The sequence below is a fragment of the Somniosus microcephalus genome, unplaced genomic scaffold, assembly GCF_052327205.1.
Source record: "Somniosus microcephalus isolate GS21.2 unplaced genomic scaffold, FLI_Smic_1.0 unresolved_chr3, whole genome shotgun sequence".
Classification (NCBI taxonomy): domain Eukaryota; kingdom Metazoa; phylum Chordata; class Chondrichthyes; order Squaliformes; family Somniosidae; genus Somniosus; species Somniosus microcephalus.
In genome coordinates this window covers 45,848,117-45,920,205 of record NW_028225181.1, presented here as the reverse complement: position 1 = coordinate 45,920,205, position 72,089 = coordinate 45,848,117, and the positions used below count along the sequence as shown (strand labels likewise).

General features: G+C 45.6%; 1 protein-coding gene across 1 annotated transcript; it reads left to right on the top strand.

Moving 5' to 3' along the window:
* The first annotated feature begins 16,803 nt into the window (after positions 1–16,803).
* Positions 16,804–60,164, top strand: LOC147091398 (putative G protein-coupled receptor 139). Its single transcript, XM_085976555.1, has 2 exons — positions 16,804–17,076; positions 58,898–60,164. Exons 1-2 carry the CDS (start codon positions 16,896–16,898, stop codon positions 59,797–59,799), a joined length of 1,083 nt encoding a protein of 360 aa, XP_085832681.1. The 5' UTR covers positions 16,804–16,895; the 3' UTR covers positions 59,800–60,164.
* Positions 60,165–72,089: the final 11,925 nt, after the last annotated feature.

Below are 72,089 nucleotides of genomic sequence, written 5' to 3'. Positions count from 1 at the left end.
CCCCCCTCCCCCCTCTCTCCTCCCCCCTCCCCCCTCTCCTCCCCCCCTCCTCCCCCTCCTCTCTCCCCCCTCCCCCTTCCCCACTCTCCTCCCCCCTCCCCCTCTCTCTCCTCCCTCCTCCCCCCCCCTCTCTCCTGCCCCTCTCTCTCTCTCCCCCCCGTCTCTCTCTCTCTCTCCCCCAGTCTCTCTCATTCCCCCAGTCTCTCTCTCTCTCTTCCCCCAGTCTCTCTCTCTCTCTCTCTCCCCTCAGTCTCTCTCCCTCTCCCCCCAGTCTCTCTCTCTCTCTCCCCCCCCAGTCTCTCTCTCTCTCTCCTCCCCCTCTCTCTCTCTACTTTTTTCACAACAATATGCCCTCAAAAAACCCTCGGCACCACCGGGCACTCCAGCTAGTTGTGAATAGCTGGAGTCCAAGGACCGATCCCTGCGGTACCCCCACTTGTCACTGCCTGCCACTCGGAAAAAGAGCCGTTTATTCCAACTCTTTGCTTTCTGTCTGCCAACCAGTTCTCTATCCAAGTCAATACCTTGCCCCTAATCCCATGTGCCTTAATTTTACACGCTAATCTCTTTTGCGGGACCTTATCGAAAGCCTTTTCAATGTTGAGTTACACCACATCCACTGATTCTTCTTTATCTATTTTACCAGTTACATCCTCAAAAATTCCAGTAGATTAGTCAAGCACGATTTACGTTTTGTAAATCCATGTTGACTTTGTCCGATCCGGTCACTGTTTTCCAAGTGCTCTGCTATTACATCCTTTATAATGGACTCTAGCATTTTTCCCACTACCGATGTCAGGCTTACCAGTCTGTAATTCCATGTTATCTCTCTACCACCTTTTTTGAACAGTGGGGTAACATTAGCTACCCGCCAATCCATGGGTACTGTTCCAGAGTCGATCGAATTTTGGAAGATGACCAGCAATGCATCTACTATTTCTAGGGCCACTTCCTTAAGTACCGTAGGATGTAGATTATCAGGCCCTGGGGATTTATCGGCCCCCAAGCCCATCAATTTCTGTAACACCATTTCCCTACAAATACTGATTTCTGCCAGTTCCTCCCTTTCATTAGACCCTATGTTCCCCGACATCTTTGGGAGGTTATTTGTGTCCTCCTTTGTGAAGACAGAACCAAAATATGTATTTAATTGGTCTGCCATTTCTTTGTTCCCCATTGTAAATTCCCCTGATTCTGACTGCAAGGGACCTACGCTTGACTTCGCCAATCTTTTTCTCTTCACATATCTATAAAAGCTTTTACAGTCAGTTTTTATGTTCCCTGAAAGCTTACTCTCATACTCTATTTCCCCCCTCTTAATTAATCCTTTTGTCCTCCTTTGTTGAATCCTAAACTGCTCCCAATCCTCAGGTTTACTGCTTTTTCTGGCCAATTTATATGTCCTCTCCTTGGATCTTATGCTATCCCTAATTTCCCTTGTTAGCCACGATTGAGTCACCTTTTTCGTTTTATTTTTATGCCAAACTGGGATGAACAAATTCTGTAGTTCATCCATGTGATCTTTGAATGTTTGCCATTGCCCATCCACCGTCAACCCTTTGAGTGACATTCCCCAATCAATCCTACCCAACTCGCACCTCATACCATCGTAGTCTCCTTTATTTAAATTCAGGACCCTAGTCTCTGAGTCAACTATTTCACTCTCCATCTTAATGAAGAATTCTATTATATTATGATTGCTCCGACCCAAGGGGCCTCGCACAATAAGATTGCTAATTAATCCTTTCTCATTACATAATACCCAGTCTAAGATGGCCTGATCTCTAGTTGGTTCCTCGACATATTGGTCCAGGAAACCATCAAGTATACACTCCAGGAATTCCTCCTCCACAGTATTGTTACTAACTTGGTTAGCCCAATCTATATGTAGATTAAAGTCACCCATGATAACTGCTGTGCCCTTATTGCACGCTTCTCTAATTTCCCGTTTAATGTCATCCCCGACCTCTGCATTACTGTTTGGAGGTCTATAGACCACTCCCAAAGCACTATCGGGTCCTGCTCCCCATCACAAAACTGATCACTATTCTAATATCATCCAGGATGGTAAAACTAACACCAGGCCTCTCTTCTCCACCACTTACCGTCTTCTCAAACCACCCTCCCCTGCCTCCTCCCTCCGCACCTCCAACAATAAATGTGAGGAGCTCATGGACTTCATTGTTAAAAAAATAGACAACATCAGTTCAACTGCTTCTGCTATTAATTCCTTCTCTTCCCCTATCCCACGGGATCTTACTTCCTCTCTGTTTTTCCCCTGCCCTAATCCTAAGTTTGCATATTTCTCTAATTTCTCTCTTAGCTTCCATCATGCCTTCTCCGAGCTCATCTTGTCAATGAGACCGACCTCCTGCTGTCTTGATCCTATTCCTACTAAATTGCTGACAAACCAACTTTCCTTCCTGGCTTCCACGTTAGCAGATATTGTTAACTGTTCTTGCTCCTCTGGTATTGTCCCCCTTCCCTTCAAATCTTCCGTCAGCACCCCTCGTATCAAAAGCAAATCCTTGGCTCCTCCGTCCTTGCAAACTATCACCCCATCTCATATCCCACTTTCCTCTCCAAAGTTCTTGAACGTGTTGTCACCTCCCAAATCCATGCCTATCTTTCCCGGAGCTCCTTGTTTGAATCCCTCCAATCAGGCTTCCGCCCCGCCACAGTACTGAAACTGCTCTTACCAAGGTCACAAATTACATCCTAATTGTCTCCAACAAAGGTAATCTATCCCTTCTCGTCTGCAGCCTTTCACACGGTTGACCACAAAATTTGGCTCCAACTTACCTGCTGCCAAAGCTCTCGTCCATGCCTGCCTCACCTCCAGACTTGGCTATTACAAAGCACTCCTGGCTGGCCTCCCTAGTTCTACGCTCCATAAACTTGAGTTCATCCAAAACTCTGTCACCCGTGTGCAAACTCGCACCAAGTCCCCCTCCACCATCTCCTCTGTGCTTGCTAACCTACATTGGCTCCCAGTTAAGGAATGCCTCGATTTTAAAGTTCTCATCCTTGTTTTCAAATCCCTCCATGGCCTCACCCCTCCTTATCTCTGGAGTCTCCTCCAGCCCTATAATCCCCATAGACCTCTGTACTCCACCTATTCTGGTCTTTTGAACATCTCGATTTTAATTGGCTCCACCATTGGTGGTCTTGCCTTCAGCTGCCTAGTTGCTAAGCTCTGGAATTCCCTCCCTAAATCTCTCCACTATACTTCCTCCTTTATGACACTTACTAAAACTTACATCTTCCAACAAGCATCTGCCCTAACATCTCCTTATTTGGCTCCATGTTAAATGTTGTATTTGATAACGCTTCTGTGAAGCGGTGTGGGACGTTTTATTACGTTAAAGGCGCTATATAAATGTAAGTTGTTCTTTTGGTTTGATGGAATAGTTGAATAGTTGAGAGGGAGTTTTATCTGTATATGAAGCATACTGCACCCAACATTATCTAATCTTCGTCGATTGTTATTTACCGGGTAGTACTTTAATCTCGCATCATTTGTGATACCTTCTCTATTCTCTTGTTTGATGAGACATTGTAGAGGGAATTTTATCCATTATTTGCCATGATGTTACCGTCCAGTTATTGCTCCGATGGTCCCACCGCTTGATCCCCCTGATGATCCCTCCACTTGTTGCCTCTGATGCCCTTGTTGCAGGGAATAGACTGGTTTCAGAACACAGAAGGAGTTGTAATATCCCTACCTCTTCCCAACAGCTTACAGCAAACTGCCTCTCACTGCCAAAGCAGGAGGGAGACAAGCTGACTGTAATAAAGAGAAGGGAGACTTTAGGGTGTATAAAGCAAGAGATGGACAATCGGTGGAGGGGTGGGTGGGGGAGTGTGGTGGCGTTGGCCATTGAATAATGGAACCTAACATTTAGAGGATTGGAGGGAGAATTCATGAGGGGTTATTTTGGAAGTCTGTGCTCCCTGCCTGGAGTCTCAGAACATGGAAGCAGAGTCGGAGATGGGGCTGATTTTTCACCCTGTGTTCATGCCCAGTGAGACTGCACACCGGGAGCACAGCCTCGTCAATGTGTCCCTGTAGCACCTCGAGTGGGAGGGGCTCCGACTGCTTTGTGACACCGTTCCTGGCTGCTGTGTGATTGGTTCCTGACTCATGTGTGATGTCACCTGGATACAGGGCCCCGGCCCTGGTTACGGCCCATCAGTGTGGGAGGCACTGGAGTGACAGCTGGCACTGGGAGTGAGTTTAGTCCCAATAAACAGGGCAAAGGACAGAAAAGAACAATTTAATATTGTAGTAAGTAATTCAAATACATCAATTAATTGCAAATATTTTCAAATTCAATATTATCACTGTGACAAAAACAGCCTCATTGTATTCCAGTTACAGATTCTGGGATTAATATGAATCATTTTTCTATTGACAGTCTCTGGGAGTGAGCAATATCTTCGGAAGTTGGCGAGAGATAAATCGAATCATCACAGATCTGGTGGGAACAAGACCCTCCATGTCTGAGATGGGATAAAACAGGAAGCTTCAACAATGTTGTAAAGATGAGGAACATTACTGAAAGTCCCATCAGTGCAGGAATTTGCCGAGGTGAGAGTCTATCCAGATGCTGGGAGCTGTCAACATCTGTCATTAGGCTCGGCCTATGATGTGGGAATTTGAGTGGAGCTTAAGTCATATGTAAACCTTGTCCACACTTCACCTGGGAGTGTTTGACACTTACAGGTAGAGCGATTTTCATTCTATATTCACCCCATGCTGTACCTCAGTGGGCCGTGCTTGATGAACCAATTTAGACAAATCATTACACTACCTAACTCGTGCTGTACAAGGCCTGGGAGTGTTTGAAGGAACACAGTTGAAGGGAACGTATCCGGTATATAACCGGTGCTCTGGAGTACTGTGCACAGCTTTGGTCTCCTTATCTGAGGATGGATATAGTTGCCTTAGAGGCAGTGCAACGAAAGTTCACTAGATTGATTTCTGGGATGAGCGTGCTGTCCTATGAGGAGAGACTGAGTAGATTGGGCTTATACTCTCTGGAATTTAGGAGAATGAGAGGTGATCTCATTGAAACATACAAGATTCTGAGCGGGATAGGCAGGAGAGATATTGAGAGTTGTATCCCTTGGCTGCAGTGTATAGAACTAGGGGGCATTGTCTCAGGATAAGGGGTCGTCCATTTAAGACTGAGATGAGGAGGAATTTCTTCACTCAGCGCTTTGTGAATCTTTGGAAATCTCTGCCTCAAACTGCTATGGATGCTCAGTCGTGAGTATATTCAAGGCTGCGATTAATAGATTTTTGGACTCCAGAGGAATTAATAGATATGGAGATCAGGCGGGAAAGTGGAGTTGAGTTCGAAATTCAGCCATGATCTTATAGAATGGTGGAGCAGGCTTGAAGTGCTGTATGGCCTTCCCCTGTTCCTAATTTTATGTTCTTATGTTTCTGATACCTTCTCTATTATCCTCTTGTTTGATTGAACACTGTAGAAGGAGTTCTTGCATTATTTCCCATGATGTCCTGTCCAATTTATGCTCAGATGGTCCCACCACTTGATCCCCTAATGATCCCTCACTATTATCTCTGGTGCCCTTCCTGTTGCAGGGAATAGATTGGTTGCAGAATACAGAAGCGGTTGTAATATCCCTGCCTCATCCCCACACCATTACCTCAAACTGCCTCACTGCCAAAGCAGGAGGTAGAAAAACTGCCTGACATAAAGTGATGGGAGACTTTAGATCATATATATTAAGAGGTGGACATGGAGGGTATTGGATAATGGGACCTGACATTTGGAGGATGGGAGGCAGAATTCAAGGTGGGTAAGTTTGGAAGTCTGTGCTGCCTGCCTGGAGCCTCAGTACATGGGAGCAGGTTCGGAGACGGGACTGATTTTGCAACCTGCGTTCATGCCCAGTGAGACTGCACACCAGGAGCAGAGCCTTGTCATGTGACCCTGTGAAACCTCGAGTGGGAGGTGCGCCGGCTGCTTTGTGACATTGTTCCTGGTTGCTGTGTGATTGGCTCCTGTGTGATGTCACCTGGAGACCGAGCCTCGCCCCTGGTTACGGCCCATCAGTGGGATGTCAGTGTGGGAGGAGCTGGAGTGTCAGCTGACACTGGCAGTGAGTTTAGTCCCAATAAACAGGGTGAAGTACAGAAAAGAACAACTTCAGATTCCAACAGTATCACTCAGTGCCAATCCATACAATCACAAACACGGAAACAGCCCCATTGGATTCCAGCTCCAGATATATCCATTAATATCGATCGTTTTTCTATTGACAGTCTCTGGGAGTGAACAATATCTCAGGAAGGTGGAGAGAGAGAATTTGAATCATCGTCGCACTCACTGGGACTGGAGAAATTGTCTTTGCAGAGCAGATCTGGTAGTTTCCAGACCCCCAGTGTCAGAGACAGGATAAAAAGGGAAGCTTCAACAATGATTGGAAAGGCGAGCAACTTTACAGAGAACCCCATCAGTCCAGGATTTTTCCAAGTTGAGAGTCTAACCAGACACCGGGAGCTGATCTACATCTGCCGTCTGTCTCAGCATATGATGTGTGGAGTTAGCAGAGCTTAACTCGGAGATAAACCTTGCCTGTACCTCACCTGGGAGTGTTTGACACTTACATGTAGAGAGATTTTCATTCTGTATTTACCCCATTCTGTACTCGAGCTGGTTGTGCTTCATTGAGTAGTATCAAGGGAGCTGTAAACTGCACTGAATACATGCTGTACCTGCCCTGGGTATGTTTTATGAGACAGTTTAGAGGGAGATTTACTCTGTATCTAACCCCGTGCTGTACCTGCCCTGGGTATGTTTTATGAGACAGTTTAGAGGGAGATTTACTCTGTATCTAACCCCGTGCTGTACCTGCCCTGGGAGTGTTTGATGTGACGGTGTAGCGGGAGCTTTACTCTGTATTCAACGTGCTCTACTTGCCCTGGGAGTGTTTGATAGGACAGTGTAGAGGAATCTTTACTCTATATGTAAGCCGTGTTTTGCCTGCCCTGGGAGTGTTTGATGGGACAGTGTAGCGTGAACATTAATCTCCATCTAACCCGTGCTGTACTTGCCCTGGGAGTGTTTGATGGGACAGTGTAGAGGAAGCTTTACTTTGTATTTAACCCGTGCTGTATGTGCTCTGCTAAGCAAATTATATAAAACGTACAGCACAGGATCAGGCCATCTCGTCCCTCTTCAACTCACCCTATCAGCATAACCTTCTATTCCTTTCTCCCTCAAAGTGTTTATCTCGCTTCCCCTTAAATGTGTCAATACTAGTCCCCTCAAACATTCCCTGTGGTAGTGAGTTCCATGTTCTCACCACTCTCTGGATGCAGAATCTTCTCCTCAATTCCCTACTGGATTTATTGGTGACTAGCGTTGCCAGGGCTGTTTTGGGCCGGGCGGTTTAAATCGAGTCCCAGGCTTTGGGGCCTGTCTGTCTGTCCCTGTGTGAATGTGCTGCCGGGCAACATTTCTACCTTTTAATACCTTGAAAGATGAAAGTGAAAGTACTTATAAAACGTTTTTGGTAAATCTTATGTTATTTTTAAAAGAGATACTAACTTTTTCGAAGCTGGATGAGCAGATTTTGAGCTGGAAGTAGTGAAGCAATGGCTGCCCGATGCCTGAGTTGAAAAGCATTAGTCCCGCCCACAGACGCAGCGATTGGCCAACCATCAGGCGACTGAACTGTAGGATTGGTCAATCGTGATGGCACAGGATTGGTCGACCTTGACGTCAGTCAATCAATGCTAATTAGCAGATAATGTGTTTAATTTTGAAGGTTTTTTGCATAACGCGCGAACAATTTTAGTCCGACCGAAAAGTAAATACGCTTATGACGGTTCTGGAATCGTAAGCTTTCTTTTGATGTAACACACGTGTAGGTAGCCTCCATAACTTCCGAGTTTATTCAATACAGACAGATGGAATGACAGACAGACAGATGTATCCTTTTACTAGCTGGGGGAGCCCGGCTTTGCCAGGGCTGTTTTGGGCCGGGCGGTTTAAATCGAGTCCCAGGCTTTGGGGCCTGTCTGTCTGTCCCTGTGCGAATCTGCTGCCGGGCAACGTTTTAAATTGAGTCCCAGGCTTTGGGGCCTGTCTCTGTGTCCCTTTGTGAATCTGCTGCCAGGCAACATTTCTACCTTTTAATAGCTTCAAAGATGAAAGTGAAAGTACTTATAAAACGTTTTTGGTAAATGTGATGTTATTTTTAAAAGAGATACTAACTTTTTAGAAGCTGGATTGGTAGATTTTGAGCTGGAAGTAGTGAAGCAATGGCTGCCCGATGCCTGAGTTGAAAAGTATTAGTCCCACCCACAGACGCAGTGATTGGCCAACCATCAGGTGACTGAACTGTAGGATTGGTCAATCGTGACGGCACAGGATTGGTCGACCTTGACGTCAGTCAATCAATGCTATTAGCAGATAATGAGTTTAATTTTGAAGGTTTTTTGCATAACGCGCGAACAATTTTAGTCCGACCGAAAAGTAAATACGCTTATGACGGTTCTGGAACCGTCAGCGTTCTTTCGACGTAACGCATGTGTAGGTACGCTGTATAACTTTCGAGTTTATTCAAGACAGACCGACAGACGGAATGACAGACAGAAGTATCCTTTTAATATATAGATATATATAGAATATCTTATTTTCATTGCTCCTAATCTTAGTCTCATAATTCCTGATTTCAGTTTCAGAATACAAATAATGATTGGAATCTTGCTCAAAAACTGCAGAAAGTCGATTCTACACATGAGACCAGGACTCAATGGTTTATGTTATCAAAGAATTACAGAATCATACAGCACAGAAGGAGGCCATTCGGTCCATCGAGTCTCTGCCGACTCTTTGGAAGAACAATTAAAACTGTCCCACTCCCCTGTTCTTTTCCCGTAGCCCTCCAAATCACACACTTCCAGTATTGATCCCGTTCCCGTATTATTGAATCTCCTTCTATCACCTTTCCAGGCAGTGAATTCCAGATCACAACAACTCGCTGCTTAAAACACATTCTCCCCATCTTCCCTCTGGATCTTCTGCCAATTATCTTAAATCTGTGTCTTCTGGTTACCAACACTTCTGCCACTGGAAACTGTTTCTCATTATTTACTCTATCCAAGCCCCTGATAATCTTGAGCACATCCATTAAATCTCTGCAATACCTTCTCTGCTCTTAGGGGGGGAAACTTCAGCTTCTCCAGCCTCTCCATATAACTGAAACCCCTTGTTGTATCCTGAAAAGTGGACCTGGTGTTGTGCCAGGTCGACACTTAACCATTCCCCCTCAGAGCGGACTAAGTGATATACAAAGTCGACGCTTAGCTTTGGTACAGGTGACAGACTTCGAGTGAAGGATGGTTCAAAACGGTCTTTATTCACAGGCCTGCGGAGAACCTTCTGAGACCCCTCTCAGATCCGACTCCACCGATTCCCTAGCAACAATCACAGTTATACAAAAATCAAACCCCTGCCCTAGGGGTGGGGATAAAGCTTATCAGCATATACAGAGTTATAGCTAATTGGCAATTACAAACCATGACATTTCATCTTGCCGCCCACAAATCCCACATTTCTGTTATCGGTAGGTCCCGTCACCTCCTGTGACTATGGGGCCTCATCTTAATTGCTTTACAACTGTGGTGTATGTAACCGTTCCACCTTTAAGAGAACTATTTTAAGAGTTGCACTACTTTATCTTGGCTGCTGTATACTGTAATACCGGTGGTGACCACACCGGTATATAAGTGCTGTGTAATGATTTATTGGGCAGTTCAGCCCGGACCTTCGACTAGTAAAGACCTGTTAAAAGTTACACTTGTGGTCTGTGTAATAATTCTCATTATAACACACAGACTTAACAGTGGCGACGAGTACGATCTTACCCTGTGGCAGAGATACATCCAAGGCAGTTTAACGGGCGTCGAGAGGAGGCATCCGCCCTCATCATTCTGCTGAGAAAAGACTCGGGTCTGCAGAGCAAAGGAAGAATTCTGACACGAAGCCTTCCATCAGCAACAGGCAGTGATCATCCCTTCTATCACGGTGGTGGGTAAGCCGATCAGCGACGAGCAGCAAGTCGGCCACGTTGGCGTGAAGTAGGGGAGGGAAAAACGGAGGATATAAGGGCGGAGAACTCGACCACGGCCGGGGGAAAAGAGCCGGACAGAAGTTGGGGCCAGAGGCGCTGAGACTGGGGCAGCGTAAGGCACGGGAGCCGCGGTGAATGCAAACGCAGCCAGTGTAAAAGACCAGGCTGGGAGACGCAACAGCGTCGAGAAAGAGCTCGACCGCGACCGGTGAAAAAGGCCGGGCAGCTACCGAGGCCGCGAGGTGCAGCGACTGGGTCAGCGTAAGGCGCGGGAGAAAATTTAAAAAAAAACGCGGAGAACTCAGCCGCAGCCGGGGGGGAAAGGACCGGACTGCAAGAGGGGCTGGGAGGCACGATTTGAAAACCGCTGGGGGAGGGCGAACGCAGCAATACGGCAATCGCCATTACAGCCAGTGGGGGAGAAAGGCAAATGCGGGAAGCCGCCATTTTCGTAGGCGGGGGAAGAAGACAAGCGCGGGAAACCGCCATTTTGAAAACAAAATAAAAGAAAAATTTCTTTTTGTTTCTCAAGAAGATTGCGAGGATGCCTAAGCGTGGTAACATCAACGATTTCGATCCCGATGCTGAAGATTGGGCCACGTATGTAGAACGCATAGAGATATATTGTAAGGCAAATAAAATATCAGATGAAGATAAAGCACTAACCTTACTAAACTCAATGGGTGCGAAGACATACGGGCTATTGAAGCATCTTCTATCACCAGCTAAACCGGCGGTTCAGACTTTCGATAAAATTGTTGCTGTCCTGAAAAATCATTTGAACCCCACACCGCTGATGTTAGCGGAACGATTTAAATTTTATGCGAGAACGCAACTGAAAGAGGAAAGCAACGCGGAGCATTTAATTGAACTGCGTAAGGTAGCGAAATCCTGTCAGTTTGGGGAAAGTCTGACAGAGGCACTGAGAGACAAATTCGTGTGTGGATTGTCGAAAGAAGGAACACAAAAGCGGCTGCTTGAAGAGAATGATCTTACACTTGATAAGGCTGTCACTATTGCAGCATCGCACGAAGCTGCAGCGAGAGGCACTGCGGAAATGCAGCTGAAGGCAGCGGTACTCAGCGTAGATCAAATGGCTTTGGGTACAACGAAATGTTATCGTTGTGGAAAGACAACACACGATCAGAACCAATGCTGGTTTAAAAACCAGGAATGTAGAAAATGTGGCAAGCTTGGTCACATAGTTAAAGTATGCCGGTCAGGAAAGAAGACCAGCAACAAAAAGTCACCACAGGAAAAGTGCAGAAAGGTACATAAGGTGGCTGAGAAGAGTTCGGATGAACAGAATTCGGATTCAGACTCCAACAGCAAGGAACTGGGTAGTCTGAGAATTCACAATGTGAGTAAGGAAGCTGACCTACAAACTATCTGGGTCACACTGCAGATAGCAGGAGTCCAAGTGAAGATGGAATTGGACACCGGATCGGCATTGACGGTCAGGAATAAGCAAGATTACAAAAAGTTATTCAAACATATTCCCCTACGGGATACGGAGATAGTATTGCAGACATACACGGGGCAAAGAGTATACCCCATCGGAAAGATAAAAGTCAAGGTGGTACACAAGGGCAAAGAACACCAAGGAATGGACTTATATGTACTACCTGAGGGAGGTCCACCATTTCTGGGACGGGAGTGGATCAGGAAAATAAATATGGACTGGCACTCCCTAAACGCAATAACGGTAGATTCCGGAAAAAAAGATGTCAAACCTGAACGATTGTCCAGAATATTGGAGGAGGCTAAAGAGGTGTTCCAACAGGGACTGGGAACACTGAGAGGAATTAAGGCAAAAATCAAGATTGCAGAACATGCAAACCCAAAATTTTTCAAAGCCAGACCGGTACCTTATGCGATACGACCTGCTGTGGAAGCTGAGCTGGGAGGGCTAGAACGTTCAGGAGTACTGTCTAAGGTGGACTGGAGTGAGTGGGCCACGCCCATCATTCCCGTCATGAAGCGTTCATCGAGTAACAAGCCAGGGGAACCGGGGAAGGTCCGCATCTGTGGAGACTTCAAGATCACGGTTAATCCGGTGCTTCACACGGTGCAATATCCGCTTCCGCGGATTGAGGATATCTTTGCTTCATTGTCTGGCGGGAAACGCTTCACCAAGATAGACCTGGCGCAAGCGTACTTACAGATGGAAGTTGAGGAAGAGTCGCGCCAGTATCTCACAATCAACACGCACAGAGGCTTGTATCGATATAACAGACTGATTTTTGGAGTGGCTTCGGCTCCAGCAATTTGGCAGAGGGCCATGGAGCAGGTATTACAGGGAATTCCAAGCACTCAATGTTACTTGGATGATATCCTGATTACAGGAGATGACGATGAGGAACACCTTGCAAATTTGAAACTGGTGCTCACCAGGTTGAAGGAATATGGCCTTCGAGTTGATCGCCAGAAATGTGAGTTCTTTCAGAAACGGATCTCGTACTGTGGTCATGTCATTGACCAGGAGGGGCTGCACAAGTCACCTGACAAGATCAAAGCTGTTGTGAAGGCTCCCGCTCCGGAAAATGTATCCCAGTTGAGGTCGTTCCTAGGGTTGATTAACTATTACCATAAGTTTCTGCCAAATCTATCCACGGTGCTGCACCCGCTGAATGTTCTTTTGCAGAAAGAAGTACCATGGAAGTGGAGCGAGGACTGTAAGAAGGCCTTTCGCAAAAGCAAGGCATTGATCACCTCAGAGGAAGTGTTGGCTCACTTCAACCCAACGCTACCTATTCGTTTAGCTTGTGATGCTTCTCCTTATGGTATTGGAGCAGTACTCTCACACAAGTTGCCAAATGGCTCGGAAAGGCCAGTCGCACTTGCATCCAGATCATTGACCTCCGCTGAGCGCAACTATGCTCAGATAGATAGGGAGGCTCTCAGCCTGGTGTGGGGAGTAAAGAAGTTTAATCATTACCTGCAGGGCCAGAAGTTTACACTGCTGACAGACCACCAGCCGTTGGTATCCATATTCAACCCTAAAAAGGGCGTTTCCATTATGACAGCGCAAAGGCTACAGAGGTGGTCCCTTTTCCTAGGGGCACACCAATATGACATAGAATACAAAGGATCAAAACAGCATGGGAATGCTGACGGTTTATCGTGCCTACCGTTGCCAACGGTAGAAGAGGTGCCTACAGTGGACCCAGTGGAGATGTTCCACTCAACCATAGTGGAATGTCTACCAGTAACAAATTCTACGATCGAAAAGGAAACAAGAAATGACCCGACTCTCTCACGAGTCTACGATTTAACGGTGAAGGGATGGCCAGCACATGGCGAACCACTGTTGCCAGCATTTTTGCAAAGAAGAGAACAGCTTTCAGTGTGCCGAGGAACTTTGATTTGTGGATCCAGAGTGGTGATTCCACCCAAACTCCAGCATAAAGTGCTAAAGCAGCTTCACGAGGGGCATCTGGGTGGAGTGAAAATGAAGAACCTAGCTAGAGCGTTTGTGTGGTGGCCAGGTATCGATGGAGACATCGAAGAAATGACCAAGCGCTGTCTAGGATGCCAGAAGGTCCAAAACGCCCCACCACAAGCTCCTCTACATCCATGGGAGTGGCCCTCATCTCCATGGCAAAGGGTACATATCGACTTTGCTGGTCCATTTATGGACTCAATGTTCTTAATCGCGGTTGATGCACACTCCAAGTGGCCAGAGGTAATAAAGATGTCCTCCACCACCACGGAAAAAACCATCACAGTATTAAGGACCATATTTGCCAGGAATGGGCTGCCGGAACAGATCTGTTCTGATAATGGACCGCAATTTGTGTCCGAAGAATTCAGGAAGTTCTTAAAAAACAATGGGGTTAAGCACTGCACGTCCGCCCCATACCACCCCGCCACCAATGGATTAGCTGAAAGGTTTGTCCAGACCTTCAAGAAGGCCATAAAGGCCATGGGTAAGGAAGACATAAATCTACAACATAAGATAGATAACTTCTTGTTGGCGTACAGGAATGCAACACATGCGGTTACAAACCAAACTCCCGCCATGATGTTTTTCAATAGAAGACTAAGATGCCGGCTGGATTTGATCAAGCCAAACATCAGAAGGGACGTAGAGAACCAGCAATTTCAAGGCATGAATGAAAGGCCAACTAGAACCTTCCAGATAGGTCAACAAGTTTTGGCCCGGGACTACCGTACCGAGAAATGGCAGCCTGGAACTATTTGCACACGACTAGGACCGCTGATGTATACCGTGGACATTGGTGAAATCATAATAAGGCGCCACGTTGACCAGATCATAGAGTCATCCGAAAAGGGACAACCTACTCCACAACTCTATACGCCTAATGATGAATCAGAGATACCCGTAGGATCTACCTCTGATCCGGTGATACTGGAATCAGATGAACCCGACACTGGCATTCAAGCCGAATCGACCTTCCCAAAAGAACCTACTACACCACCGAAAACTATTACACCACCGAGACGTTATCCGGACCGAGTCAGGAAGCCTCCAGAGAGACTGAATCTGTGAACTGTTTTTGCATGAAGTTGTGTATATATGTTATTATGTTATGTTAATGGGGAATATATACTGTTAAGCTAAAAAGGGAGGATTGTGGTGTATGTAACCGTTCCACCTTTAAGAGAACTATTTTAAGAGTTGCACTACTTTAGCTTGGCTGCTGTATACTGTAATACCGGTGGTGACCACACCGGTATATAAGTGCTGTGTAATGATTTATTGGGCAGTTCAGCCTGGACCTTCGACTAGTTAAAGACCTGTTAAAAGTTACTCTTGTGGTCTGTGTAATAATTCTCATTATAACACACAGACTTAACAACAACCATCCATTTGCCCATAGCCTGGTGGTTTTGCTTGTTACATGTTTTCTTAAGATAACAGTCTCGTTTAGGCATGCAAAGCACAGACTTTCGGCCTCATCTCGGGTTACCTCTGCAAAGCAAGCACATTCTGATCAGTCCCACCATACTTTGAAGAATGGAACCCTGTTGTGATTTACAACAAACGAATTCTTAGGTGCGTTATCTCACATATGTGTTGCCTCGCCTGGCCAAACAGACATCCTCCTCAATCTTCCCATGAGTTGTTCTGCAGTTTAATCTCTCAGCATTTGAAGTCACTTAATCATGTTTTAAAACTTAGCTGGGTAAATGCAATATACAGACCTCTATATCGTTTAACTCAGGGTAGGGATTAACCCATTATCTCCACCTTGTACATTGATGCTGCATTATACATATTCTAACATAAAAACTAAATTACACATATTCTAACATAAAAACTAAGGTATAATAGTAATTTGGCTACTTCACCCCTCAACTCTGGTACCATTCTAGTAAATCTCCTCTACGTCTTCTCCAAGTCCTTGACACCTTCATAAATTGTGGTGTCCAGAATTGGATACAATACTCCAGCTGAGGCATATCCTGTGTTTTATAAAGGTTTATCATAAGCTCCTTGCTTTTGTATTCTATGCCAAATATCATGTGGCGTTTTTAACAATCTTATCAACTTGTCCTGCCACCTTCAAAGATTTGTGTATGTTAACTCCCAGATCTCGCTGTACCTGCACTCCATTTAAAATTGTACCATTTCGTTTATATTGCCTCTCCTCATTTTCCTCCCAAAGTGTATCACTTCACACTTCACTGTGTTAAATTTTATCTGCCATGTGTCTGCACATTTCACCACTCTGTCTATGTGCTCCTGAAGCCTGTTACTACTCTTCTCTCTGTGTTTAATACATTTCTGAGTTTCGTGTCATCTGCAAATTTTAAAATTATGCCTTTAGACTTGAGTCCAGGCAATTAATGTGTTTAAGAAAGAGCACTGGCCCGAATATCGACCCCTGGGGGACACCACTGCATACTTCCCTTCCATCTGAAAAACAACCGTCCACCACAACTCTGCTATCTGTCCCTCAGCCAATGTCATATCCACGTAGCCACTGCCCATTTAATCCCATGGGTTTCCTTTTCCCTGTCAAGTCTATTAATCGGAACTTTATCAAACAACTTTTGAAAGTCCATATACACATCAACCGCACCACCCTCATCAACCCTCCATTACTTCATCACAGAACTCAATCAAGTTTGTCAGACACACATTGACTTTAAACAATCTGTGCAGGTTGCCATTCATGAGTCCATGTTTTTTCCAAATGATAGATAATTTTGTCCTGGAATATGGCCTCTAGAAATTTCCGCACCACCGACATTGTACTGACTGGCTTGCAGTTACAGGGTTTATCCCTCTCTCCTTTTTTAAACAGCGTGTAACATTTTCAGCTCTCCAGTCCTCTCACACCATTTCCATATCCAAGGAGGATTGAAAGATTCTGGCCAGCACCTGCTCTATTTCCACCATTCCTTCCCTCAGCAATCCTCATATATCCCATCTGGACCGGTAAATATTCTACTTTACTGTGGTATGAAACGTGTTGGATTGAAAGGGGTTAACTGAATCTGTTTGTTCAGTGACTGTAATTAATGTCAGTCTCCACAGGTTAACTGAAGTTGTTTGTTCAGTGAGTGTCATTAATGTCAATCTCCACGGGTTAACTGAAGCTGTTTGTTCAGTGACTGTAATTAATGTCAGTCTCCATGGACCCTAATTGTATCTGTGCAGGGTTTCCCTCTTCTATTAATAAGGGACTCCGTTCAATGTGTTATACTGTAGTGTCAGTGAGAGCATCACCTCTGGTCCTAACAGGGATCAGCGTGCTGTTCCACAGAGTGGGAGTCGGAATCTGGGAACAGCAGATTGGAATGTCACAACAATGGATCAGAATCTAAGCACAGTAGATTGGAATGTTACAACAATGGACAGGAGTTTCATCTGGGAGTTTGACGTTCTTATTGAATTTTATGATGGAATAATATTAGACTGGCGGATCAATTATGCACTTGTGATTATACAATACATTTACTATCCCCTCCTTGCTGCTGTTGGTGTTCCTGGTAAGTCTCTCTATCCAGTTAATAATTCTACAAACTATGTTTAACTGTAGTTCTGTTCTTGTCATTTACTTTCCCCTCCGTATTGCTGTTGTTGTTCCAGGTAGGTCTCTGCATCCAACTATTAACACTGCAAACCTTTGCTAACTGTATTGCTGTTCTTGTCATTTACACTCCCCCTTTGCTGCTGTTGGTGTCACTGTTTATATCCAGCAATTAGATCTGTAATCACCTGAATCACCAGTCCTGCCGACCACCACCTCCACAATATCGCCCATTTACCCCCCTCCTCAGCCCTTCTGCTGCATAAACCCTCATCAATGCCTTTGTTAAATCCAGACTCGACTATTACAATACTCTCCCGGCCGGCCTCCCCATTACAAGCCTACATAAACTAGAACTCATCCAAATCTCTGCTGCCCATCTCCTAACTCGCACCAAGTCCCGTTCACCCATCATCACTCTGATCACTGACAATTTGCTCCCAATCCGGCAATGCCTTAACCTTAATATTCTAGCCTTGTGTTCAAATCCCACCATGACATCACCCCTCCAATTATTCCCATTTCCCTGCTCTTTTCCCACAGTCCTGCATATTGTTCCCCTTCAAGTATTTATCCAATTCCCCTTTTAAAGTTAATTTATTTCCCTCTACACCTCTCCCAGTCTTTCTGTCTCTATTTGTATTTCTCTCTCTCTTTTTATCGCGCTCTCTCCCTTTTATCTCTCTTTCTCCTGCTCATAGAATCATAGAATGGTACAGCACAGAAGGAGACCATTCAGCCATCGTGTCCGTGCCATCCCTTTGAAAGAGCTATCTAATTAATCCTACTCTTGAGCCTGAGCCCTGTAAAAAGTTACTATTGAATCTGCTTCCACCACGTTCTCAAACAGTGGATTCCAGATCACAACAACTCACTGCGTGAAGAAAATTCTCCTCATCTCTCCTCTGGTCCTTTTGCCAATTATCTTCAATCTGTGTCCTCTGGTTACCCGCCATGCTGCCATTGGAAACAGACTTACTTACTCTATCAAAACCCATCATCATTTGGGGCATCTGTATTACGTTTTCCCTCATGGAAAAGGACAAAGATAGACCAGGTGTAAAAGTTCTCAATTGGGGAAAGGCCAATTTTACTAAGCTGAGATGTGATTTAGCAAACGTGGACTAAAAGTGGAAATCACTGTCAAAGCAGTGGGAAGAATTCAGCGAGGAGATAATGAGGGTTCAGAGCAAATACGTTACCACAAAGAAATAGGATGGGACTCCCAAATCTAGAGCCCCCTGGATGTCAAGGAGCATACAGGGTAGGATAAGGGGAAAAAAGGGAAGCTTTTCAGATACCGAGAGCTAAATACTTCAGAAAGCCTAGAAGAGTATAGAAAGTGCAGGGGTGAAATTTAAAAGGAAATTAGGAAAGCATAGAGAAGGCATGATAAAATATTGGCAAGTAAAATCAAGGAAAACCCAAAGATGTATCATAAATACGCCAAGAGCAAGAAGATAACAAAGGTAAGGATAGGGCTTATTGAGAGCAAAAAGGTAATCGGTGTATGGAGGTGGAAGATGTGGGTATGGTTCTTAATAAAGTGAGAGAGGAAATATTAAGAACTTTAGCATATTTGAAAGTAGATAATTCTCGAGGCTCAGATGAAATCTATCCCAGGCTAATGAGAGGCAAGGGAGGAAATAATTGAGCCTCAGACCATCATTTTCCAATCCTCTCTGGCTATTGGTGTGGTGCCAGAGGACTGGAGCATGGCAACATTGTTTAAAGAAAGGGATTGACCAATTACAGGCCAGTCAGCCTAACCTCAGTGGTGGAAAAGTTGCTGGAAAAATTCTGAGGGACACTATAAATCGGCATTTAGAAAGGCACCATTTAATCAAGGACAGTGAGCATGAATTTGTTAAGGGAAAGCCATGTCTGACTAAGTAAAAGTGCATGGGATCCAAGGGAAAGTGGCAAGATGGTCCAAAATTGGCTCAGTGGCAGGAAGCAAATGGTAATGGTCGATGGGTGTTTCTGTGACTGGAAGGCTGTTTCCAGTGGAGTTCCACAGGGCTCAGTCCCCTGCTTTTTGTCATGTATATCAATGTTGGGGCCATGATTAAGTTTTCTGATGACACATAAATTGGCTGTGTGGTTGATAGTGAAGAAGAAAGCTGTAAACTGCAAGAAGTTATCAACAGACTGGTCAAGTGGGCAGAAAAGTGGCAAATGGAATTCAATCCAGTGAAGTGTGAGGTAATGCGTTTGAGAAGGGATAACAAGGCAAGGGAATACGCATTAAATGGTATGGTAATGAGAAGTGTAGAAAAGCAAAGGGACCTTGGAGTGCATGTCCACAGATCCCAGAAAGTAGAAGACATGTAGATAGGGTAGTTAAGAAGGCATATGGCATACTTTGCTTTATTAGCCGAGGCATAGAAAATAGGAGCAGGGAGGTTATACTTGAACTGTATTAAACACTAGTAAAGCCACAGCTAGAATACTGCATACAGTTCTGGTCACCACATTACAGGAAAGATGTGATTGTACTAGAGAGGGTACAGAAGAGATTTACGAGGATGTTGCCAGGACTGGAGAATTTTAGCTATGAGGAAAGATTGGATCAGCTGGGGTTATTTACTTTAGAACAGAGGAGGCTGAGGGGAGATTTAATTGAGGTGTATAAAATTATATGGGGCCTAGATAGAATGGCTCGGAAGCACTTATTTCCCTTAGCAGAGAGGGCAATAACCGGGGGCATAGATTTAAAGTAATTGTTAGAAGGGTTAGACGGAGATGAGGAGAATTGTTTTCACCCAGAGGGTGGTGGGGATCTGGAACTGACTGCCTGAAAGAGGCAGAAACCCTCATCACAATTAAAAAGTGCTTCGATATGCACTTGTAGTGCTGTAACCTACAGGGCTATGGACCAAAAGCTGGAAAGTTGCATGAGACTGGATAGATATTTTTCGATTGGCGCAGACACAATGGGCCAAATGATCATCATCTATGCCGTTAATTTCTATGATTCTATAATTCTATGATTCTTAACCTTTGCTGCTCTACATATAGATTGGGCCAACCAAATTAGTAACAATACTGTGGAGGAGGAATTCCTGGAGTGTTTACGGGATGGTATTCTGGACCAATATGTCGAGGAACCAACCAGAGATCAGGCCATCTTAGACTGGGTATTATGTAACGAGAAAGGATTAATTAGCAATCTTGTTGTACGAGGCCCCTTGGGTCACAGCGATCATAATATGATCGAATTCTTCATTAAGATGGAGAATGAAGTAGTTGACTCAAAAACTAGGGTCATCAGTTTAAATAAAGGAAACTACGATGGTCTGAGGAGCGCGTTGGGTAGGATTGATTGGGAAATGGCACTCAAAGGGTTGACGGTGGATAGGCAATGGCAAACATTCAAAGACCGAATAGATGAGCTACAGAAATTGTTCATCCCAGTTTGGCATAAAAATAAAACAAAAAAGGTGACTCAACTGTGGCTAACAAGGGAAATTAGGGATAGCATAAGATCCAAGGAGAGGACATATAAATTGGCCAGAAAAAGCAATAATCCTGAGGATTGGGAGCAGTTTAGGATTCAACAAAGGAGGACAAAGGGATTAATTAAGAAAGGGAAAATAGAATATGAGAGTAAGCTTGCAGGGAACATAAAAACTGACTGTAAAAGCTTTTATAGATATGTGAAGAGAAAAAGATTGGTGAAGGCAAGCGTAGATCCCTTGCAGTCAGAATCAGGGGAATTATAATGGGGAACAAAGAAATGGCAGACCAACTAAATACATACTTTGGTTCTGTCTTCACAAAAGAGGACACAAATAACCTCCCAGAGAAGCCGGGGTATATGGGGTCTGATGAAAGGGTGGAACTGACAGAAATCAGTATTTGTAGGGAAATGGTGTTAGGAAAATTGATGGGACTGAAGGCCGATAAATCCCCAGGGCCTGATAATCTACATCCTAGGGTACTTAAGGAAATGGCCCTAGAAATAATAGATGCATTGCTGGTCATCTTCCAGAACTCGATAGACTCTGGAACAGTACCCATGGATTGGAGGGTAGCTAATGTTACCCCACTATTCAAAAAAGGTGGTAGAGAAAAAGCGGGGAATTATAGACCGGTAAGCCTGACATCGGTAGTGGGGAAAATGCTAGAGTCCATTATAAAAGATGTAATAGCAGAGCACTTGGAAAGCAGTGACAGGATTGGACAAAGTCAACATGGATTTACAAAAGGTAAATCATGCTTGACTAATCTACTGGATTTTTTTGAGGATGTAACTGGTAAAATAGATAAGGGAGAACCAGTGGATGTGGTGTATTTGGACTTTCAGAAGGCTTTCGATAAGGACCCACATAAGAGATTCGCTTGCAAAATTAAGGCACATGGGATTGGGGGCAAGGTATTGACTTGGATAGAGAACTGGTTGGCGGACAAAAAGCAAAGAGTTGGAATAAACGGATAATTTTCCGAGTGGCAGGCAATGACTAGTGGGGTACCGCAAGGATTGGTCCTAGGACCCCAGCTGTTCACAATATATATTAATGATCTGGACGAGGGAATTGGATGTAATATCTCCAAATTTGCAGATGACACAAAGCTGGGTGGGAGGGTATGTTGTGAGGAGGATGTTGTGAAACTCCAGTACGATTTGGACAGGTTGGGTGATTGGGCAGAAACATGGCAAATGCACTATAATGTGGATAAATGTGAGGTTATCCACTTTGGTGGCAAAAACAGGAAGGCAGATTATTATTTGAATGGCAATAGATTGGGAGAAGGGGAAGTGCAAAGAGACCTGGGTGTTCTTGTGCACCAGTCGCTGAAGGTAAGCATGCAGGTGCAGCAGGTGGTTAAGAAGGCAAATGGTATGTTGGCCTTCGTAGCAAAAGGGTTCGAGTACAGGAACAAGGATGTCTTGCTACAGTTGTACAGGGCCTTGGGTAGACCGCACCTTGAGTGCAGTTTTGGTCGCCTAACCCGAGGAAGGACGTTCTTGCCATGGAAGGAGTGCAGCAAAGATTCACCAGGCTGATACCTGGGATGGCAGGAATGACGTATGAGGAGAGATTGTGTCGATTGGGCTTATAGTCACTGGAGATTAGAAGATTGAGAGGGGATCTCATCGAAACCAAAAAATTCTGTCAGGCCTGGACAGACTAGATGCAGGAAGAATGTTTCTGATGGCCGGGGAGTCCAGAACCAGGGGTCATAGTCTAAGGATAAGGGGTAGGACATTTAGGACTGAGATGAGGAGGAATTTCTTCACCCAGAGAGTGGTGAACCTGTGGAATTCTCTACCACAGAGGGCGGTGGAGGCCAATTCATTAAATATATTCACGAAAGAGTTGGATATATTTCTTAAGGCTAAAGGGATCAAGGGATATGGGGAGAAGGCAGGGACAGGGTACTGAATTTGGATGATCAGCCATGATCTCATTGAATGGCGGAGCAGGCTCGAAGGGCCGAATGGCCTACTCCTGCTCCAATCTTCTTTGTTTCTATGTTTCTAAACAGAACAATCCCAGCTTCTCCAATCTCTCCATGTAACTGAAGTCCCAGATTCCTGGTACCATTCTGTTAAATCTCTCCACCTCTAATCCTTGGCAAAGTGTGGTGCTCAGAATTGGACACAATGCTCCAGCTGAGGCGTAACCAATGATTTATAAAAGGTTAGCATTTCTTCCTGGATTTTGTTACTCTCTGTTTGTAAAGTCAAGGAGTCCGTATGTACTTTAACAGTCATCGCATCTTGTCCTGCCACCTTTAAAGGTTTGTGTAAGTACACCCCAGGTCTCTCTGATCCTGCACCCGCTTTAGAATTGTACCATTTAGTTTATATTACCTCTGCTCATACTTCCTACCAAAATGTATCAATTCACTCTTCTCTGTGTTAAAGTGAATCTTCCAGGCGTCTGCCCATTTCACCAGTATCCTCCTGTTTATTAACATTTCCGAGTTTTGTATCATCTGCAAAGTTTGAAATTATGCGCTGTATACCCAAGTCCACGGCATGAAAGGAGCAATGGTCCCAACACCAATCCCTGGGGAACACCACTGCAGACTGAGTCTGAAAAACAACCGTTTATCACTGCTCTCTGCTTCTTCTCTCTTAGCCAATTTCCGAGCCATGTTGCCACTGCCACATTTATCCAATGGGCTTCAATTTTGGTATGATGTGGTACTTTACCAAGCACCTTTTGAAAGGATAGGGAAATTGGGAAAGTATGGGCAATAGCAATCATAGAATTGTGGATCCAAAATCCATGGTCTCCTGGTTAAAAAAAACTCCGTTCTGGCTCTCCTTAAGTGTATAGCATGCGATGAACAGCTAAACAAGAGGGCGGAGCCACAGTCAGTGAGACAGAAACATTCACACAAGCTGTTTAAAGAGACAGGACCAGTCACACTGGCTTTTTAAAGAGACAGGACCAGTCACACAGGCTTTTTTAAGAGACAGGACCAGTCACAGGCTTTTTAAAGAGTCATGACTAGTCAAACAGGATTTTTAAAGAGACAGGACCAGTCACAGGCTTTTTAAAGAGCCATGACTAGTCAAACAGGCTTTTTAAAGAGACAGGACCAGTCACCCGCTTTTTAAAGAGACAGGACTCATCACACTGGCTTTTTAAAGAGACAGGACCAGTCACAGCCTTTTTAAAGAGACAGGACCAGCCACACTGGATTTTAAAGAGACAGGACCAGTCACAGCCTTTTTAAAGAGACAGGACCAGTCACATAAGTTTTTGAAAAAGACAGGGCCAGTCTCGCAGACTTTTTTATAGTGATAGGACGAGTCAGACAGGCTTTTTAAAGTGACAGGACCAGTCACATTCAGGTTTTTTAAAGAGATAGGAAAAGTCAAAAACGCTTTTTAAAAACACAGGACCAGTCACACAGGCTTCAGAAAGAGACAGCAACAGTTACACAAGCTTTTTGCAAGAGCCAGGACCAGTCACAGACTTTTTAAAGAGCCAGGACCATGCACAGGCTTTTTTAAAGAGACAGGACCACTCACAGGATTTTTTAAAGAGACAGGACCACTCACAGGCTTTTTTAAAGAGACAGGACCACTCACAGGCTTTTCTAAAGAGACAGGACCAGTCACACAGGCTTTTTTAAGAGACAGAAGCAGACACACACGCTTTTTAAAGAGTCAGGACCAGTCACATACGTTTTTGAAAAAGACAGGGCCAGTCTCTCAGACATTTTTATAGAGATAGGACGAGTCAGACAGGCTTTTTAAAGTGACAGGACCAGTCACATTCAGGTTTTTTAAAGAGATAGGAAAAGTCAAAAAGCCTTTTTAAAAATACAGGTCCAGTCAGAAAGGCTTCAGAAAGAGACAGCAACAGTTACACGGGCTTTTTGCAAGAGCCAGGACCAGTCACAGGCTTTTTTAAAGAGACAGGACCAGTCACAGGCTTTTTTAAAGAGACAGGACCAGTCACACAAGCTTTTTAAAGAGACAGGACCAGACACACAGGCTTTATAAAGAGACAGGATCGGTCACACAGGCTTTTTAAAGAGACAGGACCAGTCACACAGGCTTTTTAAAGAGACAGGACCAGTCACACAGCTTTTTAAAGAGACAGGACCAGTCACACAGGCTTTTTAAAGAGACAGGGCCATTCACACAGGCCTTTTAAAGAGACAGGACCAGTCACACAGGCTTTTTAAAGAGACAGGACCAGTCACACAGGCTTTTTAAAGAGACAGGACCAGTCACACAGCTTTTTAAAGAGACATAAGAACACAAAAAATAGGAGCAGGAGTAGGCCAATCGGCCCCTCGAGCCCGCTCCGCCATCCAATAAGATCATGGCTGATCCGATCCTAACCGCCAATCCACTATCACAGAACCATCTCCTGAATCTAACAGAATTAGACACACAAAATAGGAGCAGGATCAGGCTACACGCCCCCTGGGCCCGCTCCGCTACCCACAGGGCCATGTCCGATCCGAACCTACACTCATGTCCAAATTCCTGCCCGCTCCCCGTAACCCTTAATTCCCTTTACTTCTAGGAAACTGTCTATTTCTGTTTTAAATTTATGTAATGATGTAGCTTCTACAGCTTTTTGGGGCAGCATATTCCATGGACCTAACACCCTCTGAGTGAAGTAATTCCTCCTCATCTCAGTTTTGAAAGAGCAGCCCCTTATTCTAAGACTATGCCCCCTAGTTCTAGTTTCACCCATCATCGGGAACATCCTCCCCGCATCCACCCGATCCAACCCCTTCACAATCTTATATGTTTCAATAAGATCGCCTCTCATTCTTCTGAACTCCAATGAGTAGAGTCCCAATCTACTCAGCCTCTCCTCATATGTCCATCCCCTCATCCCCGGGATTAACCGAGTGAACCTTCTTTGTACTGACTCGAGAGCAAGTATGTCTTTTCTTAAGTATGGTCACCAAAACTGTATGCAGTACTCCAGGTGCGGTCTCACCAATACCTTGTACATCTGAAGCAATACCTCCCTATTTTTATATTCTATCCCCCTAGCAATGAAAGGCAACATTCCATTGGCCTTCTTAATCGCTTGCTGCACCTGCATACTAACCTTTTGAGTTTCGTGCACCAGGACCCCCAGATCCCTTTGTACTTCAGTACTTTCCAGTTTCTTGCAGTTAAGATAATAACTTGCTCTACGATTTTTCCTGCCAAAGTGCATAACCTCACACTTTCCAGTATTTCCAGATGTGATCGAAAAAGGCAGACACAGGCAGACCAGGCTGCCAAGAGAAGACAGGATATGCTCTCACTGCAGTCAGGGAGTAGTTGAGAAAGAGATGCACTTCCTCACAGCCTGTGGAAAATATCAGGGCATCAGAGAGAATTTCTATCAAAAATTCTCACAAATATGCCCTGAATTCAGAAATCTGACTGACAACCAAAAACTCCCATTCCTACTGGGGGAGGAGAGAAGCTGTGTAACACTGGCGGCACACTATGTTACAGCTTGCCATGAACAGAGGGACAACCAGTAAACTAAGACAAGAGTATATATAAACAAGGCGAAAATATATTTATAAACTCAGGGATATACCTGTTTATACACTGTATGAATGGAACCGCGTTTATGTGTTCAACCATAAATGTATTTTGATGCTTTGGCAACATAAGATGTACCTTATCGTGCCAATAAAGCGATTTGTATTGTATTCCATCTGCCAAATCTCTGCCCACTTACTTAGCCTGTCTATGTCCCCTTGCAGGTTTTTTATGTCCTCCTCACTCACTACTTTCCCTCCCATCTTAGTATCATCTGCAAACTTTGATATGTTACACTCGGTCCCCTCCTCCAAATCATTAATATAGATTGTAGAGAGTTGGGGACCCAGCACTGACCCCTGCGGAACACCACTAGTTACTGATTGCCAGTCTGAGAATGAACCATTTATCCCAACTCTCTGCCTTCTGTTAGATAGCCAATCCTCCATCCATGCCAGAATATTACCCCCAACCCCATGATTTTTTATCTTAAGCAATAATCTTTTGTGTGGCACCTTGTCAAATGCCTTTTGGAAGTCTAAATACACTACGTCCACTGGTTCACCTTTATCCACCCTATATGTTACTTCCTCAAAGAACTCCAGCAAATTTGTCAAACATGACTTCCCCTTCATAAAACCATGCTGACTTTGTCCTATTAAATTATGACTATCCAAATGTCCTGTTACTGTCTCCTTAATAATGGACTCCAAAATTTTACCTACCACAGATGTTAGGCTAACCAGTCTATACTTCTACACCAGACCCCCCTTCTCCCAATCCCACCCCCTGCCACGTTTTCACTATCCTCTCTGACCTTCCCCTCTCTGACCCTGAACGATCAGTCCTCAGCAAAGGCCTGAGCTTCATACCCTTATGCCCCCACCTCAATGAATTTCGAGCTCGGCAGGATGTTGAGCTCTTTTTCCGCCACCTTCGTCTCCGTGCCCACTTCACTGGCCAGGAGTCTTCCCCCCGCACAACTGACCCTTTCTCCCGCTTGCAGAATTCCCGTTCTACCTGGACCCCTCCCCCTGGCCTCTTACCCTCTCTAGATCTTTTCATCGCTAACTGCCGCCGTGACATCGGCCATCTCCATTTCTCTGCTCCCCTCACTCACTCCAACCTACCTCCCTCTGAACTTGCAGCACTCCATTCTCTTAGATCCAACCCTGACATTGTCATTAAACCCGCTGACAAGGGTGGTGCTGTTGTTGTTTGGTGTACTGACCTCTACCTAGCGGAAGCTGAACGCCAACTCTCCAACACCTCCTCCTACCTCCACCTGGACCATGACCCTACTACTGAACATCAAACCACCGTTTCCAAGACTGTCGCTGACCTCATCTCCTCTGGAGATCTTCCCCCTGCTGCCACCAACCTCATAGTTCCCCAACCCCGCACAGCCCGCTTCTACCTCCTTCCCAAGATCCACAAACAGGACTGCCCTGGTAGACCCATCGTTTCAGCCTGTTCTTGCCCTACGGAACTTATCTCTTCCTATCTTGACTCTATCTTTTCTCCCCTTGTCCAGTCTCTTCCCACCTACATCCGAGACTCTTCGGACGCCCTCCGCCACTTTAACAGTTTCCAGTTTCCTGGCCCCAACCGCTTCCTTTTCACCATGGACGTACAATCCCTCTACACCTCCATCCCCCACCCGGATGGCCTGAGGGCGCTCCGCTTCTTCCTTGAACAGAGGCCCGACCAGTCCCCATCCACCACGACCCTCCTCTGCCTGGCTGAACTTGTTCTCACATTGAACAACTTCTCCTTTAGCTCCACTCATTTCCTCCAAATCAAAGGTGTTGCCATGGGTACCCGCATGGGTCCTAGCTATGCCTGCCTTTTCGTGGGCTATGTGGAACAATCTTTGTTCCAGTCCTACTCGGGTCCCCTCCCTCACCTCTTTTTCCGATACATTGATGACTGTATCGGTGCCGTTTCCTGCTCTCGCCCCGAACTTGACAATTTCATTCACTTTGCCTCCAATTTCCACCCTTCCCTCACCTTCACATGGTCCATCTCGGATTCTTCCCTTCCCTTCCTCGACTTCTCCATCTCCATCTCTGGGGATAGGTTATCGACCAATATTTACTACAAGCCCACTGACTCCCACAGCTACCTGGACTACACTTCCTCCCACCCCGCTTCCTGTAAGGACTCTATTCCATTCTCCCAGTTTCTCCGCCTCCGCCGTATCTGCTCCGACGACGGCACCTTCCACACCAGTGCTTCAGACATGTCTTCCTTTTTCCGCAACCGAGGATTCCCCTCTACTGTGGTTGACACTGCCCTCGACCGTGTCAGTTCTATCTCCCGCACTTCTGCCCTCACCCCTGCCCCTCCCTCCCGGAACCACGATAGGGTTCCCCTTGTCCTCACCTTTCACCCCACCAGCCTCCACATTCAACGGATCATCCTCCGGCATTTCCGCTACATCCAAAGTGATCCCACCACTAAACGTATCTTCCCCTCCCCTCCCCTTTCAGCATTCCGCAGGGACCGCTCCCTCCGAGACACCCTAGTCCACTCCTCTATCACCCCAAACAGCCCTTCCTCTTCGCCTGGCACCTTCCCGTGCAAGCGGAGGAGATGTAACACCTGCCCCTATACCTCCCCCCTTCCCACTGTCCAGGGCCCCAAACACCCCTTCCAGGTGAAACAGCGATTTACTTGTACTTCTCGCAATCTAGTATACTGTATTTGCTGCTCACGATGCGGTCTCCTCTGCATTGGGGAGACCAAACGCAGATTGGGTGACCGCTTTGCGGAACACCTCCGTTCAGTCCGTAAGGGTGACCCCGAGCTTCCGGTCGCCTGTCATTTTAATTCACCGCTCCATTCCCACTCGGACCTCACCGTCCTTGGCCTCTTGTATTGTTCCACGGAAGCTCAACGTAAACTCGAGGAACAGCACCTCATCTTCCGATTAGGCAGTCTGCAGCCTTCCGGACTCAATATCGAGTTCAACAATTTCAGATCATAAGCTCGGCCCCCATTTCATTTTCTCTTGTAATTGTTGCACTCCTTTCCCCCCCCCCTTCCTTTTGTTTCTCTCTCACACCTGGCAGCTATCTTTTGCCCTGCCAGTACACTTTACACCTAATCCCAGCCTATTACCATCTCGTCTAGCTTCTAATCTCTTTTACTTCTTTTGTTTCTTTTATTCTTTTGTCCGATCGCAGCCCTGCCTTCGATCTAGTTTCTTTTCTTTCCAGTTTTGAAGAAGGGTCCAACCCGAAAAGTCAACTCAAATTTCTCTCCACGGATGTTGCCTGACCTGCTGAGTTTTTCCAGCATTTTCTGTTGTTATTTCGGATTTCCAACATCTGCAGTATTTTGCTACTATACATTCCAGCCTTCTGTCTACTGCCCTTTTTAAATAAGAGTGTTCCATTAGCAGTTTTCCAGTCTGCCGGGACATTTGCTGAGTCCAGGGAGTTTTGGAAAATTATTACTAATGCATCCACAATCCCTACCGCCACTTCCCTCAAGAGCCTATGATGTAAGCCATCAGGTCCAGGTGATTTATCCACCTTGAGTCCCACTATTTTACCGAGTACCACTTCCTTAGTGATTTTGATCGTGGTTAGCTCCTCCCCCCCATAGCCCCCTGTTTGTCCAGTGTTGGGATATTCTTAGTGTCCTCTACTGTAAAGACAGATACAAAATATTCATTCAGTGTTTTTGCCATCTCCATATTTCCCACCATTAATTTCCCGGTCTCATTCTCTAAGGGACCAACATTTACTTTAGCCACCCTTTTTCTTTTTATATAACTGTAAAAACTCTTACAATCTGTTTTTATATTTTTTGCTAATTTACTTTCATAATCTATCTTCCCTTTCTTTATCAATCTTTTTGTTATTTTTTGCTGTCTTTTAAAGTTTTCCCAATCCTCTATCCTCCCACTAGATTTGGCTACCTTATATGCCCTTGTTTTTAGTCGAATACTATCCTTAATTTCTTTACTTAGCCACGGATGGCTGTCTTTTCTTTTACACCCTTTTCTTCTCAGTGGAATATATTTTTTTTGGAAGTTGTAAAATAACTCCTTAAATGTACACCACTGATCATGTATCATCTTACCCTTTAATCTATTTTCCCAATCCACTCTACTCAATTCCGCTCTCATACCTTCATAGTCTCCTTTATTCAAGCTTAGCACGCTTGTTTGAGATCCAACCTTCTCATCCTCTAATTGAATATGGAATTCAACCATATTATGGTCACTCATTCCAAGGGGATCCTTTACTAGGATATTTTTAATTAATCCTGTCTCGTTACATAGGACCAGATCTAAGGTTGCTTGCCCTCTGTTCGGTTCAGTTACATACTGCTCAAGAAACCCCATCCCTAATACACTCAATGAACTCATCCTGCCCAATTTGATTTGTCCAATTAATATGATAGTTAAAATCCCCCATAATTATAGATGTTCCCTTATTACAAGCCTCAACTATTTCCTGATTGATACTCCGTCCAACAGAGTTGCAACTGTTCGGAGGCCTATAGAGTACGCCCACTAGTGTTTTTTCCCCCTTATTATTCCTTATCTCCACCCAAACTGTTTCATTATCCTGATCTTTTGACCCAATATCATTTCTCTGTATTACAGTGATTCCTTCCTTTATTAACATAGCCACCCACCTCCCCTTCCTTCCTGCCTGTCCTTCCTGATCGTTAAATAACCTGGTATGTTTAATTCCCAGACATTGTCACCCTGCAGCCATGTTTCTGTAATGGCCACAAGATCATACCCATATGTAGTTGTTTGTGCCATTAACTCATCTATTTTGTTACGAATGCTACGTGCATTCAGATAGAGAACATTCAAATATGTTTTGTGACACTTAGTTCCTGCTTTTGCCCTTTTTATTACTTTACCTTTTACTCCATACCTTCTGCCCCTTCCTGACACGCTCTGGTTTTTAATTTCCCCACTGCTACCTAAGTCTATGACCGTCTCTGTTGTCATTTTTATTATTTGCTCTCTAGGAACCTCCCCCCCACTAGTTAGTTTAAAGCCCTCTCCACAGCCCTAGTTATAAGATCCGCCAGGACTCTAGTCCCAGCACTGGCCAAGTGAAGCCTGTCCCAACGGAACAGCTCCCTCCTGCCCCAGTACTGGTGCCAGTGTCCCAGGAAGCAAAACCCATTTCTCCCACACCAGTCTTTGAGCCACGCAATTAACTCTCTAATTTTATTTGTCCTAGCCAAATTTGCTCGTGGCTCAGGTAATAATCCAGAGATTATTAACCTTGAGGTTTTGTTTTTGAATTTGACCCCTAGCTGCTCATACTCGTTTAACAGAACCGGCTTCCTAGTCCTATCTACATCGTTTGTACCAACATGGGCCATGACAACTGGATCCACCCCCTCCCACTGCAAGTTTCTTTCCAGCCCAGAGGAGATGTCCTTAACCCTGGCACCGGGTAGGCAACACAGCCTTCGGGACTCTCGCTCTCGGCTGCAGAGAACTCTATCTATCCCCCCTACCACTACAACATTTCTATATACTCCCCCCTCTTGAATGGCCCCCCGTTCCATGGTGCTGTGGCCAGGTTGCTCATCTTCCCTGCAGTCCCTGCTCCTGTCCCCACAGGGAGTAATAACCTCGAACCTGTTGGACAAGAGCAAGGGCTGCAGCTCCTCCAACACTACCTCCTGGATCCCCGTACCTGCCTCACTCGTAGTCATACCATCCTGTCCCTGACCATGGGCTACATCTGAATTAATTATCTTCATAGGTGTGACCACCTCCTGAAACACAGAGTCCAGGTACTTCTCCCCCTCCCTGATGTGTCGCAGTGTCTGAAGCTCAGACTCCAGCTCATCAACACGGAGCTGGAGTTCCTGCAGCAGCAGACACTTGTCACAGACATAATCACCGTGAGCCTCAATGGGGTCCACCGGCTCCCACATCTCACAACAGTAACACATCGCCTGCTCCATTCTATGTAATTAATTAAATTTTTTATTGTTAGTTATGGACACCCTCTGCCCGATTATTGATGCTAGTATCCCCTTTAATTAATTGGATTTAAATTAAATCAATCCCTCTAATTACACCAGTTTACCAACAGTCACTCTGCACCTGAAAGGCCTTATTAACTACAACCCACAGAGTTAAAGTTTGAAAAGAGCACCTAACACCCAACTTACCCTAACTCACACTTACCCAAACTCACAGCACTCTCCGCTGACTCGCACTCAGTGCTTGCTCGCCCTAGGACTGGTCTTTTTATACTGTTTGTTTGTTTACAGCCAAATGAGTCACCCCTGCTGATTGGTTAGAAAAACTGGTTTCCACTGCCTGCTGTGCCAATTTACTCCAACTGCAGTGTAACCTTGTTTTACTCTTCTTAAACCAACAGAATCCCAAATATTTAACTTTTCCCCTTTACTTAAACTGCTTAAGTAATCTTATCAAGAATGATTTAAAGAGAAATAACAATTAAAGAACTCCCACACTTACCCAAACTCACAGCACTCTCTGCTGACTCGCACTCAGGGCCAGTCACACAGGCTTTTTAAAGAGACAGGGCCAGTCACACAGGCTTTCTAAAGAGACAGGACCAGTCACACAGGCTTTTTAAAGAGACAGGGCCATTCACACAGGCCTTTTAAAGAGACAGGGCCAGTCACACAGGCTTTTTAAACAGACAGGACCAGTCACACAGGCTTTTTAAACAGACAGGACCAGTCACACAGGCTTTTTAAAGAGACAGGACCAGTCACACAGTCTTTCAGATCCTCACCACTCGCTGCGTAAAAATGTTTTTTCTTACGTCGCCTTTGGTTCTTTTGCCAACCACCTTAAATCTGTGTCCTTTGGTTCTCGACCCCGCTGCCAATGGGAACAATTTCTCTCTATCTACTCTGTCCAGACCCCTCATGATTTTGAGCGCCTGTAACAAATCTCTGCTTAATCTTCTCTGCTCTAAGGAGAACAACCCCAGCTTCTCCAGTCTATCCACATAACTGAAATCCATGATCTCTGGAATCATTCTCGTTAATCTGTTGTGCACCCTCTCTAAGGCCTTCAAATCCTTCCTAAAGTGCGGTGCCCAGAATTGGACTCAAACCTCCAGTTGAAACCGAGCCAGTGTTTTATAAACGTTCATCATATCTTCCTTGTTACTGCACTCTATGCTTCTATTTATGAAGACCAGGATCCCGTAAGCATTGTTAACAGCTTTCTCAACCTGCCCTGCCTGCTTCAACGATTTGTGCACATATACCCCCAGGTTCCTCTGTTCATGCTCCCCCTTTAGGATTGGACCCTTTAATGTATATTTGCTCTCCTCAATCTTTCTACCAAAATCATAGAGTCATAGAGTTATACAGCACAGAAAGAGGCCCTTTGGCCCATCGCATCCACACCGGCCATCAGGCCCTGTCTAATCTAATCCCATTTTCCAGCATTTGGTCCGTAGCCTTGTATGCTATGGCATTTCAAGTGCTCATCCAAATGCTTCTTGAATGTTGTGAGGGTTCCTGCCTCTACCACCCTTTCAGGCAGTGAGTTCCAGATTCCAACCACCCTCTGGGTGAAAAAGTTCTTCGTCAAATCCCCTCTAAGCCTCCTGCCCCTTACCTTGAATCTATGCCCCCTTGTTATTGACCCCTCTACTAAGGGAAAAAGTTCCTTTCGATCTACCGTATCTATGCCCCTCATAATTTTGTACACCTCAATCAGGTCCCCCCTCAGCCTTCTCTGCTCCAAGGAAAACAACCCCAGCCTGTCCAGTCTTTCTTCATAGCTGAAGTGCTCCAGCCCAGGTAACATCCTGGTGAATCTCCTCTGCACCCTCTCCAAAGCAATCACATCCTTCCTATAGTGTGGCGACCAGAACTGCACACAGTACTCCAGCTGTGGCCTAACCAGCGTTTTGTACAGCTCCATCATAACCTCCCTGCTCTTATATTCTATGCCTCGGCTAATGAAGGCAAGTCCCATATGCCTTTTTTAACGACCTTATCCACCTGTTCTGCTGCCTTCAGGGATCTATGTACATGCACACCAAGGTCCCTCTGATCCTCTGTCTTTCCTAGGGTCTTACCATTCATTGTGTATTCCCTTGCCTTGTTAGTCCATCCAAAATGCATCACCTCACACTTTTCAGGGTTAAATTCCATTTGCCACTGTTCCGCCCATCTGACCAACCCATCTATATCGTCCTGCAGACTGAGGCTACCCTCCTCGCTATTTACCACCCCACCAATTTTCGTGTCATCTGCGAACTTACTGATCATACCTTTTACATTCACATCCAAATCATTAATGTAGACCCCAAACAGCAAGGGACCCAGCACCGATCCCTGCCGTACACCACTGGACACAGGCTTCCAGTCACAAAAACAACCTTCGACCATCACCCTCTGCCTTCTGCCACTAAGCCAGTTTTGGATCAAATGTGCCAAGCCACCCTGGATCCCACGGGCTCTTACCTTCTTGACCAATCTCCTATGCGGGACTTTATCGAAAGCCTTACTGAAATCCATGTATACCACATCCACTGCACTACCCTCATCCATACACCTAGTCACCCCCTCGAAAAATTCAATCAAATTAGTCAGACATGATCTTTCCTTGACAAAGCCATGTTGACTATCACTGATTAATCCTTGCCTCTCCAAGTGGAGACTAATTCTGTCCCTCAGAATGTTTTCCAATAATTTCCCTACCACTGATGTTAGGCTCACTGGCCTGTAATTCCCTGGTTTATCCATACTACCCTTCTTGAATAATGCTACTACGTTAGCTGTTCTCCAGTCCTCTGGCACATCCCCTATGGCCAGAGAGGTTCTGAAAATTTGTGTCAGAGCCGCTGCACTTTCCTCCTTTGCCTCACACAGCAGCCTGCGATACATCTCGTCCGGGCCTGGTGATTTATCCACTTTTAAGACTGCTAAAACCACTAGTACCTCCTCCCTCTCGATGCTAATATGCTCAAGTATATCACAGTCCCCCTGCCCGATTTCTATGTCTACATCGTCCTTCTCCATAATGAACACAGATGCAAAAAAATCATTTAAAACCCCACCTACATCTTCTGGCTCCACACACAGATTGCCACTTCGGTCCCTAATGGGCCCTACTCTTTCCCTAGTTATCTTCTTGCCCTTAAGATACTTATAAAACACCTTAGGATTTTCCTTTATTTTGCTCGCCAGTGTTATTTCATGGCCCCTCCTTAGTCTCCTAATTTCTTTTTTAAGTATCCCCCTGCACTTTTTATACTCCTCTAGGGCTTCCTCTGTCTTTAGTCCTTTGTATCTGATAAAAGCCCCCCTTTTTTTCCTAATACATTCTCGTATATCCCTTGACATCCAAGGTTCCCTGGGCTTGTTGGTCCCACCCTTGACCTTTACGGGAACATGTTGCCGTTGTACTCTCTCAATTTCCTTTCTGAAAGACTCCCATTGCTCCGATGTGGATTTTCCTACAAGTAGCTGATCCCAGTGCACTTTTGCCAGATCCTGCCTTATCATATTAAAATCGGCCTTCCCCCAATTTAGAATCTTTATTTCTGGTCCATCTCTGTCCTTTTCCATGGCTACCTTAAATCTCACCGAATTATGGTCACTGTCACCAAAGTGCTCACCTATTAACACTTCTACCACTTGCCCAGCCACATTCCCTAGAATTAGGTCCAGTACCGCCCCCTCTCTTGTAGGACTTTCTACATGCTGGCTCAAAAAGCTCTCCTGGATGCACTTTAAGAATTCTGCACCCTCTAAGCCTTTCACACTCTGACTATCCCAGTTAATATTGGGGAAGTTGAAATCCCCCACTATTATTACCCTATTATTTGCACATTTCTCTGAGATTTGCCTAAATATCTGTTCCTCTATCGGGACTGTTTGGCTGGCTGTTTGGGGGCCTATAGTACACTCCCAGCAAAGTGCTTGCCCCCTTTTTGTTTTTAAGTTCTACCCATATGGCCTCATTAGAGGAACCTGAAAAAAATTTCAATTCCCATTTTCTGCGCTAAATTTCACCTGCCACATGTCCGCCTATTCCACCAGCCTGTCTATCTCTTCCTAAAGTCTATCACGATCCTCCTCACTGTTCACTATACCTTTGAAAGAGACAGGACCAGTCACACCAGCTTTTAAAGGAGTCAGGTCGAGTCACACAGGCTTTTTATTGAGACAGAATCTGTCAAACAGGCTTTTTAAAGAAACAGAGCCATTCACTCAGGCTTCAGGCAGAGGCAGGACCAGTCACATGGGCTTTTTAAAGACACAGGACCAGTCACATGGGCTTTTTAAAGAGACAGGACCAGTCACACATAGGCTTCTAACAGAGACAGGACCAGTCACATGGGCTTTATAAAGACACAGGACCAGTCACATGGGCTTTTTAAAGAGACAGGACCAGTCACACATAGGCTTCTAACAGAGACAGGACCATTCACACAGGCTTTATAAAGACACAGGACCAGTCACATGGGCTCTTTAAAGAGACAGGACCAGTCACATATAGGCTTCTAACAGAGACAGGACCATTCACACAGGCTTTATAAAGACACAGGACCAGTCACATATAGGCTTCTAACAGAGACAGGACCAGGCACACAGGCTTTTTAAAGAGACAGGGCCAGTCACACAGGCTTTATAAAGACACAGGACCAGTCACATATAGGCTTCTAACAGAGACAGGACCAGGCACACAGGCTTTTTAAAGAGACAGGGCCAGTCACACAGGCTTTTTAAAGAGACAGGACAAGTCACACAGGCTTTTTAAAGAGACAGGGCCAGTCACATAGGCTTTTTAAAGAGACAGGACCAGTCACACAGGCTTTTTAAAGAGACAGGACAAGTCACACAGGCTTTTTATTCAGACAGAATCTGTCAAACAGGCTTTTTAAAGAAACAGAGCCATTCACACAGGCTTCTGGCAGAGACAGGACCAGTCACACAGGCTTTTTAAAGAGACAGGACAAGTCACACAGGCTTTTTATAGAGACAGGGCCAGTCACACAGGCTTTTTAAAGAGACAGGACCAGTCACACAGGCTTTTTAAAGAGACAGGACAAGTCACACAGGCTTTTTAAAGAGACAGGGCCAGTCACACAGGCTTTTTAAAGAGACAGGACCAGTCACACCAGCTTTTACAGGAGTCAGGTCGAGTCAGACAGGCTTTTTATTCAGACAGAATCTGTCAAACAGGCTTTTTAAAGAAACAGAGCCATTCACACAGGCTTCTGGCAGAGGCAGGACCAGTCACATGGGCTTTATAAAGACACAGGACCAGTCACATAGGCTTTTTAAAGGGACAGGACCAGTCACATATAGGCTTCTAACAGAGACAGGACCAGTCACACAGGCTTTTTAAAGAGACAGGACCAGACACACAGGCTTTTAAAACAGACAGGACCAGACACACAGGCGTTTAAAGAGACAGGACAAGCCACACGGGCTTTATAAAGAGACAGGACCAGTCACACAGGCTTTTTAAAGAGACAGGACCAGTCACACGGGCTTTTTAAAGAGACAGGACCTGTCACACAGGCTTTATAAAGAGACAGGACCAGTCACACGGACTATTTAAAGAGACAGGACCAGTCACACAGACTTTTTACAGAGACAGGACCAGTCACATAGACTTTATAAAGAGACAGGACCAGTCACACAGACTTTTTAATGAGACAGGACCAGTCACACAGGCTTTTTAAAGAGACAGGACCAGGCACACAGACTTTTTAAGGAGACAGGACCAGTCACACAGGCTTTTTAAAGGGACAGGACCAGTCACACAGACTTTTTAAGGAGACAGGACCAGACACACCGGCTTTTAAGGAGACAGGACCCATCACACAGACTTTTTAAAGAGACAGAACCAGACAAACAGGCTTTTTAAGGAGACAGGACCAGTCACACAGGCTTTTAAAGAGACAGGACCAGTCACACAGACTTTTTAAAGCGACAGGACCGATCACACAGTCTTTTTAAAGAGACAGGACCAATCTCACAGACATTTAAAAGAGACAGGACCAGTCACACAGGCTTTTTAAAGAGACAGGACCAGTCACACAGGCTTTTTAAAGAGACAGGACCAGTCACACAGGCTTTATAAAGAGACAGGACCAGTCACACAGTTTTTCAATAGACAGGACCAGTCACACAGGCTTTTTAAATAGACAGGACCAGTCACACAGGCTTTGAAAGAGACAGGACCAGTCACACAGGCTTTTTAAAGAGACAGGACCAGTCACACAGTTTTTAAATAGACAGGACCAGTCACACAGGCTTTTTAAATAGACAGGACGAGTCACACAGGCTTTTTAAAGAGACAGGAGCAGACACACAGGCTCTATAAAGAGACAGGACCTGTCACACAGGCTTTTAAAGAGACAGGACACGTCACACCGACATTTTAAAGAGAGAGGACCAGTCACACAGGCTTCTTAAAGAGACAGGACCAGTCACACGGGCTTTTTAAAGAGACAGAACCAGACACACAGACTTTTTAAAGAGACAGGACTAGTCACACAGGCTTTTTAAAGAGACAGGACCCATGACACAGGCTTTTTAAAGAGACAGGGCCCGTCACACAGGCTTTTTAAAGAGACAGGACCAGTCACACAGGGTTTTTAAAGAGACAGGACCAGTCACACAGGCTTTTTAAAGAGACAGGACCAGACACACAGGCCTTTTAAAGAGACAGTACCTGTCACACAGGCTTTATAAAGAGACAGGACCAGTCACACAGGCTTTTTAAAGAGACAGGACCAGTCACACAGGCTTTTTAAAGAGGCAGGACCAGTCACACTGGCTTTTTAAAGAGACAGGACCAGACACACAGGCTTTTAAGGAGACAGGACCCGTCACACAGACTTTTTAAAGAGACAGGACCAGTCACACAGACTTTTTAAGGAGACAGGACCAGTCACACAGGCTTTTTAAATAGACAGGACCAGTCACACAGACTTTTTAAAGAGACAGGACCAGACACACAGGCTTTTAAGGAGACAGGACCCGTCACACAGACTTTTTAAAGAGACAGGACCAGTCACAAAGACTTTTTAAAGCGACAGGACCGGTCACACAGGCTTTTTAAGGAGACAGGACCAGCCACACAGGCTTTTTAAATAGACTGGACCAGTCTCACAGACATTTAAAAGAGACAGGACCTGTCACACAGACTGTTTTAAGAGACAGGACCAGTCACACAGGCTTTTTAAAGAGACAGGGCCAGTCACATAGGTTTATTAAAGAGACAGGACCAGTCGCACAGACTTTTTATGGAGACAGGACCAGTCACACAGGCTTTTCAAAGAGACAGGCCCAGTCACACAGGCTTTTTAAAGAGACAGGACCAGCCACACAGGCTTTTTAAATAGACAGGACCAGTCACACAGACATTTAAAAGAGACAGGACCAGTCACACAGGCTTTTTAAAGAGACAGGACCAGTCACACAGGCTTTATAAAGAGACAGGACCAGTCACACAGTTTTTAAATAGACAGGGCCAGTCACACAGGCTTTTTAAATAGACAGGACCATTCACACAGGCTTTTGAAAGAAACAGGACCAGTCACACAGGTTTATTAAAGAGACAGGACCAGTCGCACAGACTTTTTAAGGAGACAGGACCAGTCACACAGTCTTTTTGAAGAGACAGGACAAGTCACACAGGCTTATTAAAGAGACACAACCTTTTACACAGCCTTTCATAGAATCGTAGAATGGTTACAGCACGAAAAAAAGGCCATTCGGCCCGTCGAGCCCCAGCTGGCTCTCTGCAAGACCTTGGCTGTTCCCACTGCCTGCTGCTTCCCCGTAGCCCTGCAATTATTTTCATTCAGGTACTTATCCAACTCCCTTTTGAAAGCCACGATTGATTCAACCTCCAACATCCTCTCAGGCAGTGAATTCAGATCCTCACCACTCGCTGGGTAAAAATGTTTTTTCTTATGTCGCCTTTGGTTCTTTTGCCAATCACCTTAAATCTGTGTCCTTTGGTTCTCGACCCCTCTGCCAATGGGAACAATTTCTCTCTATCTACTCTGTCCAGACCCCTCATGATTTTGAGTGCCTGTAACAAATCTCTGCTTTATCGTCTCTGCTCTAAGGAGAACAACCCCAGCTTCTCCAGTCTATCCACGTAACTGAAATCCCTGATCCCTGGAATCATTCTCGTTAATCTGTTGTGCACCCTCTCTAAGGCCTTCAAATCCTTCCTAAAGTGCGGTGCCCAGAATTGGACTCAAACCTCCAGTTGAAACCGAGCCAGTGTTTTATAAACGTTCATCATATCTTCCTTGTTACTGCACTCTATGCTTCTATTTATGAAGACCAGGATCCCGTAAGCTTTGTTAACAGCTTTCTCAACCTGCCTTGCCAGCTTCAACGATTTGTGCACATATACCGCCAGGTTCCTCTGTTCATGCTCCGCCTTTAGGTTTCAACCCTTTAATGTATATTTGCTCTCCTGAATCTTTCTACCAAAATGTTTCACTTCCCATTTACTGCGCTATCTTTCACCTGCCACATGTCCGCCCATTCCACCAGCCTGTCTATCTCTTCCTGAAGTCTATCACGATCCTCCTCACTGTTCACTATGCCTTTGAAAGAGACAGAATAAGTCACACTGGCTTTCCAAAAGGACAGGACCAGTCACACAGGCTTTTAAAGCAGACAGGACCAGTCACACAGGCTTTTTAAAGAGACAGGACCAGACACACAGACATTTTAAAGCGACAGGACCCGTCACACAGGCTTTTTAAAGAGACAGGACCAGTCACACAGGCTTTTTAAAGAGACAGGACGAGTCACACAGACTTTTTAAAGAGATAGGACAAGTCACACAGGCTTTTTAATGAGACAGTACCAGCCACACTGGCATTTCAAAGAGACAGGACCAGTCACACAGGCGTTTTAAAGAGACAGGACCAGTCACACAGACTTTTTAAAGAGACAGGACCAGTTAAAGAGACAGGACCAGTCACTCAGGCTTTTTAAAGAGACAGGACCAGTCACTCAGGCTTTTTAAAGAGACAGGACCAGTCACACAGGCTTTTTAAAGAGACAGGACCAGCCACACTGACTTTTTAAGGAGACAGGAACAGTCACACAGACTTTATAACGAGACAGGACCAGTCACCCAGGCTTTTTAAAGAGACAGGACCAATCACACAGGATTTTTAAAGAGACAGGACCAGTCACACCAGCTTTTTAAAGAGACAGGACCAGTCACACAGGCTTTTTAAAGAGACAGGACCAGTCACACAGACATATTAAAGCGACAGGACCCGTCACACAAGCTTTTTAAAGAGACAGGACCAGACACACAGACATTTTAAAGTGACAGGACCAGTCACAGTGGCTTTTTAAAGAGACAGGACCAGTCACGCAGGCTTTTTAAAGAGACAGGACATGATCCACACAGACTTCGTAAGGAGACAGGACCAGTCACACAGGCTTTTTAAAGAGACAGGACCAGTCACACAGGCTTTTGAAAGAGACAGGACCAGTCACACAGGCATTTTAAAGAGACAGGACCAGTCACACAGACTTTTTAAAGAGACAGGACCAGTCACACAGGTGTTTTAAAGAGACAGGACCAGTCACACAGACTTTTTAAAGAGACAGGACCAGTCACACAGACTATTTAAAGAGACAGGACCAGACATACAGACTTTTTAAAGAGACAGGACCAGAGACACAGACTTTTTAAAGAGACAGGACCAGTCACACTGGCTTTATAAAGAGACAGGACCAGACACACAGACTTTTTAAAGGGACATGCCCAGTCACACAGGCTTTTTAAAGAGACAGGACCCTGGTGCCAGGGTCAAGGATGTCACTGAGCGGCTGCAGGGCATTCTGGAGGGGGAGGGTGAACAGCCAGTGGTCGTGGTCCACATTGGTACCCAACGACATAGGTAAAAAGAGGGATGAGGTCCTGCATGAAGAATTTAGGGAGCTAGGTAACAGATTAAAGAGCAGGACCTCAAAGGTTGTAATCTCTGGATTACTCCCAGTGCCACGTGCTAATAAGTATAGGAATGGGAGGATAGAGCAGATGAATGCGTGGCTAAAGAGTTGGTGTAGGGGGGAGGGTTTTACTTTCCTGGATCACTGGGCCTGCTTCTGGGAAAGGTGGGACTTGTACAAGTCGGACGGGTTGCACCTGAACCAGAGCGGGACAAATATCCTTGCGGGGAGGTTTGCTAGCACTGTTGGGGGGGGTTTAAACTAACTTGGCAGGGGGATGGGATACAGAGGGGAGCTGAAATAGGGGGGGATGTGCTGCCAATTATAGAGAAAAAAACAAGTCAGCTTGGTAGACAGGGCAAATATATAAGGGCAAGGCTGGATGGCATCTATTTTAATGCAAGGAGTCTTGCAAATAAGGTGGATGAACTGAAGGTGTTGATAAACACATGGGAGTATGATATTGTTGCTATCACGGAGACATGGTTGAGGGAAGGGCAAGACTGGCAGCTCAATATTTGGGGGTACAGAATCTTCAGGCGAGACAGAGGGGGAGGTATAAGAGGAGGGGGTGTCGCAATATTAATTAAGGAGTCAATTACTGCAGTAAGGAGGGATGATATATTAGCAGGGTCCTCTAATGAGGCCATATGGATGGAGCTTAAAAACAAAAAGGGGGCAAGCACTTTGCTGGGAGTGTACTATAGGCCTCCAAACAGTCAGGGGGAGATAGAGGAACAGATATGTAGGCAAATCTCAGAGAAATGTGCAAATAACAGGGTAATAATAATGGGGGATTTCAACTTCCCCAATATTAACTGGGATAGTCAGAGTGTGAAAGGCTCAGAGGGTGTAGAATTCTTAAAGTGCATCCAGGAGAGCTTTTTGAGCCAGCATGTAGAAAGTCCTACAAGAGAGGGGGCGGTACTGGACCTAATTCTAGGGAATGTGGCCGGCCAAGTGGAAAAAGTGCTAGTAGGTGAGCACTGTGGTGATAGTGACCATAATATGGTAAGATTTAAGGTGGTCATGGAAAAGGACAGGGATGGGCCGGAAATAAAGGTTCTAAATTGGGGGAAGGCCGATTTTAATAGGATAAGGCAGGATCTGGCCAAAATGGACTGGGATCAGCTACTTGTAGGAAAATCCGCATCGGAGCAATGGGAGGCTTTCAGAAGGGAGATTGAGATCATACAATGGCAACATGTTCCCGTAAAGGTCAAGGGTGGTTCCAAAAACCACAGGGAACCTTGGATGTCAGGGGATATACGAGAATGGATTAGGAAAAAAAGGAGGGCTTTTGGTAGATACAAAAGGCTAAAGACGGAGGAAGCCCTAGAGGAGTACAAAAAGTGCAGGGGGATACTTAAAAAAGAAATTAGGAGATCAAGGAGGGGCCATGAAATAACACTGGCGAGCAAAATAAAGGAAAATCCGAAGATGTTTTATAAGTATATTAAGGGTAAGAGGATAACTAGGGAAAAAATAGGGCCCATTAGGGACAAAAGTGGGAATCTGTGTGTGGAGCCGGAAGATGTAGGAGGGGTTCTAAATGAATTTTTTGCATCTGTTTTCACTATGGAGAAGGACGATGTAGACATAGAAATAGGGCGGGGGGACTGTGATGTGCTCGAACATATTAACATCGAGAGGGAGGAGGTATTGGCGGTTTTAGCTGGCCTAAAAATGGATAAATCCCCAGGCCCAGATGAAATGTATCCCAGGCTGCTGTGTGAGGCAAAGGAGGAGATTGCGGGGGCTCTAACACATATATTCAGGACCTCTCTGGCCACAGGGGATGTGCCAGAGGACTGGAGAACCGCTAATGTAGTACCATTATTCAAGAAGGGTAGTAGGGAAAAACCGGGGAACTACAGGCCAGTGAGCCTAACATCAGTGGTAGGAAAATTATTGGAAAAAATCCTGAGGGACAAAATTTGTCTCCACTTGGAGAGGCAAGGATTAATCAGGGATAGTCAACATGGCTTTGTCAAGGGAAGATCATGTCTGACTAATTTGATTGAATTTTTTGAGGGGGTGACTAGGTGTGTGGATGAGGGTAACGCAGTGGATGTGGTATACATGGATTTCAGTAAGGCCTTCGATAAAGTCCCGCACAGGAGACTGGTCAAGAAGGTAAGAGCCCATGGAATCCAGGGTGCCTTGGCACATTGGATACAAAACTGGCTTAGTGGCAGAAGGCAGAGGGTGATGGTCGAAGGTTGTTTTTGTGACTGGAAGCCTGTGGCCAGTGGGGTACCACAGGGATCGGTGCTGGGTCCCTTGCTGTTTGTGGTCTACATTAATGACTTGGATATGAATGTAAAGGGTATGATCAGTAAGTTCGCGGATGATACAAAAATTGGTAGGGGATAAATAGCGAGGAGGGTAGCCTCAGTCTGCAGGACAATATAGATGGGTTGGTCAGATGGGCGGAACAGTGGCAAATGGAATTTAACCCAGAAAAGTGCGAGGTGATGCACTTTGGGGGGACTAACAAGGCAAAGGAATACACAATGAATGGAAAGACCCTAGGCAAGACGGAGGGTCAGAGGGATCTGGGTGTGCAAGTACACAGATCCCTGAAGGCGGCAGAACAGGTGGTTAAGGTGGTAAAAAAGGCATATGGGATACTTGCCTTCATTAGCCGAGGCATTGAATATAAGAGCAAGGAGGTTATGGTGGAGGTGTATAAAACACTGGTTAGGCCACAGCTGGAATACTGTGTGCAGTTCTGGTCGCCACACTACAGGAAGGATGTGATCGCGTTAGAGAGGGTGCAGAGGAGGTTCACCAGGATGTTACCAGGGCTGGAGCGCTTCAGCTATGAAGAGAGACTGGGCAGATTGGGTTTGTTTTCCTTGGAGCAGAGGTGGCTGAGGGGGGACATGATTGAGGTGTACAAAATTATGAGGGGCATAGATAGGATGGATGCTGAGGAGCTTTTTCCCTTAGTAGAGGGGTCAATAACTAGGGGGCATAGATTCAAGGTAAAGGGCAGGAGGTTTAGAGGGGATTTGAGAAAGAACTTTTTCACCCAGAGGGTGGTTGGAGTCTGGAACTCACTGCCTGAAAGGGTTGTGGAGGCAGAAACCCTCACAACATTTAAGAAGCATTTGGATGTGCACTTGAAATGCCATAGCATACAAGGCTACGGGCCAAATGCTGGAATATGGGATTAGATTAGACAGGGCTTGATGGCCGGTGCAGACACGATGGGCCGAAGGGCCTCTATCCGTACTGTATTACTCTATGACTCGATGACCAGTCACACAAACGGTTTAAAGAGACAGGACCAGTCACACAGGCTTTTTAAAGAGACAGGACCAGTCACTCCGGATTTTCAAAGAGACAGGACCCGTCACACAGGCTTTTTAAAGAGACAGGACCAGTCACACAGACTTTGTAAAGAGACAGGACCAATCACACCGGCTTTTTAAAGAGACAGGACCAGTCACACAGACATTTTAAAGAGACAGGACCAGTCACACAGACATTTTAAAGAGACAGGACCAGGCACACCGGCTTTATAAAGAGACAGGTCCAGTCACACAGGCTTTTTAAAGAGACAGGACCAGTCACACAGAATTTTTAAAGAGACAGGTCCAGTCACACAGACTATTTAAAGAGACAGGAACAGTCACACAGGCTTTTTAAAGAGACAGGACCAGTCACACAGGCTTTTAAAAGAGACAGGGCCAGTCACACAGACTTTTTAAAGAGACAGGACCAGTCACACAGACTTTTTAAAGAGACAGGACCAGTCACACAGGCTTTTTAAAGCGACAGGACCAGTCACACAGACTTTTTAAAGAGACCGGTCCAATCACACCGGCTTATTAAAGAGACAGGACCAGTCACACAGAATTTTTAAAGAGACAGGTCCAGTCACACAGACTATTTAAAGAGACAGGAACAGTCACACAGGCTTTTTAAAGAGACAGGACCAGTCACACAGGCTTTTTAATGAACCAGGACCAGTCACACAGGCTTTATCAAGAGACAGGACCAGTCACACAGATTTTTAAAGAGACAGGACAAGTCACACAGGTTTTATAAAGAGACAGGACCATTCACACAGATTTTAAAGAGACAGGACCAGACACACAGGCTTTTTAAAGAGACAGGACCAGTCACACAGGCTTTTTAAAGAGACAGGACCAAGCACACAGGCTTTTAAAAGAGACAGGACAAGACACACAGACATTTTACGAGACAGGACCAGTCACACAGGCTTTTTAAAGAGACAGGACCAGTCACACAGACTTTTTAAAGAGACAGGACCAGTCACACAGGCTTTTTAAAGAGACAGGACCAAGCACACAGGCTTTTAAAAGAGACAGGACCAGACACACAGACATGTTACGAGACAGGACCAGTCACACAGGCTTTTTAAAGAGACAGGACCAGTCACACAGGCTTTTTAAAGAGACAGGACCAGACACATAGGCTTTTAAAAGAGACAGGACCAGACACACAGACATTTTACGAGACAGGACCAGTCACACAGGCTTTTTAAAGAGACAGGACCAGTCACACAGACTTTTTAAAGAGACAGGACCAAGCACACCGGCTTTTTAAAGAGACAGGACCTGTCACACAGAATTTTTAAAGAGACAGGTCCAGTCACACAGACTATTTAAAGAGACAGGACCAGTCACACAGGCTTTTTAAAGAGACAAGACCAGTCACACAGGCTTTTTAATGAACCAGGACCAGTCACACAGCATTTATCAAGAGACAGGACCAGTCACACAGATTTTTAAAGAGACAGGACAAGTCACACAGGCTTTTTAAAGAGACAGGACCAGACACACAGACTTTTTAAAGAGACAGGACCAGTCACACAGGCTTTTTAATGAGACAGTACCAGCCACACAGGCTTTTTAAAGAGACAGGACCAGTCACACAGGCTTCTTAAAGAGACAGGACCAGTCACACAGGGTTTTTAAAGAGACAGGACCAGTCACACCAGCTTTTTAAAGCGACAGGACCCGTCACACAGGCTTTTTAAAGAGACAGGAACAGACACACAGACATTTTAAAGCGACAGGACCCATCACACCAGCTTTTTAAAGAGACACTGCCAGCCACACACGCTTTTTAAAGAGACAGGACCAGTCACACTGGCTTTATAAAGAGACAGGACCTGTCACACAGGCTTTTTAAAGAGACAGGACCGGTCACACAGGCTTTTTAAAGAGACAGGACCAGTCACACAGGCTTTTTAAAGAGACAGTACCAGCCACACAGGCATTTTAAAGAGACAGGACCAGTCACACAGACTTTTTAAAGAGACAGGACCAGTCACGCAGACTTTTTAATGAGACAGGACCAGTCACACAGACTTTTTAAAGAGACAGGACCAGTCACACAGACTTTTTAAAGAGACAGGACCAGTCACGCAGGCTTTATAAAGAGACAGGACCAGACACACAGACTTTTTATAGAGACAGGACCAATCACACAGGCTTTTTAAAGAGACAGGACCAGTCACACAGGCTTCTTAAAGAGACAGGACCAGTCACACAGGGTTTTTAAAGAGACAGGACCTGCCACACAGGCTTTTCAAAGAGACAGGACCAGTCACACAGATTTTTAAAGAGATAGGACCAGTCACACAGACTTTTTAAAGAGACAGGACCAGTCACACAGACTTTTTAAAGAGACAGGACCAGTCACACAGACTTTTTAAAGAGACAGGACCAGTCACACAGACTTTTTAAAGAGACAGTACCAGTCACACAGGCGTTTAAAGAGACAGGACCTGTCACACGGGCTTTTTGAAGAGACAGGACCAGTCACACAGACTTTTTTAGGAAACAGGACCAGTCACACAGATTTTTTAAAGAGACAGGACCAGTCACACAGACCTTTTAAACAGATAGGACCAGTCACACAGGCTTTTTAAAGAGACAGGACCAGTCACACAGACTTTTTAAAGAGACAGGACCAGTCACACAGACTTTTTAAAGAGACAGGACCTGGCACGCAGGCTTTTTAAAGAGACAGGACCAGTCACACAGACCTTTTAAACAGATAGGACCAGTCACACAGATTTTTTAAAGAGACAGGACCAGTCACACAGACCTTTTAAACAGATAGGACCAGTCACACAGGCTTTTTAAAGAGACAGGACCAGTCACACAGGCTTTTTAAAGAGACAGGACCAGTCACACAGGCTTCTTAAAGAGACAGGACCAGTCACGCAGACTTTTTAATGAGACAGGACCAGTCACACAGACTTTTTAAAGAGACAGGACCAATCACACAGACTTTTTAAAGAGACAGGACCTGGCATGCAGGCTTTTTAAAAAGACAGGACCAGTCACACAGGCTTTATAAAGAGACAGGACCAGACACACAGACTTTTTAAAGAGACAAGACCAATCACACAGACATTTTAAAGAGACAGGACCAGTCACACAGGCTTTTTAAAGAGATAGGACCAGTCACACAGGCTTTTTAAAGAGACAGGACCAGACACACAGGCTTTTTAAAGAGACAGGACCAGTCACACGGGCTTTTTAAAGAGACAGGACCAGTCACACAGGCTTTATAAAGAGACAGGACTAGACACACAGACTTTTTAAAGAGACAGGACCAATCACACAGACGTTTTAAAGAGACAGGACCAGTCACACAGATTTTTAAAGAGATAGGACCAGTCACACAGGCTTTTTAAAGAGACAGGACCAGTCACACGGGCTTTTTAAAGAGACAGGACCAGTCACACAGATTTTTAAAGAGATAGGACCAGTCACACAGGCTTTTTAAAGAGACAGGACCAGTCACACAGACGTTTTAAAGAGACAGGACCAGTCACACAGATTTTTAAAGAGATAGGACCAGTCACACAGGCTTTTTAAAGAGACAGGACCAGTCACACAGATTTTTAAAGAGATAGGACCAGTCACACAGGCTTTTTAAAGAGACAGGACCAGTCACGCAGACTTTTTAATGAGACAGGACCAGTCACACAGACATTTTAAAGTGACAGGACCAGTCACACAGGCTTTTTAAAGAGACAGGACCAGTCACACGGACTTTTTAAAGAGATAGGACCAGTCACACAGGCTTTTTAAAGAGACAGGACCAGTCACACAGACTTTTTAAAGAGACAGGACCAGTCACACAGGCTTTTTAAAGAGACAGGACCAGTCACACACCCTTTTAAAGAGACAGGGCCAGTCACACAGGCTTTTTAAAGAGACAGGACCAGTCACACAGACTTTTTAAAGAGACAGGACCTGTCACACAGGGTTTTTAAAGAGACAGGACCTGTCACACAGGCTTTTTAAAGAGACAGGACTAGACACACAGGCTTTTTAAAGAGACAGGACCAGTCACACAGGCTTTTTAAAGAGACAGGACCAGCCACACAGGCTTTATAAAGAGATTAAATGCTGCAAACAAAAGGGCCGAGAAATTGCTCTCGGGCGGTGGCACAAAGCGGGCGGTGTCGGATCTGAAATTCCGATCAGACATTCTCGGCTCTCATATCTGTACTTACAGATTATTAGTCCATTAATACAATAGCAAAATACTGCAGATGCTGGAAATCCGAAATAACAACAGAAAATGCTGGAAAAACTCAGCAGGCCAGGCAACATCTGAGGAGAGAAATTACAGTCGACGTTTCGGGTCTAACCCTTTTTCAAAACTGGATGGGAAATGAAATAGATCATAACCTCGGCCCCATTACATTTTTACTTATACTTTTTATCCACCCCTTTGTTTTGGTTTTTCCCTCCCCCCCTCCATTTTTTCTCTCTCCCACATGGCAGCTGTCTCTCATTCTGCCAGACCATTTCACACCTAATCTGAGCCATCTTTTGTCTCCACTAGTCCCCTATCACCATCTCGTCTCGTCTTGAATACCTATTAATGTCTCTCCACTCCTTTTGTTCCCTCCCAGTCCTGCCTTTCGATCTATTTCATTTCTAGCCCTAAAAGGAGTGGTTCTAAACAGAGTGCTAAGGTTGTGAATTTGGTTAGAGTAGGAATTAGGGGCAGAGGGGGAATGAGGAGAGCGTGAGATGAGCCGCTGGATATAAAGGTAGGCCAGAGAACCCGGAGCCGGGACCGAGTGCAAGTGACTTCAGCACAAATGAAGGCCCTGAAAAGAAAAAAAAATAAGCAGATGAGGATTTTGTTTAAGTCTTGCGTTTAGTTCTGTTAAGTTCGTTAATCGTCTATTAAATAATGGCATGGCATGGCAGGGCACCTCAGTCCCGTGGAATGCACATCTTATGCCATGTGGGAACTCCAGGACACTTCCCACGTGTTTTGGAGCTTGAGCAGCAGCTGGCATCACTGCGCTGAATCCGTGTGGCTGAGAGCTATGTGGATAGCACGTTTCAGGAGGTGGTCACCCCGCAGCATAAGAGTGTGCAGGCGGAGAGGGAATGGGTGACCGCCAGGCAGACAAGAAGGACCAGGCAGGTAGTGCAGGAGTCCCCTGAGTGCATCTCACTCTCTAACCAGTATTCAATTGCTCCTCTGGGGAGTACAGCCAGAGCCAAGTCCACGGCACCACGGGGGGCTCAGCTGTAGGTGGGGGAAGGAGGAAGATCGGGAAAGCAATAGTGATAGGAGATTCGATAGTGGAACAGTCAGGCTTTTCGCCGGCCGCTGACGTGACTCCAGAATGGTATGTTGCCTCGCTGGTGCCAGGGTCAAGGATGGCACTGAGTGGCTGCTGGACATTCTGAGGGGGGAGGGTGAACAGACTGTGGTCGTGGCCCATATCGGTATCATCGACATAGGTAGAAAGAGGGATGTGATCTGCCAGGAAGATAATAGGGAGCTAGGAAAGAGATTAAAAATCAGGACCTCGAAAGTAGTAACCTCCGAGTTACTCCCGCTGCCACGAGCTAGTGAATATCGAAATAGGAGTTTAGAGCGGGTGAATGCGTGGTTGGAGAGAAGGTGCAGGAGGGAGGGCTTTAGATTGCTGGAACATTGGGACTGGTTCTGGGGATGTGGGGCCTGTGGGTGGATGGGTTAAACCTCAACAGAGACGGGACCAATATCCTTACAGGGCGGTGTGGGCTGCTAGTGCTGTTGGGGACGTTTCAAACTCATCTGAAAGGGGGGTTGGGCACCAGGATGTGGCATTAGAATGGAGAAACAAGGTGCACAAATGATTGGGAGAGACAGATAGCAGTAGAGTATGAAATAGTACGGTATTAGGTGGGGTCAGACTAAAAGAATCCAAGAATGTCTAAGAGAGAAACAGAAAATGATTCTACCTACCCCATTTGCAACATTTAAACACTCCTGCCTCCCACCCTATCACAGACAGTCCATTTTGTTCATTGCTCCCCTCCCTCCTTTCCCTGCCCTTGCACCTGCTTCAAACCTGTTACATCTCGAACTTTTTCCAGTTCTGACGAAGGGTCCCAGACCTGAAACGTTAACTCTGTGTCTCTCTCCACGGATGTTGCCTGACCTGCTGAGTGTTTCCAGCATTTTCTGTTGTTATTTCAGGTTTCCAGCATTCGCTGTATTTTGCTATTGTAAGGTCTAAGATAAATCTTTTAAAAACGTACATTTATTTAGCGCCTTTCAAAACCACCCGATGTCTCAAAACGCATTACCGCCAATTAATTACTTTTGAAGTGTCACTGTTGCAGTTTGGGAAATGCAGCAGCCAATTTGTGCACAGCAAGCTCCCACAAACAGCTTCTGTTATGTTGATTGAGGGATAAATATTGGCCAGGACACTGGGGATAACTCCCCTACTCTTCTTCCAACTAGTGTCATGCGATCTTTCAGGTCGACCTGAGAGAGCGGGCCAGGTCTTGCTTTTACGTCTCATCCAAAAGACAAAACCTCAAACGGTGCAGCACTCCCTCAGTACTGCACTGGAGTATCAGCCTCAATTTATAGGTTCTAGTCCCTGGAGTGGGACTTGAACCCACAATTTCTAGACTGAGAGGCTAGACTGCTACCAACTGAGCTATAGCTGACACTGTGAGAGAAGTTACACTGCATGTGTGTAAACACACAAAGCCTGAGAAATAAGGTTGGTGAGCTGCATGTGCAGATAGCCACACAGGAAAATTATTTCATGGCGATAACAGAGACCTGGCTCTAAAAAGGGCAGGATTGGGTACTAAATATTCATGGATATAAGATGTTTGGGAAAGAAAGAAAGGAGGTGGGGTAGCAGTATTAATTAAGGAGAATATTACAGTGCTGGAGACAGAGAGTGTCTTGGAGGGGTCAAGGACAGAATCTATTTGGTTAGAGTTAATCACAAATCGAGGCTCCATCACACTGCTGGATGTATTCTATAGGCCACCAGCTAATGGGAAGGATATAGCAGAGTAAATTTGCAGGGAAATTACAGAGAGTTGGAAGAAATATAGAGCAGTAATAATGGGGGACTTCAGTTATCCTAATATAGACTGGGATAGTAATAGTACAAAGGATGAGAGGGAGAAGAATTTCTGAAGTGAGTTCAAGAGAACTTTCTTGATTGGTGCATTTCTCGCCCAAAGAGGAAGGAGGCATTGCTGGATCTGGTTCTGAGGAATGAGATAGGTGAGGTGGAGCAAGTGTCAGTTAGGGAACGGTGATCATAGTATCATAAGGTTTGGATAAGCTATGGAAAAGGACAGGGAGCAATCCAAAATAAAAATACTTAAATGGGGAGGGCCAATTTCAGTGGGTTGAGAACGGAGCTGACCTGGGTAAATTGAAATCAAAGACTGGCAGGTAAAATTATAATCGAACAATGGGTGGCCTTTAAAGAAGAGATGATTCAGCTACAATCGAGGTACATTTCCTCGAGGGTGAAAGGTAGGACAAACAAACCCAGAGCTCCCTGGATGACGAAAGAGATAGAGAGTAAGAGGAAGCAGAAAAATGGGGTGTGTGACAGAGGTCAAGCTCAGAATACAAGGGAAAAACGTGGCTGAATAAAGAAAGTTCAGAGAGGAAGTGAAAAAGGAAATAAGAGGGGCAAAGAGAGAGTATCAGAATAGATTGGCAGCTAACATAAAATGGAATCCAAAAGTCTTCTTTAGGCATATAAATATTAAACGGGCAGTAAGAGGAGGGGTGGGGCCGATTAAGTGCCAAAAAGGAAACCTACAGATGGAGGCAGAGGGCATGGCTGAGATACTAAATTAATACTTTGCATCTGTCTTTACCAAGGAAGAAGCTGCTGCTAATGTCATAGTGAAAGAGAAGATAGTTGAGATACTGGATGGGCTAAAAATTGATAAAGACGAGGTACTAGAAAGGCTGGCTGTACCTAAAGTAGATATGTCACCAGGAGTGGATGGGATGCATCCTCGGGGGCTGAGGGAGGTTAGGGTGGAAATTGCGGAGTTACTGGCTAAAATCTTCCAATCCTCCTTAGATATGGTGTGGTGCCAGATGAATGGAGAATTGCAAATGTTACACACTTGTTCAAAACGGGTGTAAGGATAAACCGAGCAACTATAAGCCAGTCAGTATAACCTTGGTGGTTGGGAAGCTTTTAGAAACGATAATGCGGGAGAAAATTAACAGTCACTTGGACAAGTCTGGATTAATTAAGGAAAGACAGCACGGATTTGTCAAAGGCAAATCGTGTTTTAACTAACTTGATCTAGTTTTTTGATGAGGTGCCAGAGAGGGTTGATGAGCTCAATGCGGTTGATGTGCTGTACAAGGACTTCAAAAAGACGTTTGATAAAGTGCGACATAATAGGCTTCCCAGAAAAGTTGAAGCCCATGGAATAAAAGGGACAGTGGCAGCATGGATACGAAATTGGCTAAGTGACAAGAAACAGAGAGTAGTGGTTAACGGTTGTTTTTCGGACTAGAGGAAGGTGTGCAGTGATGTTACCCAGGGGTCAGTACTAGGAGCACTGCTTTTCTTGATATATCCTAATGAAAAGGACTTAGGTGTAATGTGCACAATTTTGAAATTTACAGATGACACAAAACTTGGAAGTACAGTAAACAGTGAGGCACACAGTGATGGATTTGAAAAGGACATAGACATGCTGGTGGAATGGGCGGACATGTGGCACATGCAATTTAATGAAGAAAAGTGTGAAATGATGCAATTCTGTAGGAAGAATGAGGAGAGACAATATAAACTAAAGGGTAAAATTCTAAAAGGGGTGCATGAACAGAGAGACCTGGAGGTATATGTGCACAAATCGTTGAAGTTTGCAGGGCAGGTTGAGAAAGTGGTTAAAAAGCGTACCGAATTCTGGGCTTCATAAATAGAGGCATATAGTTCAGAAGCAAGGAAGTTATGAGGAGCCTGTATAAAACACTGGTTCAGCCTCAACTGGAGAATTGTGTCTAATTCTGGGCACTGCATTTTTGGAAGGATTTGAATGCTTTAGAGTTGGTGCAGAAAGGATTTACAAGAATGATTCCAGGGATTAGGAACTTCCGTTACGTGGATAGACTGGAGAAGCTGGGGTTGTTATCCGTAGAACAATCTGTAAATAAATGGGAGGAATGTTTGTGGGAAAATTTGAGGTTGTTTGTTTACTGTTTTGCCATTTATCTCCATTTTGTTTTGTTAGTTCATGAATTGTTGCGTTTGTTTCTAATTGTTTGTCCTGAATAAATGACACAGAGTTTGTAACATAAATCATTTTTTTATTGTTACTTTAAATCTTTCCTGATTTGAATCATTGCAGCTTTGCCAGACAATAGTGGGTGCAGGATGCTTTCAATGAAGTGCTTCTTCATCCCAGAAGCCATCTTCTCAGTAAGGCGTTAGAATCGGTGTCTGATGAGCTATTCACGAACGGCTCTTACAACAGCAACATTGTGCACCTCCCTCCCACATTGTGCTGCAGATCCTCCTCATCCTCCTCCTCTCCCTCTTCCTCCTCCTCCTAAGGTGGTGCACCAATCCCTGGTGGCATTGGCTGGGTCCTCGTGATTGCAATGTTATGAAGCATGTAGCACACAACACTGAAGAGGGAGACTCACTCGGGAGAGTACTGCAGGGCTCCCCCTGAGTGGTCCAGAAACCGGAACGAATGTATCAAGACACCGATCGTCTGCTCTATGAGGTTTCTGGTGGCGCTATGTCTCTCATTGCATTGCAGCTTGGCAGAGGTGTTGGGTTTATGGAGCGATGTCATCAGCCAGGTGCAGAGTGGATAACCCTTGTCCCCGAGGAGCCATCCACTAGGTTGATGTGGTGGTTGGAAGAGGTTTGTAACACCAGTCTGGCGCAGGATAAAAGCATTCTGGCTGCTGCCAGGATAGCGGGCATTGACAGCAAGTAAAAACTCCCTGAGGTCACACACCAACTGTGTTTGGGAAGACCTCTGCATATTCATGAGGTTCCCGCAATGCCACATGTGTGCAGCCAAAGGTGCCCTGAACCATGGAGAAGCCCGCTATCCAATTCTACAAAGCCTTTGTCACCACCTGGATGCAACAATGAACAGCGAACTGGGAGATATTCACTATGTCCCCAGTAGAAGCCTGAAAGAATCCGTGGACTTAGAAATTCAGAGCCACTTTCACCTTCACTGCCACCGACCGAGACGTCCTGGTCCTGAGCTGATGCTGCAGATCTGGTTGCAGGAGGCGGCAGAGCTCAGTGACCACCTCCTTGTTGAAGTGCAGCCATTGGAAACATTGCTCCTCAGACAAATGGATATAGGAGGAGAATTGCTCGCTGAATATCCTGGGAGGGTAAGGTCTCCTGTGCAGAGGCCTGTTGGCCCACCTCCTCTGGCCACGTTTGCCACTCTCTCTCTCTGAGCCTCTGCTGCCTCCGAAGGTGAAGCTGGACGACAACGCCCCGAGTTACTGCAGCCCCCATCGAAGCTTCTAAATATCGTTAGAGGGAAGGTGAAATAAAAATGAACCTCAAACGTGGTACTCAGGACCCAAAACTCCTTTGGTCAGTGTCGACTCTCTCCAGACGTCTCTCTCTCTCAACCTGTGTGTACCAAAACTTTTGCCGACAAGAAAAGGCAGGAAGCGGCCACCTTTAAATAGCATTCCCCCTCTACCTGTCATTCCTAGCGGCAGGCGGAAAGGCAGCAGACACAACTCAATATCCAGTCCGGGGCGCTACTGGGGCCTTGCACGCTCGCATGATGTCATGATCTGTGAGTGCAGGAGATCGTGGCAGTAGTGTTTAGTGCCGCTGCAAAATGGCTGGCCAATTTCGCAAGCGGCGCTAAAATAGCCATGCTCAGGCACTAAGTATCTAGCGTCCTGTTAGCACCCCCCGACGGCGCGAAGGGGAGGCGCTAACCAACCGACTTTATCCCCGCATATTTAATTGTGTTTCTCTCTTTGTCGTTCCCCATCCCATCCGCAGGTGCTGTCAGCTATTGACTCTCAACATGATATCGTGTTTCCTACATTCAACTCATTAAATTTATTGGACTAGACTCTTTATTTAACGAATTCCTGTCTGCTCTCTACACTGAACATTTGTATCAGATCAGAAGAATGTTGTCTTGGTTTCAGAGACTTTTCACCTAATGGTGAAAGGTCATCGACCTGGACCATTAACTCTGTTTCTCTCTCTCCACAGATGCTGCCTGACTCGCTGAGTATTTCCACCTTTTTCTGTTTTCATTTCCGATTTCCAATATCCGCAGCATTTTGCATTTGTTTTCACCTAATGCTCGGTATGATTACATACAGATTTACAGGAACAAATCCTGGCAGATCACATACACATCGTTAAATGTCTGAAATATGCGCTAATCATTCAGTTCCAGTCAGTGTCCCCTTTCCCACCCTCTCCAGTTCATAAGAACATAAGAAATAGGAGCAGGAGTAGGCCAATCGGCCCCTCGAGCCTGCTCCGCCATTCAATAAGATCATGGCTGATCTGATCCTAACCGCCAATCTACTATCACAGAGCCATCTCCTGAATCTAACAGAATTAGACACACGAAATAGGAGCAGGATCAGGCTACACGGCCCCTGGGCCCGCTCCGCTACCCACAGGGCCATGACCATTCTGAACCTAGACTCATGTCCAAATTCCTGCCCGCTCCCCGTAACCCTTAATTCCCTTTACTTCTAGGAAACTGTCTATTTCTGTTTTAAATTTATGTAATGATGTAGCTTCTACAGCTTTTTGGGGCAGCATATTCCATGGACCTACCACCCTCTGAGTGAAGTAGTTCCTCCTCATCTCAGTTTTGAAAGAGCAGCCCCTTATTCTAAGACTATGCCCCCTAGTTCTAGTTTCACCCATCATCGGGAACATCTTCCCCGCATCCACCCGATCCGACCCCTTCACAATCTTATATGTTTCAATAAGATCGCCTCTCATTCTTCTGAACTCCAATGAGTAGAGTCCCAATCTACTCAACCTCTCCTCATATGTCCATCCCCTCATCCCCGGGATTAACCGAGTGAACCTTCTTTGTACTGACTCGAGAGCAAGTATGTCCTTTCTTAAGTGTGGACACCAAAACTGTACGCAGTATTCCAGGTGTGGCCTCACCAATACCTTGTACAACTGAAGCAATACCTCCCTATTTTTATATTCTATCCCCCTAGCAATGAAAGCCAACATTCCATTGGCCTTCTTAATCACTTGCTGCACCTGCATACTAACCTTTTGAGTTTCGTGCACCAGGACCCCCAGATCCCTTTGTACTTCAGTACTTTCCAGTTTCTTGCCATTAAGATAATAACTTGCTCTACGATTTTTCCTGCCAACGTTCTGCATTAGTGACACTGCTTCAGATGGTTAAAGTAGGATTAGAAGGATAATTTACATTCTCAAAAAATGTTCATTCAGCCAGATTTCAATTTATTTATTTCTAATCATTGTTTTGAATTTACAATTGACTCCCATGCCCGTCTGTCACAATTCAGTGGATCTCTCAGTGAGACCCAGAGTGATTCTATATTGCCTCCTGCTGTACTTCAGGATAAACAATCCCAGCTGATTGTTACTGAAGTACTGAGGATAAGAAAATCATTTGATATCTTCTCGTCTAACATTCTCTGCACAAGTTGGAAACAACAGTTGAAAAAGTACAAGGTTAAATCTCTTCCATTTGTGTTCAGATACTTTACAACAGCATTCGGCAGCACTTTGCCTGTGGGGTAAGTCGTCCGATTTCGATGCTGATAAATGCATTTAGTGGGACATTACCTGGTCAATCATCACTATTTACTTTAATTCAGAGTCCATTATTTGCAATGTTACTTGGCAAATCTTCCTTTCAATAAGCTACAATTTGTGTATTTCAACAAAAATGCAGAAAGCTCAATCTTCAAAACATATTTGATAGCCCAGTTATTATCTTTATAACTGCAGTGCACTTATTATCTTGGCATTGTCATATTACATTCGTCCATTATACATACAATTGCCTGTAATTATTGCATGCCAAGGTTGCAGTTTCTGTAGTTTGCTGTTGCATTCATTTTCAGTTCTAAATAGAATGGGTATTCTAACCAGGAGCAGGAATCCAAGCGGGATTTCCCCCTTCCCAACACAGAGGCACAGAATCGAATTGCACTGCTCCAAATGCTGACTGATCCCAGGACATGAAGGCTTCCTGAGAGGTTCTGGTCCTTTGTGTCCCTGGTACCTCGGGAGGTGCTTTTGTCTGCTGGACTAAAGTTAGGTCGATCATTTAATCTCTCCTTGGTCAAACATCTGTTACTTTCATATGTTATTTATTCCCATTTCATTTATTGATTCCACAAAGTATTTCTGACTATTGTAACATTAAACCCTGTATTCAGCTCCACAGGTAATAGAATTAGATTATATCATTGAATGTCAGTAATGAGTTGCAGATTTCACCCCGAATTTCATCAAACTGCTGCTCTTGCTCCCAGCCTGATGTATAATTTCTCAGTTTATTTCTCTTACTCACAGTGAACTTAGTGACGATTGTGATCCTGTCTCGGGGAAAGTGCGGTCTCTCCAAATGTGTCACTCGTTACCTGGTGGCCATGGTAGCAGCGGATCTACTGGTCATTATCCTCGACCTGATATTGAGACACATTCCGATTGTTTATTGGGAAAAGTTTGATTTTGTGCGGTCCATCCCCGTGTGTAATATCCACGCCGTCCTGCTGTTCACAGCCACAGGCTGTTCTGTCTGGTTCACCGTCACTTTCACCTTTGATCGATTTGTGGCTATTTGTTGCCAGAAGCTGAAAACTAAATATTGCACTGAGAAAACGGCGGCTGTGGTTCTGGGAACAGTGACTGTGCTGATCTGTTTAAAGAACATTTTCTGGTATTTTATGTTCACAGATCGGTATAGGCTTGGGAACACCCCCTGGTTTTGTGATGTCACAAAGGATGTTCGGGGTTCACGGGTCTGGGGAACAATCGAGCTCCTCCATTATATTCTCACCCCGGGGGTCCCATTTGTTGTGATTCTGCTGCTCAATGCTGTCACCGTCAGACACATTTTATTCTCCAGCAGAGCCCGCAGGAGACTCCGGGGTCCCAGCAGTGGGGAGAGTCCCAGAGACCCAGAGATGGAGAGCCGCAGGAAATCCATCATTTTACTGCTTGTTATCTCCGGTAATTTCATCCTGTTATGGGCAATGTTTATGGTGTATTCTATATGGAGCCGGATGCGGTATTTGGGGTATCAGTCTGTATATCTACCTGATTATGTACTGGAACTGGGATTCGGGCTGCAGCTGCTGAGTTGCTGCACAAACACTGGGATTTATGCCGTGAGCCAGACTAAGTTCAGAGAGCAGTTGAAGAATGTGGGGAAATATTCCTTTACTTTCATTGTAAAATTCATTAAACGATGAGAAGAAGCGGAGACTTTGCAGCTTGAGAGTTCACAGGGCCTGATATTGTGGATCCCGCACAAAGATGGCGGTTCTGGGGCCCAGCCCAAAGATGGCGGCACTGGTGGCCGCACCAATATGGCGGCTTTGGGGATCCCGCACAAAGATGGCGGCACCGGCCCTCCCGTCCAGCACAAAGATGGCGGCTCTGGTGCCCAGCACAAAGATGGCGGCTCCGCGCCCGGCACAAAGATGGCGGCACCTGTGCCCAGCCAAAGGATGGCGGCATTGGGGACTCGCAAAAAGATGGTGGCACCTGTGCCCCACACAAATATGGCGGCTCTGGGGCCTCACACAAATACATCATTACACCACTATACAGATCTTTTATAACTATGACCATTACTAAAAAATATGATGCTTTTTAAATCATTATGACACTTAATAAATCATTTTTATAATTCATTCTTGGGATGTGGGCATCACTGACAAGGCCAGCTTTTATTACCCATCCTTAATTGCCCTCGAGAAGGTGGTGGTGAGCCGCCTGAGACAAGCGAGTGTCTTGATGGGCCATTTCATGGCCAGTTAAGAGTCAACCACGTTGCAGTGGGTCTGGAGTCACATTTCAGCCAAACCAGGTAAAGACGGCAGATTTACTTCCCCAGAGGCCATTACTGAACCAGGTGGATTTTTACGATAATCCGGTACTTTCATGGTCACCATTATTGACACAAGCTTTCAATTCCAGATTTGTTTAATTAAATTTAAATTCTCCAGCTGGAGCATTTGTCCAGTCACCTGGGTTTACTAGTCCAGCAACATACCCACTGTGCTACTGCACCCTATAAATATATCGCCGTTCCTTTATCGTCACTGGGTCAACCACCTGAAATTCCTTCCATAACGGCAGCACGGTGGCATAGTGGTTAGCACTGTTGCCTCACAGTGCCAGGGACCTGGGTTCAAATCCGGCCTCGGGCGACTGTCTGTGTGGAGTTTGCACATTCTCCCCGTGTTTGCGTGGGTTTCCTCCGGGTGCTCCGGTTTCCTCCCACAGTCCAACGATGTGCGGGTTAGGTTGATTGGCTATGATAAATTGACCCTTAGTGTTAGGGGGATTAAATACGTGGGGTTACGGGGATAGGGTGGGATATGTGTTGGTGTAGGGGTTACGGGGATCGGGTGGGATATGCGTCGGTGCAGGCTCGATGGGCCAAAATGGCCTCTATCTGCACTGTGGGGTTTCTGTGAATTCTGTGATATACTGTGGGAGCACCTTCACCACACAGACTGCAGCGGATCAAGATGAAGGCACACCATTTTCACATGGGTAACTAGGGACGGGCAAGTGATACCAGCCTTGACAGCATTCCAAATATCCCGAGAACAAATAGATAGAATTTAAAAAATAGGATTAAAATCAATAAGTTTGTAATTTATTGATTGAAACCAGATGAGGTCTGTGATCAGAGCGGGGCATCAAGTATGCTAACCAAATTGTCAGCACCACTTGCATCACCTATTCTATGGTTGTATGACGGATACTACTCACACTTTCCCAATTTCCCTACCCTTACAAATGGTGCTTGATAAAGTGTCACATATTACCAAAATTGAAGCCCATGGGATTAAAGTGGCAGTGACAACAGTGAGTGATGTGGGCTATATACGTATGTAAGTGAGGATTACAGTGAGGGGTATATCAGTGTTACAGTGAGGGATCTGGGTTATATCAGAGTGTTACATTGAGGGGTGTGGGGTATATCAGTGTCTTTCAGTGAGGGGTCTGGGGCATGTCAGAGTGTTACAGTGAGGGGTGTGGGGTATGTCAGAGTGTTACAGTGAGGGGTGTGGGGTATGTCAGAGCGTTACAGTGAGGGGTCTGGGGTATATCAGTGTTACAGTGAGGGGTGTGGGGTATATCAGTGTTACAGTGAGGGTTGTGGGGTATATCAGTGTCTTTCAGTTAGGGGTGTGGGGTATATCAGAGTGTTACAGTGAGGGGTCTGGGGTATGTCAGTATGTTACAGTGAGGGGTGTGGGGTATATCAGTGTTACAGTGAGGGGTCTGCGGTATATCAGTGTTACAGTGAGGGATGTGTGGTATATCAGAGTGTTACATTGAGGGGTGTGGGGTATATCAGTGTCTTTCAGTGAGGGGTGTGGGGTATATCAGAGTGTTACTGTGAGGGGTCTGGATATGTCAGCGTGTTACAGTGAGGGGTGTGGGGTATGTTAGTGTTACAGTGAGGGGTGTGGGGTATATCAAAAGGACAGAAACAACCAACACAGGAACACAACCCAGTAAGCTGTACAACATCAAAAAATCCTACAGATGGGCCAAAAACAGCACGGAAAAATAACAGAAAGCAATTAGCAATCAATCAACTCAAGCTCTCTTGGACACCTTTCTGGAAAGCATATACACTCACAATAAAGAAGGCGTAAACTGGGCAGTGAATAACCTAAATAATATTTTTGATAATTTGGCAACAATGTCAAACTTGAAAGTTCACAAGAATAAACCCAAAACAAAAAACTATGAAAAATGGTTTGACCCAGATTGCCATAACATGAGGAAAAAACTCAGAAAAATATCAAACCAAAAACACAGACAGCCAGAAAAAGAGGAATTACGCCTTACTTATTGTCAGGCACTAACACAATACAAAAACACACTCAGAACCAAAAAAGAGCAGTATATTAAGAATACACTCAGCTCCATTGAGGAATCCATTGATTCCAATTGTTTCTGGGACAACTGGAATACATTACACAAAAAACAACACGATGACTTGGCCAATCAAAATGGAGACACATGGGAAAAACATTTTGAAAAATTATACCAGAAAAACACACTAAGCCCAGGGCAATACCAAATATGCAAAAAACTGGAAAAGCTCGAATTGGTCATAAAAGATAACCAAAACCCGCTAGACCCCATAATAACTGAAAAAGAGCTATTTGAAAAACTCAAGGACCTGCGACCAGGAAAAGCTTGCGGTGCAGATGGCATCCTAAGCGAGATGACTAAACACACGGACGATAAAATGAAATTGGCTATCCTAAAACTCTTCAACTTGGTTCTGAGTGTCGGTCACTTCCCTGATATCTGGAACAAAGGACTCATAACGCCCATATACAAAAGTGGAGACAAAGTTGACCCAAATAACTAACGAGGCATCTGTGTAAACAGTAACCTGGGGAAGGTATTCTGTAGTATCATAAACAAAAGACTTATAAACTTCCTTGAGGAGCACAATGTCTTGAGTAAAAGCCAAATTGGATTCCTACCAAACTATAGAACATCAGATCATATCTTCACCCTACAGACCCTAATTGACAAACATGTTCATCAAAACAAAAGCAAAATTTTTGCCTGATTTATAGATTTCCAGAAGACTTTTGATTCCATCTGGCATGACGGTCTATTGTTGAAACTTATTGAAAGTGATGTAGGGGGAAAAACATATGATGTAATTAAATCAATGTATACAAACAATAAATGTGCAGTTAAAATTGGAGACAAACAAACAAAATACGTCCCACAGGGGCGTGGTGTGACACAGGGCTCGCCCATCTCACCGACACTCTAATATTTACCATAAATGAATTGGCAAAACTACTTGAACAATCTACAGCACCTGGCCTCACCCTATATGAATCCAAGGTTAAATTCCTCCTCTATGCAGATGACCTGGTTCTGCTGCCACCAACTAAGGAGGGTCTACAGCAGAACCTGGATCTGCTAGAGTCGTACTGTCAGACCTGGGCCTAACAATAATCCCCAAAAAACCAAAGACCTTGTGTTCCAGCAAAGATCCAAACATCAGGGACCAAGAATAAATTTCACACTAGCAACAACTAAAAGTGAACAAACCACTAACTACACATACTTGGGCTTAAAAATCAGTTCTACGGGAAATTTTCATCTGGCTGTGAATGAACTGAAAGAGAAAGCAAGAAGGGCTTTCTATGCCATTAAAAAATCAATCCAAATAGAAATCCCAATTAGCATTTGGCTCAAAATTTTCAAATCAGTAATTGAACCAATTGCACTCTATGGCAGTGAGGTGTGGGGACCGCTAACACAACAAGAATTTGCAAAATGGGACAAACACCCAATTGAGATCCTACATGCAGAATTCTGTAAAAGTATCCTCCGGACTCAAAGGAAAACCGTAAACAATGCATGCAGGGCAGAACTAGGCCAATATCCATTAATAATTATTATCCAAAAAGGAGCCACCAAATTTTGGAAGCACCTAAAAATGAGCAACCCCCACTGCTATCATTACGAAGCCCTGAAATGCCAAGAGAGGATCATAAAGAAGAATACCCTCAGTCAACTAGTCCTGGGACTCAGTGAAGTAACTACTAACACTACTAACAATAACCAGCCCCAGGACAGTGACATCGTAGCACAGAGAATTCGACCCAACACAATTTTCACTAAGCAAAAGGAAAAATATCTGTCATATTGGGCAGAAACAACAAAAACCCAAAACAAACTCAATTGCTACTTGGCCCTAAACAGACAATACAACATGGCTGAATACCTGACCACGGTAAAAGATAGCAAATTGAGAAAAACCTTGACTATGTACAGACTTAGTGAGCATAGCCTGGCTATCGAAAAAGGCAGACACAGGCAGACCTGGCTGACAAGAGAGAACAGGATATGCTCTCACTGCAGTCAGGGAGTGGTGGAGACAGAGATGCAATTCCTCACAGCTTGTGGAAAATATCAGGGCATAAGGGAGAATTTCTACCCAAAATTCACAAAAATATGCCCTGAATTCAGAAATTTGAATGACGACCAAAAACTCCCATACCTACTAGGGGAACAGAGAAATTGTGTAACCTTAGCGGCACACTATGTTACAGCTTGCCATAAACAGAGGGACAACCACTAAATATAAGAAAAGAGTATATACAAATTATATGAATATATATTTATACACTCAGGGATATATCTGTTTATACACTGTATGGATAGATCTACGTTTATGTGTTCAACCATAAATGTTTTTCGATGCTTTGGCAACATAAGATGTACCTTGTCATGCCAATAAAGTGATTTGAATTTGAATTTGAAATTTGAGAGCCACCTGAGCCCACACACAAACTCCCCTCCCCCCACACACACACACCCCTCGCCACACACATACACCTCCCCACAAACGCACACGCTTCACCCCACACACACCCATCCCCCACACACACTCCCCTCCATCCCTGTAATGTATGTACCTTTAAGGGGGAGAACTACTTTTTACAGCTCATGTAAACTGTAGTACCGGCAGTGACCACACCTGTATATAACAATGAGTAGTAATCTGTACAGTTCAGTTGCAGTCTGAGCCACGTTCAGTAAACACCGTTTGCACCTTTCTCCGTAGTCTGTGTCTGATTATACACGGACATAACAGTGGCAACGAGGCAGATTCGAACCTACCTGAAACTCTGCATCACCTCCCAGGGATTCGCTCCTGAAGAACAGTGGAAGAAGGTCGAGTCCAGAAGCACGGGCGTCGACCACGGGCAACTGCCCAGTCATCCAGCAGAGATTTGAGCATCGCAGGGGAGCCTGTCGAGGGCCAGGCGTGGCTTTCCAGTCACGGTGGTCCAGCAAAACGGGCTGGCAACAGGTACTGCGCAGACCCTTCCCAGACAGCGGCGGGCTTGAGCCTGACCCAGCAGCACAGAAAAAGGCCGAGCAGCGTCGACGGGGAGAGAGAGAGGGCGGAGCGCACAGGGTGCAGCCGGTGTTCAGGACCGAGTGGCGTCAATGGGGGAGAGAGATGAGAGAGAGCAGAGCGCAGCCGGTGTTCAAGGGCCAAGCAGCGTCAACGGGGGAGAGAGGCACGCAGGAAAACGCGAGGCGCTGCCATTGCCACGAGGACCGCAGACAGCGGTGTTGGCAGCAGTGCAGGAGCAGGGTGCAAAACCCACAGGGCATCGCCATTTGACACGAGGACCGCCGAGAGCGGTGTTGGCAGCAGCGCGGGAGACACCATTTTAAGCCGCAGTGGGGAAGAAAGGAAAGCGCGGGAGATGCCATTTTAAGCCAGTCTAACCACACCCAAAAATGCCGAAGAGTGGCAGTATCGCAGCGTTCGACAATGAAGTCGAAGATTGGATGACATATGTCGAACGCATAGAAGTATACTGCAAGGCGAATGAAGTGCCAGATGACAAGAAAGTGCTGGTATTGTTGAATTCAATGGGTGCATTGAAACCTTGTAACCCCAGAGAAGCCAGTAGAAAAGGATTTTGAAAACATAGTGTCAATCCTACAGGACCACTTAAACCCCACACCGCTGCTGATAGCAGAAAGATTTAAGTTTCACAAAAGGAACCAGCATAAAGATGAAAGTAATGCTGAGTATTTAATGGAACTGCGCAAGCTATCGAAACACTGCCAGTTTGGAACGGGACTAGCAGATACTTTAAGGGACAAGTTTGTGTGTAGGCTTCAAAGTGAAGGAACCCAGAAATGGCTTTTATCTGAAAAGGACCTTACGCTGGAAAAGGCTTTCAGCATTGCGGTATCATATGAAGCAGCAGCATGGGGTGCTGCAGAGATACTACAGAGACCGCAAGAATATGGCACAAACGAAATGTCAAATGGAACAGAGAAGTGCTATCGCTGCGGCAGAACAACACATGACCAGAATGATTGCTGGTTCAAAGACAAAGTGTGCAGACAGTGTGGAAAAGTAGGACACATAGCACGAGTCTGCAGGTTGGGAAAGAAAACCAGCAATAAGAAACCGACCAAAGGAAAGTACAAGAAGGTACATAAGATAACGGAGAATAGTTCAGATGAACAAAAGAGTGATAATGACTCTGAAAGCAGGGAACTGAGTTGTCTGAAACTACATAATGTGATCACAACAGAGGATCACCGAACCATTTGGGTCACTCTCAAGATAGCAGGAGTCCAGGTAAAGATGGAATTGGACACAGGATCAGCCCTAACAGTCATAAACCGACGGGACTATGAGCGGCTATTCTCACACATACCCTTGAGAGACACAAAAATTATTTTGAAGATGTATACGGGGCAAAAAGTCTACCCCAAAGGAAAAATAAGGGTGACCGTTATACATAATGGTAAGGAAACACCAAAACTAGACCTGTATGTATTGCAAGATGGAGGACCACCATTACTGGGACATGAATGGATCCGGAAAATACAACTGGATTGGCATTCCATACAGGCACTCACTGTGGCTGACAAAAAGGATGATGACGTCACACCTGGGTGGCTGTCAAAGATCCTAACTGACGTGAATAAAGTGTTCCAGCAAGGACTCGGAACACTAAAAGGCATGACAGCGATGATTAAAATTGAAGAAAACGCAAGTCCAAATTTTTTTAAGGCCAGACCTTATGCGATCCGCCCAGCCGTCGAAGCAGAGCTGGAGAGTCTGGAACGTTCAGGTGTACTGTCCAAGGTAGACTGGAGCAAGTGGGCTACACCCATCGTCCCTGTGATGAAAAAGTCATTGAGAAGCACGCCTGGGGAACCAAGGAAGGTTCGCATCTGTAGGGACTTTAAGGTAACAGTGAACCCGGTCCTTCACACCGTACAATATCCACTTCTGCGGATTGAAGATATTTTCGCCTCACTATCTGGAGGGAAACGCTTCACTAAGATTGATCTGGCTCAAGCGTATCTGCAAATGGAGGTAGAAGAAGCATCAAAAAATACCTCACAATCAACACCCATAAAGGTCTCTACCAATACAACTGGCTGGTATTCGGGGTAGCATCAGCTCCGGCTATTTGGCAGAGGGCAATGGAACAAATCCTGCAAGGGATCCCAGGGACCCAGTGTTATTTGGACGACATCCTGGTCATGGGCGAAAATGACAGTGATCACCTTGCCAACCTGGAGCAGGTGCTCACTAGATTGCAGGAATATGGGCTCCGAGCTAACCGCCCCAAATGCGAGTTTTTTAGAAAGCAGAACTTGTATTGTGGCCACGTTATTGATAAAGAGGGGTTATATAAGTCCCCAGAGAAGATTGAGGCAGTAGTCAAGGCTCCAGCACTGGAAAATGTGTCAAACTGAGGTCGTTCCTCGGGCTGGTAAACTACTACCATAAGTTCTTGCCAAATTTGTCTACAATACTACACCCACTTGTAAGAATTCGCAATAATTTACAGTTCTGAAGATTAATTTTTTTTTGATTAAAGAATCCCTGGGCGTTGTGCTTTTAAATTTCCAGGGATAAAAAAGGCTGTTGCACCACATGGCCGAAGACAAAGGGGCTTGGAAGCAGCTTGCTGTGTCTGAAAGTAAGGTTCAATGGAGACAAGACGTTACCACAGGACTATGCTTTGTTTACAAAGCAATTGAATGCTATTAGCATTTGTTTGTATATCGAGTGGATACATCTAAACTGCAGAAGAGACTTTTGTATCTTGAATGGGATCCGTTTAAGAATTGAATGGGTTTAAATCACCTAGCATTCTGGACAATAGAGCAGTTGTATTTCCCTTTTGTTTCAGCCCAGGGAGCTCCGGAAGACACATTAACCCAGTCCAACCACTCTGAGTTAGCCAATCACAGCTTTCTCTGGTGTATTGGACCCTTTGGGCGGGGAATTTTGCGCACAGCCCTTGCAGGGCAGAATGGCAGGAGCTCACCAGGTATAAAAGATAGCTGCTGAGAAGCTATCACTCTTCTTTACAGGCGAGCAGGGTGTTCTGAATCCTTGGCAAGGCAACCTAGCAGGAGTTAGGGGGTGGTGATTTGAGGGTAATTGCTAAGATTGTTTAAGTAACATTAGAGCCATTTTATCCCTCGTTTTCGCCGTCTGCAACCCCGTTATATAGTTTTACTGTAATTACTGTGTTCGTGTGGTATCGTTTATTCTTTTGATTGTAGTTTATTTAGGTAATAAAACTTGATTTTTCTCTCATCCAAACCACTTGTCCGTTTTAATATCATTAATTATAAGTTCCTCCACTCAGAACTGAAGGAGGGGTAGTGATTCGAAACCGCTATTTGTAAATTGGTCTAGAGTGCAGCAGCAAAAGCCTGCTGACCAGGTGAATTACCGTAAACCAGTTAAAAGGTTGGAATTGGTCAGAGCTCAGAGGCAAAGGCTGCTGGCCAGGTAAATTACCATAAACCAGTTAAAAGAAGCCCCCCCTTACAAATGGCAAGCCAGGTAGGAGTGGAGGCAGTTTTTGATTTAATAAGTGGTCTGGATCTGGAGAAAGCATCAGCTCTTGTTTCTCTCGTTGTTTTCAGTATGTGGGTAGCCCTGCCGTTGTTAGCAGCAGCGTGTAGGCTGACCTATCATGGTATTGGTGGCTGGGTTAAGGAGGGTGAGAAGAGGGTGCAGGAGGAGGTTAAAGATGCCAAGAATCGGGAGTCCCAGCTTGAAAAATGCCAGGCGGAGGTAGAACGCCTCAGAGAGGTGTATGAGGCCAGAGCTAGTGGAATGAGGGTGCGGGAAGAGAATGCACGCCTCACACTAGAGGTCACAAAATGCCAGGCATTTATAGAGCGCCTTGTGCAGGAAGTCACAGAGGCAAGGGACTGTGAGATGAGGCTACAGGAGGAAATCGCACACCTCACCCAAGAAGCTAGCGAGGGAAAAAGCCATGCAAGGAACGAGATAGAATTCCTAAAGTACCAAATTATAGGAGTAAAGAGGAGCGAGATGAGACTGCGGGAAGAGAATGCCCGCCTCACCTCAGAAGTAACAGAGCAGGAGGAGAAGTTTAGGGAAGTAAAGGCAGCTTATAAGCTGGCCTGCGCCCTAAGGTTTGAGGAAGCAGATCATGGCCCCTGTAGGGCAGAGATAGAAAGCCTTAACATGGCTTTAAATGCATCAAAGGGGATGATTTGTCTGATCAGCCCGAAGGCAGGTCAGCTGGACTTTACTGGCAGCCCAAGTAGAACCATCCCACAGGCAGCACCCAGAACGGTGCTGGATTGGGAATTAGAGACCCTAAGACCACAGCCCACAGCTCCGAGTCTTGAGGAGCTCTGGCAGCGAGGAGGGGTGGACAATGGGGTGGTAGGAGATCACCAGCAGGTCCCGCTAGACAGGTGGGGACCAGGACCAGTGTACCCCCTCCAACAACGGAGGTACGGTCCGCCCGTGAGGAGTGAGCCTGAGAATAGGAATCCTCCGCCCACAGCAAGTTCGAGTTCACAGGCAAGCACGGTGGCTTGTGTGGGGGGAGGAGCCATTCATATTCAGAGTAAGCTGTTTAAGCCAGGGAACGGGGAAGGAGAGTTCTGGGACCCCTGTAGAGCAGGTCCAGTAGCAGAAATCCAGGACAAGGGAGGCACATGGGAGAGTTTTGGCCCCAGACGAAAGGCAGGTCCAAAATTCCCCATTTAAAGCCACCTGGGTGAGGGAACATGAGTTTGCTGTCCATGCAAGTTCAAGTTCACAGCCTACAAAGACAGGCAATGTGGCTTGCTTCCAGGGACAAGTTGTCCAGCCCATCAATTGGAACACTTCCCTACCCCAGTGGGACCCTAGTCTTGCCCAAAGTTCAAATTTAAAAGGATTATGTGGCTCAGAAATGGAGAAACAGCAGCCTGGGATTAGAAATCAGCAGACTGCTGCCCATTCATTCACAGAAGATTGCTTGGAGACTGCCCGCGCATGCGCAGGTGCTGGTCTGGAGACAGGAATCCCCCAGTTTTCCGAACAGCAGATTCACGCAGGTGCAATGCCCTGTTTAAAGGGACCAGCTTCCCAGCCCGCTTCTAGAGTGGTCCCCCCCATGATGTGGGACCCTGGGGGGGCAGGGATAGCAATCCCTCTTGCAGGAGACATAGGGAGGGAGTTGACACCAGGTTTTAAACATGGGGAGGAAAATTTCCAGCCACCAGCAGCGGGTTGTGAGAGTATACCTGCCCCCAGCACAGGAGTGGGCAGGGAAGAGCAGACAAACCCAGAGAGAGATTTGCACCGGCAGGCTGCCAGGTACATTATACAGTGCGGGCTATTTGGAAATGGGGGAGAATGTTCCCAGCCAGCTGGGGCTGTGACCCAAGCTCAGGGTCCACCAGCCAAAGTTTCCCCCATAGAGACACCCCTCAGAAGGTCTCAGTGGGTGCCCCAGCCTAAGAAAGCATGGTCACCCACTTTACAGTGGAGTAGGGCGGTCTCCCGAACCAGAGAGAAGCCAAAGAACAGAGGCCCCCACTCAACAGCCATAAGCTGCGGGGGACCAGAGACAGGAGGCAGTCCAGCTTCACTGCAGCCAGCAGCAATCTGCGACAGTGCCAGAAATTAGCCTGGCTGTCCGGAGATGGGCGGCATTTGTATTATAGCTTTGGTGTGAATATAGCGTGCTTTTAAGGTGTATTTTAAGTTTTGTTAACATAGCTAGTTTTAAGTTTAAGTTTAAAGAGTTTAAGTTTACATGTGTGCCAAATGTTTGTATTTTGGTCCGAGGTCGAGGGACCCGACCATGTCTCCACCTAAGGCAGCAGGTCAGTGAGAGACCTGGTTCCATGTTCTTTTAAGTCTTTGCAGGAGATTGGAAAATGAAGCAGCCATGTTCGCCCAGGCCGAGCTGGGCATCGAATGAAGACATGGAGACAGAATGTTGGGGATCACCTCGCCACTGGACGAATCCAGAGGGAAAACCCGCAGCGATCTTCGGGAAAAACCGGACAGGGTCCGGAGGAACTTGCCTATTCCTCCTATGGGGAGGAGATGGCCCCAGCTGGGTGGGGCACGGCCCCCAACCCAGCACTATCCTGACCGAAGTTCACTTGCGGGAGACCTCGCTGTTGAGGAATCATAATGGGGAAGCGCGGGCGCCTGGTCATAGGGACGCGTTCCCCGGGAGTGGGTGGTGATGGCCCGGGAAAGATTGCATAGAGGAGGGGGATACCCAAGAGTCACGTGGGTGCATTCGGGGAAGGGAGGAACTCACCCAGGGGCCCACGGGCAAAGAGGGTAAGTGTGGCTGGGAAGGATGAGTGGGTGGCCGGATCTGGGATCCAAGTTTGTGTGGGGCCAGGGAGTGTTGCCACACAGGCACCCATCATTTTCTGCAGCCAGTCGAGGGAAGACGGGAGGGGGAGGGGGAGGGGGAGGGACTGGGAGTCGTGATCCCATGCTCCCTGGTCTCGGTCTGTGCTAAGGTATATTTTAAACAGGAGGGGTACCCCGCCTCCACAAAAGGACAAGGGAACGGCTCGGGGCTGGTGGAGTAGGCTGGCCGGTAAATCCATTCCGCCTGTTTTAAAGTTTAAGACAATCAACAGGGGGGTGGAAGGTACCTTTACTGCCCGGGTGGGAGGAGCAATA

What these genes read in the sequence shown, in the direction of transcription:
- LOC147091398 (XM_085976555.1), top strand. Translation starts at nt 16,896, where the DNA reads ATGGATCAGAATCTAAGCACAGTAGATTGGAATGTTACAACAATGGAC. An exon ending in TGCTGCTGTTGGTGTTCCTG is followed by an intron (nt 17,077 to 58,897) that starts GTAAGTCTCTCT and finishes TCTTACTCACAG; the next exon opens with TGAACTTAGTGACGATTGTG.